At 36.0% G+C, this 72089-nt stretch overlaps 4 protein-coding genes across 6 annotated transcripts in view; all 4 read left to right on the top strand.

Moving 5' to 3' along the window:
- The first annotated feature begins 38404 nt into the window (after positions 1-38404).
- Positions 38405-40129, top strand: LOC113311601. The gene is made up of 4 exons (XM_026560422.1): positions 38405-38536; positions 38737-38992; positions 39072-39493; positions 39605-40129. Exons 1-4 carry the CDS (start codon positions 38405-38407, stop codon positions 40127-40129), a joined length of 1335 nt encoding a protein of 444 aa, XP_026416207.1.
- Positions 40130-41649: 1520 nt separating this feature from the next.
- On the top strand, positions 41650-46795 carry LOC113313386 (serine/threonine-protein kinase GRIK2-like). Its single transcript, XM_026562146.1, has 13 exons — positions 41650-41811; positions 41912-42084; positions 42330-42678; positions 43237-43311; positions 43431-43475; positions 43638-43712; positions 44223-44310; positions 44440-44564; positions 44901-44996; positions 45658-45724; positions 45840-45955; positions 46070-46148; positions 46235-46795. Exons 3-13 carry the CDS (start codon positions 42400-42402, stop codon positions 46342-46344), a joined length of 1155 nt encoding a protein of 384 aa, XP_026417931.1. The 5' UTR covers positions 41650-41811; positions 41912-42084; positions 42330-42399; the 3' UTR covers positions 46345-46795.
- Positions 46796-61071: 14276 nt separating this feature from the next.
- Positions 61072-63520, top strand: LOC113310097 (F-box/kelch-repeat protein At5g60570-like). 3 transcript variants are annotated; one of them, XM_026558663.1, is made up of 3 exons: positions 61073-61757; positions 61870-63117; positions 63228-63520. In XM_026558663.1, the coding sequence occupies exon 2, from the start codon at positions 61974-61976 to the stop codon at positions 63066-63068; it is 1095 nt and encodes a 364-aa protein (XP_026414448.1). In that variant the 5' UTR covers positions 61073-61757; positions 61870-61973; the 3' UTR covers positions 63069-63117; positions 63228-63520. The 3 variants fall into 3 exon arrangements, with proteins under 3 accessions (XP_026414446.1, XP_026414448.1, XP_026414447.1); XM_026558662.1 differs by having other exon boundaries at positions 61081-61231; positions 61577-61757; positions 61870-63516; XM_026558661.1 differs by having other exon boundaries at positions 61072-61757; positions 61870-63516.
- An 8320-nt stretch (positions 63521-71840) lies between these two features.
- The window catches only part of LOC113311600 (F-box protein CPR1-like), a 924-nt gene continuing 675 nt past the window's right edge, over positions 71841-72089 (top strand). Inside the window, exon 1 of the mRNA XM_026560421.1 lies at positions 71841-72089. This exon is cut by the window's right edge and continues 675 nt beyond it. Coding sequence (XP_026416206.1) covers positions 71841-72089 — 249 coding nt within the window.

The following is a 72089-nucleotide window of genomic DNA, read 5'->3' as shown; positions in this document are numbered from 1 at the left end:
AGCACTTCATCTCATCGTTTGTGATTCCACAATATCTTTTTTCGCTGCATCGATTAGGATTATTGTGAGGTGATTGATAATACTAGACTGTTCTTCGGGAATATAAGTCTGGTTTATCAATTGGTTCCTATTCACCTTGATTTATCAAAAGACGGAACAAAATTCGGAGGTATATTCGTGGGAGACGGACTTATCTATTACCGTAGACTTTTCTGTGTGATACAGATTTTTTTATTAAAGTCTTCGACTTTGGGTTGCAGCAACTCTTAGTTGTGGGTGAAATCAGCTAAGGGAATCAAGTACGTAACATCCTGCTGGGATCAGAGACGTAGGAGCATAACTGTACCTTGGATCAGTGTGAGATTGATTGGGGTTCAACTACAGTCCAGACCGAAGTTAATTTGGAGTAGGCTAGTGTCTGTAGCGGCTTAATACAGTGTGTGTTCAATCTGGACTAAGTCCCGGGGTTTTTCTGCATTGGTGGTTTCCTCGTTAACAAAATTCTGGTGTATGTGTTATTTCTATTCCGCATTATATTTGTTTATATAATTGAAATATCACAGGTTGTGCGTTGTTCAATCAATTAGAATATCCGACCTTTTGGTTATTGATTTAAATTGATTAACACTTGGATATTGGTCTTTGGTACCATCCAAGTTATCTCTCTAGTATTTGATAAAGACTCGCAGTTTTCTATTTGCTTGAGTATATATCAAATCGGGAGATTGAGATATAAACTCTTTGATATACTTTTATCTAGATTGAGTCTGACAGTCTAGTTGATTCTCTAGAAAGTATATTGGAGTTTGTCCATACAGATTGCTAAGCGAACTATTGGGTGTGGTTGTTGTACCCCCACTTTTTGAATTGGTATCAGAGCAGGCAAACACTCCAGACCTGATAAGTTTGTGTTTGTTTGTTCCTTAAAAATTGTCCCATGGGAAATTTATTTGGAAAACTTGCTCTTGGCATCTGTAACGCACGCCAGAAGTCCTTAAAGATTGCTCAAGATTTATTATGGTTAAAACCTCCGGGTTCACATGATAATCTTATATCATCTAAAAAGGAAATTTAGATGATGAGAACTAATCTAAAGGAAAAAATAAAAAGAAGGAAAAATTGAGGAAACGTTGGTAACGCTCAAGGATATGGACCCTCAATAGGTTAACTCTTAATCTCTTTGAGGAATACTATCGTAATGGATCAATTGATAAAGATCTATTTAGAGTGTTCGAAGGCGTTTTTAAATTCTTAGAAAAACTTAAGTCTGTTAAGTCTAAGAATCATTCCGAAAAAGGTTCTGTACATGTTAAACCATTTAATACTGTGCAACCTGGGAATCGGAAGAATCTTCCTTCTAACCAGGTTCAACAAAGGAGAGAAAGCTCTGACTGCCCTGATTATCATCATTATTTTGATTATACAACGGGGACTGTTCACACATATAAACCAGAAATGTTGCATGAGAATGCCTATGCACATTATTCCTCTTGGTAACAAGTTTGGCACTACCCCATTTGTATATATCTTGAAATGGGGCAAGAAATTTTTGCGTTGTGTACAGTTTTGCTATTCTCTTTTAGAATACCAAATAAAGCTTTCTACTGCATGCGTCGTCTCTCACAAAAGTGTGTTATCACGGGATGCATAGCCTTTGATGTGCAACTGGCTAAGAAAATCCCACTTTCCTTGTGTGGGTCACGGTTCACAAACGGGTCCAAGCCCATTATTGGTCTTATAAAGAAGAAGTTCGCGCACCCTTTTCTTCATCACCCGTCCGCGTACGTGAACCTCTAGGGTTTTGTGTGTTCTCCTCCTTTGAAGCCTTCTTGGATAAATTGAAATAAAGGGTGTTCAAGTTTCACTCCAAGTAAGTAAATTCCTCTTGTCCTTTTCAATTTCTTAGATCTCATGATGAATTCTAAGGGCTCAAAAAGAACCTCCAAAAGATCAAATATCTCTAGCATGAATGTTCCTTGTGACCAAAACTCTCTTAGGATTAGGTTTGTGGATGATTATTGTGCTAGAATTTTTGAAAGGATTTCATCTAAAGGTTTTATCCTAGAAAAGAAATTGGATCTATCTAGTGGGCATGAAGAGGATTTAGCTTGTTTTAAAAAATTCAAGCTTGGAAATATCTTTGATTGTAATGGTCAAGGTTTTGATTCTCTCACAAGAATTTTCTATGCTAACATTCATGATGTTGATCTTAATAAGATGGAATTCAAATCCATGGTAAATAGAGAAAGGTTTCTTGTTGATAGAGAATTAATTTCGAAGATTACCAACATTCCGTTGGGGAACGTACGTCTTCCTAGACCAAGTGATGAACAACCATCATGTGATGAAATCTCTCTTGGGATTTGTGGCAAGAAGGTAGATTGGAATCAAGGGAAGTTTCCTACTAATGATCTTAGTATCCCGTTATTGGTATTTGGGAAACTTGGTATCCCCAATGTTTGTCCCTCCACAATTGAGAATTCTTGGTGGAGTCATAGTTTGCGGAATTAATCTATTTCCTTGAATCGGGTGTTCAAAGTCTCGATATTTGTGGTTTTATCATTTATCAAATGAATTCGATGAATTCACCCATCAAGATGTTAGGATACCCTTGCTTGATTGTACAAATTTGTCGTGATCGTGATCTTGATTCGATTGGCAACTCTCTAGGGGTTCCCAAATCGGTTCATTTGTGTACCTTTAGACGCATAAGGGAGAATGTGTGCAAAAGACAAAGAGATGCTTCACTTAATGATTGTGACCCTACCACTTTGAGTCTTTTTCAAGAAATTCATAAGGGTGTGTGTAAGGTCTATTCAAGGGTGAAGTGTGTCCAAGAACAATTGTCTTTGTTTGCAACGAAGTTTCCCGAGTTCAAGGAAGAATTGAACACAATTCAAGCATCTTGGAGTATCTCCGATGAGGAAGAAGAGTAATTTGTGTTCCTATTTGCCTAGTAAATCTTCTATTTTTCTTGTTTTGTTTAGAAGAATAACTAGAGTTTGGAATAGCCATTATTGTGATTTCACATAGCTATGTCCAACGTTTTCATCTTCATGTTTTAAGATTTATTGGATTAAATTCTAAAATTGTTTGGAAGATGATTTTTGCAATATTAATCTTTATGGTTTTATATATTGCAATATTGTTATGGAATATGTGTGTTTGCGTCCGTGAACTATGATTGTCTCATATCTTGTCAAAAGTAAAGTCTTTCGTATGTCGATATTCATATGTTGATAAAAGAATGAATAGAATTTTGACAAATACAAAATTTAAGCCTATATTGTCAATTATTTATGGAAGATAGGTTAAATCTTTTGTTTTCAAGGATTATGTCTATTGAATGTCGTTATGCGAATAGTGATGGAAAATAGAATGAATCCTTGTGTATTCCGCGGTAATTAATCTTCCCTGATTCATACTTTATGTATTACTATGAAGCTCCGTAAATTGTCTTATGTAGAGCATTGAACGACCAAGTTGATTATTTTTATGATTAGCTATGTTGTTGTTTCGTGAGGTACTTTATGTCGAGCATATTCAACTAAATTAATCATCTTGTTTGGTTATTTAGTTGTTGCTCTGTAAGTTTTCTTATGTCGAGCATGACCAATAAAATTTATTACTCTTGTGATTAGTTTGGTTGTGTATTTCGATTAGATTAATTATGGGTTCTCTTGTGATTAATCTAATTGTATATTTTTGAGTCTCCATAAGTTCACTTATGTTGAGCATTTGTCGATTAAATTAATCATGGGTTCTCTTGTGGTTAGTTTAATTGAATATTTTGGATTCAAATTCATACTTATATATGATTTGTTATGTACAAAGAATTCCTTCTTTTCTTTCGAAATTAAGGTCGCTCTTGTTGTTCTTTCGGGAATGACATTCTATGGGGGAGAGTTATTTTGAACTTGCGCTTAATTGCCAAATATTTGTGGGGAGTGCGGTTGTGGAATATTTTAGGGGTTATCTTGTATCTTTACAAACTCTTTGATGAATGCATTTAGCTTCGGTTTTATCATTGCATCTAAATAAGATGATATACTTTTGCTTTCTTTTGTTCAAGAAATGTCTCTTTCGTCATTAGGATCCCGTTCTTGTACCTTTGCCAATTTTATTGACAAAAAGGGGGAGAATTAATATGTAGTTCACACTACAAATACATATGGTTTTCGGATCATTATGTAAGGGGGAGTGGTTTCCATGTGAGATGGAGTATTCACTAAGGGGGAGTGGTACATATCACCATAGTATTGTTGTTGAAGTTGTGATACAATTGGACTTTGACGCTATGTAATGATACTATGACATTGTATAACAATGATTAAGAACTATTTTTTTCTTGTTGTTATAGCTACGTATTTTCAACAACGATGATGCTAAACTTACAACCTTTGGGATCATTGGAGTACTTGGAAGTGACGAAGATTTCGAGTAATATTGAAGATTAGACATGTGGAATAGGAGCTACAAAATTTAATTTATTTATTTTTTGTATTCCATATGTATTAATAGTTTTGCCACTAAATTAGACAAAGGGGGAGATTGTTAGAGCATTTCTAGGTCGAACTCGCATGCGTTGCTATCTCAAGCATGTTTGTCAATGTTAGTGATCAAAACTATAAGTCTTGATTTCTAGCCTATATAGCTAAAGGTCTCGGACTAGGATAGAAAGTGTAGTTGAGCTCAAGACTCCATGGCAATCATCATACAAGACGAAGGACTACTCAAGGAACTGGTGGATCTTCATCGACTAAAAGGTATGTGGATACTTGAACTTATATGTCACTCAAAAGTCTATATACTCTATCTCCTACTCTTGAGACAAAAGTCGTGTTGATATATAGACTTTCATTATACACAATTTCTATTTCGAGCCGAGTTTAACTCGCCTATCTATTTCTCGAAATATGTGTTGGTAAGATTTCTCTTTAGCCAAATTCATCTTTACCTAGTGACGAATGTCATGTTATATTTCAATCACTTTGGAAATTGCTCTGACGAAAAATAGACTGTGAATAACGGCTATAAAACGTCCTCTGAGAATGTTTCAATGATTGAAATGAGAGTTTAGATTACATAACCATTGGTAGGATATAAGCATTGTTGTGGAAACACATATATGTATAAGTCCTTATTCCTTGAACCAAAGTTTGCGAACTTTGTTGATCAAGAGAAACGGAATGTGGCGTGAGCCAAGTCCGCGAACTGGCGGAAGTTATCGACCCGAGAATTTCTGCTGGAGTTTGTGAACTCCTTCCGTGAGCTTAAGTCCGCAAACCCAGTCCGCGAACTTGAGAAGGTTATATCTAAAATAGGTTGTTCTTGAACTCATGTTTATATAAACTAAGGAATGCTTTTGCAAACCGTGGATATAAAGTTCATGAACCGATTCGAGTGAATCAAATCGTTTTTGCTTCGATTGTGTCTTGTGTAGTTACATAAGATCTAAGAAATTGAACAACTCTCTAACTAGTTCATTTGAGTGATTTGGACTAGTTATGGTGAAGAAGAATATGGTGGATATGAAAGTGATCATATGGCTAACCATTTGGTTAACTATTCTTGAACCAACAAATGTTAATGTTTGGGAACGGCTACATAAACCCAAAATTGAACATTTCACTTGTGTGTAACAAGCTAAGTTTTCGATCCAACGGTTGAGAAATATTAGCTTAAATCTAATCAGGTTTTCATCTAACAGTGAATATTGAATGCTTTGTTACCAAGCTAACATTGATTGCAAACCCTGATTTGGAAGACTATATAAAGGAGAACTCTAGCAACTGGGAAACCTAATCCCCACACCTTACGTGTGATAGTAGTTGCATATCTAGAGTCGATTATCCTTTAACCTTTGGTTTCTTCTTCTAAAACCATGTTAACGACTTAAAGACTTCATTGGGATTGTGAAGCCAGACAGATACTACTTTTCTTGTAGTTGTGTGATCTGATCTTGCATCTTCTATCGTTACGAGTACAATTGTAATAATTGGCTTGAGATTTATATCTCCGATAAGCAAGATAGAAAAGTAATCACAAGCACTTCATCTCATCGTTTGTGATTCCACAATATCTTTTTTCGCTGCGTCGATTAGGATTATTGTGAGGTGATTGATAATACTAGACTGTTCTTCGGGAATATAAGTCTGGTTTATCAATTGGTTCCTGTTTACCTTGATTTATCAAAAGAAGGAACAAAATTCGTAGGTATATTCGTGGGAGACGGATTTATCTATTATCGTAGACTTTTCTGTGTGATACAGATTTGTTTATTAAAGTCTTCGACTTTGGGTCGTAGCAACTCTTAGTTGTGGGTGAGATCAGCTAAGGGAATCAAGTACGTAGGATCATGCTGGGATCAGAGACGTAGGAGCATAACTGTACCTTGGATCAGTGTGAGATTGATTGGGGTTCAACTACAATCCAAACCGAAGTTAATTTCGAGTAGGCTAGTGTCTGTAGCGGCTTAATACAGCGTGTGTTCAATCTGGACTAAGTCCCGGGGTTTTTCTGCATTGGCGGTTTCCTCGTTAACTAAATTCTGGTGTCTGTGTTATTTCTATTTCGCATTATATTTGTTTATATAATTGAAATATCACAGGTTGTGCGTTGTTCAATCAATTAGAATATCCGACCTTTTGGTTGTTGATTTAAATTGATTAACACTTGGATATTGGTCTTTGGTACCATCCAAGTTATCTCTCTAGTATTTGATAAAGACTCGTAGATTTCTATTTGCTTGAGTATATATCAAATCGAGATATTGAGATATAAACTCTTTGATATACTTTTTATCTAGATTGAGTCTGACTGTCTAGTTGATTCTCCAGAAAGTATATTGGAGTTTGTCCATACAGATTGCTAAGCGAAATATTAGGTGTGGTTGTTGTACCCCCACTTTTTCAAACTGAAAAAACTAATCCCCACACCTCCAGTGTGATACTAGGTGGTTTTGCTAGAGTCGATTCTCCTTTAACCTTAGGTTTCTTCTCGAGACCCTGTAGGTTAACGACTGAAAGACTTCATTGGGATTTTGAAGCCAGACGAAACTACTTCTCTTGTAGTTGAGCGATATGATCTTGCCATTTTCTATCGTACGAGTTCAATTGAATAATTGACTTGAGATTATATCTCCGATAGGGAAAGATAAAAATAAATCACAAACATCTTCGTCTCATCGTTTGTGATTCCACAATATCTAGTTTCGCTACCATATAATTTAGATTATTGTGAGGTGATTGATAATTCTAGGATGATCTTCGGGAATACAAGTCCGGGTTATCAATTAGTTCATGTTTACCTTGATTTTATCATAAGACGGAACAAAACTCATAGATTTATCTGTGGGAGACATATTTATCTATTATCGTAGACTTTTATGTGTGATACTGATTTGTTTATTAAAGTCTTCGACTTTGGGTCATACCAACTCTTGGTTGTGGGTGAGATCATCTAAGGGAACCAAGTGTGTAGTATCCTGCTGGGATCAGAGACGTAAGGAGCGCAACTGTACCTTGAATCAGTGTGAGATTGATTAGGGTTCAACAACAATCCAGAGTTAGTTTGTAGTAGTCTAGTGTCTGTGGCGGATTAATACAGTGTGGTGTTCAATCTGGACCAGGTCCCGGGGTTTTCTGCATTTGCGGTTCCTTGTTAATAAAATTTCTGGTGTCTGTGTTATTTCTATTCCGCATTATATTTTGTAATATAATTGAAATATCACAGGTTGTGCGTTACGATCAATCAATTAGAATATCAAACCTTTGGTTGTTGATTTAAATTGATTGACACTTGGATATTGGTCTCTGGTACCATCCAAGTTATCTCTCTAGTATTTGATAAAGACTCGCAGATTTCTATTTGCTTGAGTATAGATCAAATCGAGAGATTGAGATATTAACTCTTTGATTTACTTTTATCTAGATTGAGTCTGACTGTCTAGTTGATTCTCTAGAAAGTATATTGGAGTTAGTCCATACAGATTGCTAATTGAAATATTGGCTGAGGTTGTTAGACCCCCGCTTTTTCACAAATCCTTAAGTAGTTCGTGAATCGGCTGAGTCAAGGTACGCGGACCGGTTTGCAAACTTATAAGAAATTACCAAGTTCCGGAGTTGACAGAACTTTTTCAGTTCACGTACCGGTTTGCAAACTTAAGTTCAATTCAAAGTTTCGTAGTTGACAAAACTTTTTCAGTTCACGTACCGGTTTACAAACTTAAGGCCTCACCGGTTCCGGAGTTCACATAACCTTTTCAGTTTGCGTACCGGTTTGGGTACTTAAATTGTTCTAGAACATAGAACTGTATTTCTCGCATACCGGTTTGAATACTTTAACTCGGTTCCCTTACCACAGTTCCAAAATGGTTTGTATATAAAGATACATACATATCTGGATCACGAAACAACCAGATTTTTCCATGATGTGCATACGAATATACGTATCATACAAATCTGAAAGTCAATATATATCTACTCCACTACGTGTACGAATACATGTAATACGGCTTCAGACATATAACAGTTAAGACTGATAACACTGTCTTATATTCCGAATATAGTAGTTCTATGTTTTTGTAAATCAATTCGAAACATTCCTGAATAACATCAATGACACATATCATTGTTCCATGCTATTTTCGAATGATAAACTTGAATTAAGAAATGGTTCCGAAAAATAAAATGTTCTCCACTGAATTTAATCAAGTATGAACAAATGTTCATTAAACTTAGTCATTATATTCCGAGAAATTCGTAAACTAAATAATTAGTTCTCGACTCGTAATTCTTGTCTATGCAAGCTAGTCTAATTAGTTATGCTACAATTGTCTCAAGGATAGAAAGGTGAATATAACTTGAGAAATAGGTGGTTCAGTCTTCACTTATCTTTTGTTGATGAAATTCTCCAAAAGCTTCGGTTGATCTTCGCCTTCAAACGGTAGAAATCAAGCTTTATCCTAGACCGAGACTTAACTAATTGTAGACTAGAAATCAAGATATGGTTTTGACAACAAGCTTGATGTAACAACACTTATGAGTTCGGCCGAGAAATTCTCTAACAATACCTATATATCAAATCTTATATTTTACGATTCACCGTTAACCATGAATTGCCGCTTCACGATTCAACCTACGCGTCGCTTCTCAAAAATAGAAAATGATTCACGTTCCGCTTCATGCTTTCAATACCTTTGCTAAAAAGGATGATTAATACCTCGCTAGTACAATGGTAAAAACAAAAGTGATGAAAGAATCATGAAAAAGCGGGGGTCTAACAACCACACCCAATATTTTTTTCGGCAATCTGTACGGACTAACTCCAATATAATTCCAATAGAATCAACTAGACAGTCAGACTCAATGAAGGAAAGATATCCTAGAGTTATATCTCTTTCTAAAATCAATCAGCAAATCAACAGGATTGAATCCGTGAACTGATTGGTATGAGAATAACTTGGACGATATCAAAAACCAATGTCCAAGCGTCAATCAATTTCTATCCAACAAACAAGGTAGGATTTACCAATTGATTGAAATACGCACAACCTGTGATATTTCAATTATATAAACAAATATAATATGGAAAAGAAATAACACAGACACTATAAGTTTTGTTAACGAGGAAACCGCAAATGCAGAAAAACCCAGGGACCTAGTCCCAGTTTTGAACACCATAATGTAGTAAGTCGCTATAGACACTAGACTACTACAAGTTAACTTCAGACTGGAATATAGTTGAGCCCTAACCAAGTCTCACATCGATTAAGGTACATCCGCGCTCCTTACGCCTCTGAATCCCAGCAGGACTCTATGCACATGATTCCCTTAGCTGATCTCACCCACAACTAAGAGTTGATACGACCCAAAGTCGAAGACTTTATAAACAAATCTGTCTCCCACAGAAAAGTTTATTCTGATAGATAAATTTGTCTCCCACAGAAATACCTATGAAGTTTTTGTTCCGTCTTTTGATAAATCAAGGTGAACAGGAACCAATTGGTAATTCAGACTTATATTCCCGAAGAACAACCTAAATATATCAATCTCCTCAAAATAACTTAACTATATGGTAGTAGAACAAGTTATTGTGGAATCATAAAGAATGAGACGAAGAGCTTTGTGATTACTTTTTATATCTTAACTATCGGAGATAAATATCGAGCAAATCTTAGAGAAGATAGTACTCAATACGATAGAACAAGTAGGATCATAATATGCAACTACAGAGAAAATAGTTGGATCTGGCTTCACGAATCCCAAATGAAGTCTTCAAGTCGTTAACCTAATACGGTTTTGGAAAAACCTAGGTTAAAGAAGAATCGACTCTAGTCGCAACTAGGACACGGGAAAGTGCCGGGATTGTATTTTCCAGTTGCTAGAGTTCTCCCTTATAGTCTTTCAAATCAGGGTTTGCTTAGAATCAAATCTAAGATAGCTTCGTAACAAAGCATTCAATATTCACCGTTAGACGAAATCCTGATTTAAGATTCGAGTTAAGTCTGCTTAAAACCAAAGAAATATCTCTCCATCGTTAGATGGTCTTAGGTTGTTACACACAAATGAAATATACTTATATTTAGATATGGGTAACCGTACCTAAACGTGTATATTGGGTTAGCTCAATAACAGTTAACCGAAGTTATCCATATGAACACTTTTGACTTAGCTGTATTCATCCGACACTTCTAGATCAAATATGATGATCAAGCAATCATGATAGATAATCAAATGAATCTAATTGTGTTTCGAATAGAGTTGTTCAATTATTCACTATCTCATACAAATATTCATGAACAAATTGAAACGAAATCAGATTGATTCGTAATCATACAAAGTACTTATATGAGAATCAATTCATGAACATTAAGTTACGATTTGCAAAGTTAATTTGCATTCCTTAAATCATAAATGTTTTAGTTCATGAGTATGAGAATCATACATAACCGATTTTAGAACTTAACCACCATGTTCGCAAACTGGGTACGTGAAAAACATCTCCGGACCTTGTCCTAGTCAAGCCGTTCGTAAACCCAGTTCGCGAACAACCGTTCCGGACCAAACTTAGGTAAACTCGTTCGTATACTAGGTAGGCAAACAAGAGTTCTAGACCTGAATCATCACAATACAGTTCGCATACTAGATATGCATACCGTGTTGTATCCATACATGGGTAATCGTTCTAAACTCTCATTTCAATCATTGAAACATCCTTAGAAGACGACAATGGTAATCTCACACATACCATTAGCTTCAAGTAATTTTCAAGTGATCGAAATGATCAATACAAAACTTCCTAAGCTAACATAATATGACTGTTTCACACAAATCATATAAGATGTTCAAGGTAATTTTCACATGATCCTGTTTTGACTTAATATTTAATTTCCAACAAATAAATTGTCTTCAACTAAACTCGTCAAGAATGCGATGAACATATCTAAAGCAAAAAGCTTCCAACGCGTATTTCGAGAAATAGATAAGCGAGATAAACTAGGATCGAAATATCAAATGTGTCTAATGTAAAAGTCTATATAGCTATAAGACTTAGTCTCACTAGAAGATAAAATAGAATAGATTTCTGAATGATAGATACGTTTTAGTCTTCACATACCTTTTGTTTATGAAGTTCCTCCAAGCTCCTCAGTAGATCTTCTTCTTCAATTGGTGAACACCGTGAAGTCTAAAGCTTAACTAAACATTCTATCATATCCGAGACATAGCTATAAGTAGACTAGAAATCAAGTATATAGTTTTGATCAACTAAACTTGACAAACAAGCTTGAGATAACAACGGTTGTGAGTTCAACCGAGCACTGCTCTAACAGCAGAACCTTTTAATAAATTTAACTTGCATTACCATATGAATCTTGGATTTTCTCATCATCAAAGATTATTGTCCATCCAATTTATTATTAGACAGCCTAAAAGATTTTAGCTGTTAAAATCTGGACCTAATAAATAAAAGGGTAAGTGGTCATCGAAAACAAAACTTAATCCATGAAGTTTATCAATGGCAATCGAAGATTCAAAAATCACTTACAGAGTGAAAAGCTTCAGAAAAATGAAAACTCAAATCATAATAGCATCAAATTATTTCTAATATCAATGGCTAACCAGATTTGAAATTATCAGGTATGCTATTTGTGTTGCTTACTCGATTTGAATATTAGATGGTCTCTCTCTCTAGCACTCCATCACCATATAGGTTCATTAATTTAATGGAATCCGGTCAAAGATCATTGATGAAGAACAATTTAGAGAGATGTGGTTAGGATGACATAATGTGACTGTTAGAGCACTGCTCGGTCAAACTCGCAAGCTTTGCTATCTCAAGCTTGTTTTTCAATGTTAGTGATTAAAAATATAAGTCTTGATTTCTAGTCTACTTATAGTGATGTCTCGGACTAGGATAGGTTGTGTAGTTGAGCATTAGACTTCACGAAATTCATCATTTGAAGACGAAGAACTACTAAGGAGAGCTTGTGGAACTTCATCAACAAAAGGTATATGGAGACTAAAACTCATCTACCACTTGGAAATCCTATTTCTACATCTCCTATATTGAGACAAAAGTTGTATTTCTATATAGTATTCGATTGTGCACATTTGAGATTTCGAGCTGAGTTTAACTCGCTTACATATTTCTCGAAATATGTGTTGGTAAGCTTTCGCTTCAACCAAGTTCATGTTATATTCTTGACGAAAGTCAAAAGATGATCATGTGAAAATCGCCGAGTAACGTCTTACATGGTTTGTGTGATACAATCATTTGGTGTAGACTTGGAATGTTTTGTAATGATTATTTCAATAACTTGAAAATTGCTTTGATGTTAATAGTTCGTGAAAACAGCTATTGCCATCATCTAAGAATGTTTCAATGATTGAAATAGAGTTTAGAACACTTAACCATCATTAAGTTATGAACATATAGTATGTGTTCTTGCATATATGTGATTCATGACCGGAACTATAGTATGCATACCCGTATGCGTACCTTTTAATTGTGAAATTCCGAGATTCTAAGTACACATACCCGTACGTGTACTGGCGGAGGGTTTGGGTCTGGGATTTTCTGCTGTGTTTGGAAGTATGCGTACCCGTTTGCATACTGGCGAACCCAAACTCAGTCCGGCTAATTAAGTATGCGTACCCGTTTGCATACTTGAGTGGTTAAAGTTCTAAAATCGGTTTGTTCATGAAATACTACATTTATATAATAAGGAATACATTCTATACAAACCGTGGCTATAATGTTCATGAATTGATTCGAGTGAATCAAACCAATTTTGCTTCAATTGTGTTCTTGTATACTTATATGAGAATATAATAATTGAACAACTCTATAACTAGTTTCATTTGAGTAATTTGAACTAGTTGTGGTTAAGATGAATAAGGTTGATATGAGAGCATTCATATAGCTAAGTTCGATTAGCTACTGTTGAGCCAACCTAGTCTACACGTTTAGGTACGGTTTACTCAAACCTAAATAAAGGTACATTTCATTTGTGTATAAGAAGCTAAGTTCGATCTAACGGTTGAAAGATATTATCTTGAATATAATCAGGTTTTCATCTAAAGGTGAATATTGAATGCTTTGTGTGACGGACCAGAGAATTTTGCTTCCATCAGGTCGGGTTACAGGTTGTTTGGCAAGCTCAGACTCTCCGATACGCCACTAAAGTAAAAATTTTGTTCATTCATAGTCCTGCACACGGTAGAAATCTCATTAGTCTCAAGGTCATAATTCTATGAGCATACGTCACATACCATAATACTCATAAAATCCGACAAGGGTTCCAATTTCAAACTAAGAGATGGCCGATTTCCAGAATAAGAGTTGGCCAGTTGCCTGACGGCTAATTGCCAATAATAACAGACGACCAATTGCCAATAATAAAAGACGGCCACTTGCCGAAAATAAAAGATGGCCAATTGCCAAAACAGAAATCAGAGACGTCCAATTGCCGAGAAATATCAGACGGCCAATTGCCGAAAAGAAGAGTCGGCCAGTTGCCAACTCAAACAAATTCTATCGCCAATTGCCAATGTCAAGGTAGTTCTGGTTACCAACCACCATTGGCCAGTTGCCTATGGTATACACTTGCCAAGGTTGCAATCATCTCTAAATAGATGGTATGAACTTCCAGGCAGTGACCAACTTATTCCGACGATATGAAAAACCCCGCATAATTGTGCTGAACTGCAAAGCGGCTGCCTACGTACGCTCTCCGTTGCTCGAAGGGATCAAGCACGACCGTAGTTCGTCGTTTTTGGTTTAGATAGTATGAACTGCTTACCCAAGGCAGTAACTATCTCTAGCTGCAGTAGTAAATTAGATAATATGGATCGTATGAGTTGCATAGCAACAACTATCCATAGCACATCCCATCACAATAGTCACCTTAATAACTATCCACTCATGAACAAGATACCATCATCTTATGCTTTTACCTGTACCTGCCACTCAAACCAACAACAAAAGGTCTCTTCCCATTTTATTTAATGACAAAGATATAATATAGCCAGGACTATAAATTAGACTCACATAAGTGCATCATTAAGTAATTGACTGCATCATTCCCTAAGGGAAACTACCTAACACCACCACTGAACCAAAGCATCAACAAAGTTCGAACTACATAGAAGTGACACTCCCAAATGATTCCAACTCTAAGAGATTAAAATAAATTCAGTAAAAGTTCATATTAACAATATCTAGAATTTTCATCATGAAATATACTAAGCATCACTTTTTGGGTTACTAGGAACAACCCGACAGTGTTAACGCACTTGAGTATTAGGATTTCATGTACTATACATGCAAAATTTGACTAACGGGTTTAATTAACAAGTTAAGTTAAACCACAGAAAAAGCTCGGGGTCTCACACCATCAACTCCTTAAAAGAACTTTGTCCCTAAGTTCAAAATGAAACCAGAAGCGAAGGTACCTGTAGTCGCCACACGAGTAGAAGACTGGTGAGTTCCAAACGCACAGTCCCGTTTGAACCGGAACTGCTCTGATACCAACTGTGAAGAATCAGAGAATTTTCTTCCAGCGGGTCGGGTTACGGGTTGTTTGGCAAGCTCCGACTCTCTGATACGCCACTAAAGTAAAAATTTCGTTCATTTATAGTCCTGCACACGGTAGAAATCTCATTAGTCTCAAGGTCAGAATTCTATGAGCATACATCCCATACTATAATACTCAAAAAGTCCGACAATGGTTCCGATTTCAAACTAAGAGATGTCCGATTGCCTAGAATAAGAGTTGGCCAGTTGCCTAACGGCCAATTTCCAATAATAACATACGACCAATTGCCAATAGTAAAAGACGGCCAATTGCCGAAAATAAAAGATGGCCAACTGCCAAAACAGAAATCAGAGACGGACAATTGCCGAGAAACATCAGACGTCCAATTGCCGAAAAGAAGAGCCGGACAGTTGCCAACTCAAACAAATTATATGGCCAATTGCCAATGTCAAGGTAGTTCTGGTTACCAGCCACCATTAGCCAGTTTCCTATGGTATAAACTTTCCAAGGTTGCAATCATCTCTAAATAGATGGTATGAACTTCCAGGCAGTGACCAACTTATTCCGACGATATGAACAACCCCGCATAATTGTGTTGAACCACAAAGTGGCTGCCTACGTACCCTCTCCGTTGCTCTAAGGGATCAAGCACGACCGTAGTTCATCGTTTCAATGGGTAACCGTACCTAAACGTGTATATTGAGTTGGTTCAATAACAGTTAACCGAAGTTAGTCATATGAACACTTTTTTCTTAACCACATTCATCTAACACTTCTAGATCAAATATGATGATCAATCTCATGAAAGATAATCAAATGAATCTAATTGTGTTTCACATAGAGTTGTTCAATTGTTCACTATTTCATAGAAATATATATGAACTAATTGAAACAAAATCGGATTGATTCGTAATTGTACAAAGTACTTATACCGAAGTCAATTCATGAACATTAAGCCACGGTTTGCAAATATTGCATTCCTTAATTCGTAAATGTATTTTTTCATGAGTATGAGTATCATACTTAACCGATTTTAGAACTTAACCAACTAAGTTTACAAACTGGTACGCAAACTATAGTTTTCGGACTTTGGTCTTGTCCAACCGTTTGCAAACGGGTATGCAAACAGCAGTCCCGAACCTAACTCAGGTAGAACCTTTCACATATTGGTATGGAAACATGGTTCCCGGACTTTAACAGTTAAAACCGTTCTCATACTGGTATGCAAACAAGGTTTCCGGACCTGAATCATACCACAACAGTTTGCATACTGGTATGCATACTGTGTTGTTATCCAGACAAAGGTTAATTGTTCTAAACTCCCATTTCAATCACTGAAACATCCTTAGAAAACGGCAATGGCTGTCTCACACAAACCATTAGCTTATAAGTAATTTTCAAGTGATTGAATGATCAATACGAAACTTTCCGAGTCGACATCAAATGATTGTTTCATACAAATCATGTAAGATGTTTCAAGGAAATTTTCACATGATCATCTTTTGACTTATTATTTAGTTTCCAAAAAATAGATTGTTTCCAACTAAACTCGTCAAGAATAATGATGAACGTAGCTAAATCAAAAATCTTTCAACTTGTATTTTGTGAAATAGATAAGCGAGATAAACTCGAATCGAATTATCAAATGTGCATAATATAAAAGTCTATATAGTTATACGACTTAGTCTCATTAGGAGATAGAATAGAATAGACTTCTGAGTGATAGATAAGTTTTAGTCTCCACATACCTTTTGTTGATGAAGTTCCTCCAGGCTCTCCTTAGTAGATATTTGTCTTCAATCGACGAACACCGTGATGTCTAAAGCTCAACTACACATTCTATCCTAATCCGAGACATAGCTATAAGTAGACTAGAAATCAAGACTATAGTTTTGATCAACTAAACTTGACAAACAAGCTTGAGATAACAACGCTTACGAGTTCGACCGAGCAATTCTCTAACAAGTCCTCTTCATCTTAATTTACTGTAAAAACAAGTTTCTCATAATGATTTAGATGCACTTATGTTTAAACATCAAGTTCTATCTCTCTTTCTGAAAAGTTCAAATCTTTTCTCAGGCCTATGACAGTTATTGGAGTTATTATTCTTTTTGAAGCATAAAATAATCATATTAAACTAGGGATAAGTTATCTGAGGATACGTTGTACTCCTAGAGTCATTCAAAATAATTTGGTTTAAGAAAATCGGTATTGTAATGTTCGTCAAGAAAGAGCTTGTCTAGTTTCCATGAGTTATTTTGTGCACTGATAGGTGTAGAATTAGGGATGAGACTTGGGTTGGGTTAACCCACCCAACCCATGCCCAACCCGAGCGTTGGGCAGACATGGGCAATGTACATTAAAACTTTGGGCAAGTTTGGGCATAAAATGTATAAACCCGAATTAAATTTGGGCAAGCATGGATATGAAAATTTCTAACCCAAACAACCCGTCAAACCCGAAGAACTATGATGTAGTTATATAAAATTATTTTTATAGTTGGTATTATTATCTATTTAGAGTAATTGTAGATATTATCATCACATCTAATAATGAAAATATAAATTATATCTATCTCTTTAATCAATCATTCAATAAGAAAAAAGTTTATATTATTGTAAATAATCTTCAGTTATTTGGATATTTAAGATAAATTGAGCAATTAATTCATATTATTAATAAAATTTGTTACTATCGTATTAACAAACTCATATGTCTAGCGAAATTTGGGCCAACCTGAGGAACCCGGGGAACCCGAGGAACATAACTTGAGCGAACTTGGGCAGTACCTCCATGGGTTCCACGGGTTCGATGGGAAATCTGGGCAAAGGATTCCTAGCTCGGGTCTGCCTCCGCCAAGCCTTCTAACCCGCCCAACCAACCCAAGTCCTATCCCTATGTAGAATACACCCTATTTACTATTTATAGTTTATGTTTTCTTTGCTATTTTTCTTGTGAATTATATATTTTACGCGTGTTTTTGAGTTATTAGGTACTCTGGAGTCACACGGAAGAAAAGAAGAGAAAATCATCCAAATTGAGCCAAAAGGGAAAAAAGGTCATTTCATAGGCGGGCTCTATTAAGAGCCCAATCAAGGTTAAGTGGCAACTCTCTTTTAGAAGAATACTAAATACATCCAGCTGTGGTTAAGGGGATGCCAAATGGGTGTCCCTTATTAAAGTGACCGGGTGCTGAATATAAACCCAACTCTTACCTAAACCTAAAGTCGAGAGAATTCTTTCTCTCAATCATTTGTTCATTATGAGCAGCGGCTGCTGTTGTTATTGCCGAAAAACAGATCGAGAAGTAGGCACAGAAATTGAGAGAAAAAGTGAACTTGGGATGATTCTGTTGTTACCTTGAGAGAGAAGAGTTGTTGAATGTGAGAGTTAAAGAAATCAGGACGAGAGATTGATGAAATGGAATTAGGGTCTGCAATTAAATAACAGATGCAGTCTGAGAGATGGCCTGGTGATGCTATTCCGTTGAGAAATTCAGATGGAGATTAAGGGTGAAAAAGTGGGGGTCTAACAACACCACCCAATATTTCGATTAGCAATCTGTATGGACTAACTCCGAAACACTTACTAGAGAATCAACTAGACAGTCAGACTCAATCTAGATAAAAGTATCTCAAGGAGTTAATATCTCTTTCTTGTTTTGATTCACTCAAGCTAATAGAAATCAACGAGTCTATAATCAAACACAAGGAATAACTTGGACGGTACCAAAGACCAATGTCCAAGGATCAATCAATATCAATCAACAACCAAAGGTCGGATTTCCAATTGATTAATTCAAACACACAACCTATATTATTTCAATTATATAAACAAATATAATGCGGAAATAGAAATAACATAGACACCAGAAATTTTGTTAACGAGGAAACCGCAAATGCAGAAAAACCCCGGGACCTAGTCCAGATTGATACACACTGTATTAAGCCGCTACAGACACTAGCCTACTCCAAGCTAACTTCAGACTGGACTATAGTTGAACCCCAATCAGTCTCCCACTGATCCAAGGTACAGTTGTACTCCCTAAGCCTCTGATCCCAGCAGGATACTGCGCACTTGATTCCCTTAGCTGATCTCACCCACAACTAAGAGTTGCTACAACCCAAAATCGCAGGCTTTAACAATAAACAAATCCGTCTCACACAGACAAGTCTATCAAAGGATCAATCTGTCTCCCACAGAAAAAACCTAAAAGTTTTTGTTCCGTCTTTTGATAATAATCAAGGTGAACATGAACCAATTGATAATCTGATCTTATATTCCCGAAGAACAGCCTAAATTAAGCAATCATCTCACAACAATCTTAATCGTATGATAGCGAAACAAGATGTCGTGGAATCACAAACGATGAGACGAAGGTGTTTGTGATTACTTTTTATATCTTGCCTATCGGAGAACTCTCACGATCTCAAGCCAATCAATATGATTGTACTGTTACAATAGAAGATGCAAGATTTGATCACACAACTACAATAAAAGTAGTATCGGCCTGGATTCACAATCCCAATGAAGTCTTTAAGTCGTTAACCTGGTTTTAGAAGAAGAAAACCAGATGTTAAAGGAGAAACGACTCTAGCACGCAAACTAGTATCACACGTAAGGTGTGGGTATTAGTTTTGCACAATACTAGATGTCTCCTTTATATATCCTTTCAAATCAGGGTTTTGCCTTAGTTACAAAGCAATCAATATTCACCATTATATGAAATCCTGATTTAGATTCAAGCTAATATTTCTCAACCGTTAGATCGAAAACTTAGCTTGTCATACACAAATGACTGTACGCTTCTAGGTTTGTAAACCGCACCCAAACGTGTACATTGTTGTTTCAACAATAGTCTACCCAAAGAGCTTAACCATATGAGCGTTTCATACCAACCACGTTCTTCTTCACCATAACTAGTTCAATTGACTCAAATGAACTAGTTAAGAGAGTTGTTCAATTGCAAGGAAATCTTATGTAACTACACAAGACACAATTGAAGCAAAGATGATTTGATTCACTCGAATCGGTTCATGAACTTTAATATCCACGCAAATGCATTCCTTAGTCTTTTAAGATTAAGTTCAGAAATCATCTTTAGATATATAACCTTCTCAAGTTCGCAGACTAGGTTCGCGGACTTAAGATACCGGATAGAGTTTACAAACTCCAACAGAAATTCTCGGGTTCGAGAACTACGCCGGTTCGCGGACTTGGCTCACGCAAGTAGTTTGTTAACTCCAGCAGAAATTCTAGGGTATGAGAACTTCGGCAGTTCGCGGACCGAGTTCGCGGACTTGGCACTTGCCATACTTCCGGTTCTCTTGATCAACAAAGTTCGAAAACTTCGGTTCAAGGAATCCATTGGTTATGTATTCTAAACTCTCATTCTAATCATTGCAACATTCTTAGAGGACGTTATATAGTTGTTACACTATTTCTCGTCAAAGCAATTTTCAAGGTGATTGAAACATTCATGACTTTCGTCACTAGGTAAAGATAAACTTGGTCGAAACGAAAAGCTTACCAACACATATTTCGAGATATAGATAGGCGAGGTATACTCGGCTCGAAATACCAAATGTGTATGATCTAGTCTATATATATAGCATACGATTTTTTTCTCAAAGATTAGGAGATAGAATAGATAGAATTTTGAGTGACAGATAAGTTCAAGTCTCCACATACCTTTTTGTCGAGAAGTTCCACCGGTTCCTCGAGTAGATATTCTACTTGTATGATGAATCGCCATGAATTCCTTGAGCTCAACTACACTTACTATCCTAGTCCAAGACTTATCTATAAGAGACTAGAAATCAAGACATATAGTTTTGATCACTAACATTGACAAACATGCTTGAGATAGCAACGCATGCGAGTTTGACCGAGAAGTGCTCTAACAAAGGGAATGCGATCTTCTGATGGATGAGAAAAATGGGTTCTAGTGATGGTTTGGTGGTGATTGGAAGAATGGGTTCGTGGCTCAGATGAAAACGAAGGTGATGATGTTACTGTGAAATCGATAAGATGGGTTGGTGGTGGATTGGCAGGATACGGAGACATGGGTGATAGATAGAGATGTAATGTGAATCTGTGATAAGTTTAGGCTGAAGCAGATTATTGTCGTGATACTTCTGAGACGCGGTGAGTTACTGTTGGTACTATGAAGATAAAAAACTCAGGAAAGAACAAGAATTAGAAGATGGGTTTTAATCAATGGGTTTGTGGTTGATTTAGCTGTGCTGCTGTTGTACATATTGATGTTGTTGATGTGTTGAAATCGTGTTTGCAAGATGCAGTAAAGGGAAGATTGAGAAATTCTGATTCTCATGGCACAGGGAAAGAGTTTAAAATAAAACTCAGATGATTGATTGATTCAATGTGCGAATATATGTATGTTAGGTGTGCAGGAAGAAGAAAATGGCCTGAAAGATGGTCGGAAATCATTAAAAAAAAGAGGAGACTCTGTCTAATTCTCTTCTCCAATGAGTCGACTCAGTGACTCGAATACCCTAACTCGGTGAGTCAGCCGGCTAAGACAATCCAGCTCTGATCAAGACAGCTAACTCAAGCTGAATGACTTGACCCAGTGACTAACAGTTTCACCGTTAATTATAACGGTAGAATAACAGAATATTCAATTAACTGAGAAAGAAAATTCTGATGACTGGAAGCACTATTCCGGTGTCGTTTCCGTCCGATTTCCGGTGGTACCATGGACCTTTCCAGCCACTCAAAATTACATATTTGTGTGTGAGTTTTTCTCATGGGTATGAAGACATAGACTTGGAATTGGATGTGGAATTTAACTTGAAATTTAATTTGGAAGAGAAGTGGAGGAATTTTACAAAGACAAGGACTTGGAGATTGAATGGGAAAGAGAGTCTATTACTAAGAGGATTGCAAGCAAATTGAAGCTTATAAATAGAGAAGTTCTCTACTTTTTTCTACACACTTCTACACCTCTACACACACTACACTTTGGTTTTTATTTGCTTTCTCTTTTCTTTATTATTTGTGTGAACTCCTTAGCATGAGTAGCTAATTTTATTATTGATTGAGGATGAATCCCTAGTTCTTAACATGTTTTGAGTTCTGTTTTAAATCTATTTTGAAGTTTTTACATGATTATCGTTTGTGTTTACTAATATGAGTGTTTATGATTGATTGATAGGTTGTTTAGGGTGCATGCTATATCGATTTGTTAACTCAATCTAAAGCTAGTAAAATTTAAGGGATAGGTAATCATTTCTTGACTCTTTACACAAGTAGAAAAAACGAAACCTTGCGGAGGGATTCCGTGGAGCAACGCTAATAAGTGGACCAAGCGAACCGAGTCTAACTACTAATACTAAACCTAAATTCTTAAATCTTAATGCGTTCATTGAATTACATCTTGTAAGCAAGCCTCAAGGTGATTCTTTAGAATAGAATCTGATAAGTAAGCGGACCTGTTACTCAGTGAAACGAGGAATTTTGGGGTTAGCTAAGCGAACCTGCTATCCTACGGTTGGTGATAAACTGTGACTAATAAAAAGTGGAAAAGAACATAACTTGACTCATTGTTTTGAAACGAAGAAAGATTCCTTGATCTTGTCTCTCTTATTGATTTCAACTTTATCTTTTTAATTGCTTTGTTTTTTATTTTGCTTTATAAAATCTAAAACCAAAACTCCCCTTTTTGTGACATTATAAGACAACTAAAACCACTTGCTCCTCATGGGAACAAACTTAACTACCACCATATTACTTGTTAATTGAGTGGAAAAATATTCACTAATTTGTTGTGGTTACGACACGCATCATGCACGGTCCTTAATTGACAAATTTGTGTATGCACATTCTTCTTTGTATTACAAGGCAAACTTCTCTCATGCTTAATGGTTCCTTACTCTGTATCATGCTATTGTGAGTAAGCTAATTATTTTCCTAATTAAGAAGAAGATAAACTTTATAAATACCTTTCCACTGAAAATACTTAGTTTTCATTCTTACACCTTCTACCAACGGAAATAACGTTATTGTTAGAATGTCTTCGGACATTCCAAGCAGTAAGAGATTACTTGGGATCAAAGTAATTCGTAAACATGGAAAGTAGTTCACGAACCTGTTTTCTATGCAAGTAATAGTTTCTTCAACTTTAAGCGACCAAGCCTTATTCATCATTAAAAATAGAGGACTTGATATCTGCAACTCAATTCCTACACGCTGTGAATTTTGTTGCTGCAAGACTCGTCCTATGTAAACCTAGTTTTCCTCGAGACACATAATTAGGTTACAACTTTGAGTACTTCACTTGGGATTCATGAAGCCCGATCAGGATATCTTTTATTTGATATATCTTTGTTATTCGGAATCTTATCTATTGAACACCGTAATTCTTATCTATTCAAAAGGTTCGTCTCTTCTATTATACAGTCGTTCAATATTAGTCGATTGAGGAATAACATTGATAGAAACTAAAAGGAGTACTTCATCTCTATACGATCAATAATTAGTTTAGATAGATCTTGTGAGGTAGAATCAATTAAGCATCTCCATAGCTTTTATAAATATTAAGCACATGTTGTACCAAGTATAAGCATATCATCAATATACAAGCATACAATCACACAGACATCATTCACAAGTTTAGTATAAACACACTTGTCAGATTCATTGATTTTAAAACCACTAGAAATCGTTACATGATCAAATTTTTCATGCCATTGTTTAGGTGTTTGTTTCAAACCATACAAATATTTTTCAGTTTACAAACCTTGTCTTCACAACCTTTTGCGACAAAGCCTTCGGGTTGTTCCATGTAAATTTCTTCATCTAATTAACCATTTAGAAAGGTTTTCTTTACATCCATTTGATGTATATCTATGTTATGAATGATAGTTATAGCAATTAACATCATAATAGAAGTAATCCTCATAACAGGTGAGTAAGTATCAAACAACTCTACATCTTCTCCTTGTTTATAACCTTTAGTTATTAACCTGAAATTTTCAATAGTTCCGTCCACCTTACATATCCTTTTGAAGATCCATCCACAACCTATGGACTTACATGCTAGAGGTAAATCTACAATCTCTCATGTGTCATTTTTCCGGATGGAATCCATTTCACTTATGGCAGATTATGGAGCTTCGGAAGAAGCCATGGCTTTTTTATAAGTATGTGGATCAGACTCAGCAACGCATGTAATAAAATCATATCCAAATGAGGTTTTGGTTCTAGACTTTTTATTTATCCTAGGTTGGATCTCTACTTCATTTTCCTTTAAAGTTAAAGTCCGACTGGTTGAAGAGGTATCTAGGGGATCAATGTATCTCTTACGAGAGAACACATCACCCCTAGACTCTGTATTGTATTCACACCAATTTCAGAAATTTTAGAACTTACAACCATAAATCAATATGTTTTAGTATGCTCAAGATACCCTATGAAGATAAAGTCAACAATTTTGGGTCCCATCTTGGTTCCCTAGGAGGAGGAATGACAACATTAACCAAACACCCCCGCACTTTGAAGTATGCATAAGAAGGTTGTATGCCTTTCCATAATTCAAATGGAGTTTTATCTAATCCTTTAAAGGATACTCTAGTCAGGATATAACGAGATGAACCGATCAACATGGCATTCATTATCTCCTTAAGATTACGATTCTCACGTCAGTTACACCACTAGACTGTGGTGAATGATGAGGTGTTACCTCATGTTTTAATGTCATGTTTTATACAAAATTATCATGTAGGAATCTTATACTCACCACCACTTCTAGAACTAATAGTTCTAATGGTAACATTCATTTGGTTTTCAACTTCTAGTTTATACATCTTAAAGACTTCTAAGACATCATCCTTACCACAGAGAAGGTTGAAGGAAAATCAGGACCAACACCCCCCTTCAACCTCCGACAAATTCTCATTGAAATTCACCACCACCACTACCAACTTCGTTCTCTGTCATATTCACCACCACCACAAAATCACCATTAACAGTTTAAAACTATCTTCAATCCACTTCTCAATCGATTGTACCACCACCAACACCATAACCATCACCACCACCATCACCAGGTACATAAGCATTCTCTTTTTCCGGTTTCGAATCAAATTTGATTTGCAACCCGATTTCGATTTCAAATCCAATTTCACCAGGCACCCTATTAGGTGAAGGAAAACATACAATTGCTGGTAATTTTCCAACTCCCTCTTTTTTCTATTTTTATTTTTGTTTGGTTGTTTGGTATTAATTTAGATTGAAAGCGTAATTTAGCTTATGGGTTTAGTATGTAAAGTCCTAATCAAATTAGGTTTGTATAGTTCATTTATTCTTCATGGGTAAGCAAGAGTCAATGGGATCGGAATACACACATGCTTAAGGAGTTCAGTTGACTTTACATTCATCAAACTGAAATCTCGAATTATTGTATATGTTGTTTTATTAACATGAGAAGATGGGAACCAATGCAATATCATATTACATAAAGATTCTTGAAACACAATAAGGTGGAATGTAATTCATTGCCATTAAGGTTTTAGTGGGTATCTCGTCTGGATGTGACAATCGATTAGAATTACCTCTACCTTAGCATACGCCTTCATTTTCGGGTATTTGCAGCCTTTTGTTTACCAATTTTTTTCAACCCACTTAAGTTACTTTTAAATATATTTATTATGATTCTAAAGGAGCCCGTTGTCTACTCAAGCTGAGGAGTTTTGTCTGCAGTTGCTGATTAAAATATTATGTCGTTTCTTTATGAGATGCAAGTTGTGCAAGGTTATTATGTTCTTTTGTATTTATACCATTAAGTACTATATACACAATGTATCCATCCAATAAGAATGAGCCTGCGAAGACAAAAAATTAATTTGCCTATCAGACCCATATTCACTGCAAAATGTGACAAGTTCTGGTGTTTTCCTTGGGTAGCACGATTGCCCAGCTCCGCACACTAGATAAACGCTAGCCTGTTTAGCTTTAAGCTTCAAAACTTATAATATTTTGTGCTTTTGATATTTTTGTTGATTTTTGGGTTTGATTTAAATTAATATCTGATTTCTTGTTGTGCTTTAATGGAGGGTCAGGTCTGTCGTAGTCCTAGAATTATAGAACATGCTCGACAAGAATCAATGGTAACAGAGGGTCAGGTTCACAATACGCATGTGTCTTTCCATATATACAACATATGTACCTATTTTTGACTTAATTGGAGAGTATAAAGAAAAATAACGTAATGGTAAGTGAAAACAAATTTAACTGCATATCTTAATGGCACAAGTTTTTCTTCTTACATTGCACACTTTTAACTGCCCAAGGATGATACTTGGTTAGTAAGAAAATGATGATTTCTTAATTTCCGTTGCTGACATTATTGTTAAAATCTAGGTGATGTTTAAGTTACTTCCACAAATGTTCTGTTGTTTCTTGCATGTACTATCTGTGTATGCTTGATTTTTCTCTCTATTTTCTCTTCCTGCTTTTTCACCAATCTTTCATCTAATCATAATCAAAAGAGAGATTATTTCACTGATATATTCTATTTATTGGCGTTATTATTTGTTTATTCTGATAATAACACTATTTTGTTTAAAATAGTTGTTATTGTGGGCGTTAATGATAGAAGTCACAATATGCTGCTTACTTCAACCATGTTCTTTTATTTTTGACCTGCATTACATTTACTCTTCCATAATACTTGTTGCTTAAATTGATGAAAATTTCATTACAATTGTACATTTTTCTTCGTATCTCAATCTTAACTTGGTTTGATACAAAATTATGTCGTAATCCATTTTATCGTTTAGGGTTTGATAATTTGTCTTTAAGGTTCTTAATTGATGTGTTTGTTATTTGTTTAATGTTTTTTTCTTTTCCTTTATTATATTAGTCCTGGTTTCATCTAACAATATAATATGTACTGCATATGAATTTTTCCCTCGCTGAAATTTAAATCACATATGTTTTAACTGATTGTAAGAGATATAATTATGAAACAGTAACCAATATTGCTTTTACTTCGATGATTGGTAGTCAACATCCACGGACGAAAACTAGGCAATTTTGTAGGTCGTTGTTGTTTCTTTTTTCTTCTTTTGCTTCACTTCTATCTCTTTCTCCCATGAAATCAAATAGTTGATTGATTGCAACTTTTGATGTTGCAGATTAAGGTACATTTAAAGTGCAGAAACAAAGTGACATTGATGAAGGTTAGTTGGTGATCTTTTGGTGCATGGGTACATACAATGTGCTACTTTTGAAGTCGGACTTTTCCTCAATAAGTGTTTTAGTTTGTTACTCCCTATGAAGACAATACCGATTTTTAGTTTTTTTTTAGTTTTTTTAGACGCCCCTTATTAGCATATCTTGCATGGTTTAACTCCAAATATCCTCTAATTTGTGGGAGTTTCCCCATATGTGGGTTCTTTTCTTTGAATATCATTTTCAATCTCTTTTTGAAAAGTGAAAGGCATTTTCAGGCTCATGACAATTTCATAGATGAAATATAACATATGCATGATCTTGTGAATAAGAACCTTGAATTGTAAAACACGCTCATCAAACTGGTACCTTTGTTGGGGTTATGGGATAGGCAAAACGATATGTCAAAAACGATGTTATTGTCTGACTCTTTATTTACAAAATTACTCATCCTCTAAACAAATAAAATTTTAGTATAAGTCTAGATATTATCAACCTATTTTTTTATTGACAAAAATTATTTTAACTTTCAAACAAACAAACAAAAAATTACGTTTTTTACCTTTAACATTTGGAGAAATCCTGAAGAACAAAAAGTTGATATAAATTACCTAGGTTCATACTATGAAAGTCGAATAAATCATGAACCCAATAGAAAGATGGGATATTTTGATTTTGGGTCCCAACTTTGTGACCAGAGTTGCATTTGGGTCCTAAAAAGTTTAATATTAGAGTTTGAGTCTCATGACCGTGGTTGACCGTTCTAACTGTTAAGAAAATATTTTTTTTAAAACTTAATTTCTATTTACTTCACACCGTTAGTTTAGTGTTAGCGTGTGTGTACTAAGTCGCACGTGTTACTTTACAATCCCCTTAAACTTATCTAAAAATCAGACCGACCAAAACCAACACTCCCATCTTTTCTTTCTTTCCTTCCTTTTGTTCTCTCTTTCACGAGCACCTTCTCCATTCTTTGTAAAAAAAAGAAAAAAAATTCAAGTTTACTTTCTTCTTGCGGAGTTGGCATGCTATGGTAGTCAATGAGGATTTAACTTCTCAATTTTGCTTTGTTCTTTGTAAAGCAACAATATAGATTTCTAGTTTTGTTTCTGTTAACCTAATTGTTTGATGATTAATGGATCCAATTCTCAATTGTTGCTTCAAAATTTTGTCAATTTATGATTAATTGGTTTGTGTTAGTTCATCTGATTCGTGTTTTTTTTTTGCAACTTAAATTATTGAATTAAGGTTTTTGAATGTTAATTTGGGGTTTTTCTGCAATTAGGGTTCTTGAGAAAATTGGGTTTTTTTTGTTGTTATCATATTTCAACTTCTTTTGCAAAGTCATGATGGGTTTTTAGACAATGGGTTCTCTGATCTCCCATGAAGGTCTTCTTGTTAATTTGCTTCAAAATAGCTAGTGCATCACTCTCAACAATGATTCAGTCAAGTCTCTTCTCCAAAGCCACCATCAAAGCATCTCTAATTGCTCGAGTTTCAGCTTCTTCTTCAGAAAAAACATACCAATTAAGTTGATTGAGCATAAACAAATACACGGTTTGAATATCTAAGATGAAACCAATTCCTCCATTCGAAGAATTTGGGTTCCAAGCACCATCGGTATTTATCTTGGTCCAATCCTTAGGTGGGACCACACAAGGTGAAACTGGTTGTGGTGGAGAAATTCCAGATATGCCTTGTGATAGGGTTCTAATATAACTTATAACATCATTGAATTTGCTCTGGCTAGAATAGTAGTTGGTTCTTCTGATTTCGCATTATAGACTAAATCATTTCGATTTTTCCAGATGGACCACATCAAGCACATAATCAATGGGAAGTTATCAGCTCTATCAGACGCATATTTATAAGGATGAAGCTGAAGCCAAAATCTAACAGATTAGTGAAAAGTAAAGTTTTGAAACTTGGTAGTTTATACGTTCCCAAGTCTCCAAACTCTAGTAAGACAATTGCAGGCTACTACGGTATGCATAATTGTATCGGATATATATTTGCACCTTGGGTAACTAAAATTTGATATGTGGATGCGTTTGTGAAGAATTTCGTTGACTGGAAGTGCTCCTTTCAAAGCTTTCCAAACAAAAAGCTGAATTCTTGCAGGTAGTTTACACTTTCACATAACCATATATAATTCGGAGTTAGAGTTGTCACCACTAACATTTAGGGAAGAATAGGCACATTTAGTATTGACTTCATATACAAAGGTTTTAGGAGATTATCTTGGTTTACGACTACAAATCCTCATCACATCAATTTAAGACCGACCATCATCAAATCGAGTTGAAGCTAGAAGGAAAAAAATAATAAATAAATAAATATAACACAAGATAAATAACTCAGGCTTTACCAACGATAAAACCTATTCTAGATTACTCGGTGTTGCAACGACGACAATTAAATATGAGCAAAACTTACCTAATATGCCGACCCAATATGACCCATTCATATTGTACCAGATTTGTCACCCGACCAATATAGTCAATCTCGGATCTCGTCTCTTCCCGGTTGAGACCGAGACACTAAGATAACTTTATTTCAGGGAGATTCTCGGAGTCTTCATTTTTAAATTTAATACCCACAGTATTATGCCAAGCATTTTGCACACCTTACATATGTTAAACATTTGTAGATATAAAGAAATAATACCAACTTTTAATAAAAGTTAAAAAAAAAAACATTTTTTTAGGATATGATATGATAGGATTTGATTTTTATTATTAAATTTCATATGTAAAACTTGTCTCGGCGAGATCTCGGCTACAACGCAGCCGTCTTGGCGAGTCTCCCGATCAAATTTCATCTCGTTGAGATTAAAAGTGTAACACCCCGTGTTTTTTAGCATGGCGCATGCTAAAATATGCGCCATTGCTCGAGATGAATCTTTATCCAAAGCTTCCGTTGAAGGTGAGATGCATTTGTCCCAGGGCCAATGTCCGGTGCCAAGTAAAGCACATCGCGTATGCATATTGGCTAAGGCCAATATAACATTAGTTGGAGGCTACATTGGCTAAGAGCCAATCTTGCATCAAATGATGCATTAGGCCGGTTGGGTAGATTGCCTTGAATATGTACATCCAACATGGCTAGACATCGGGTGGAAAATGTACAACCAACATGGCTGGACATCGAGTTGACATTTGAGTGGCCTATGGGCCAAAGTCGGAAATACATCCATCACGGCCCTTCATTGGGTTTGGCTCAGGAAGTGTTCAGCCATCCTGGTCGGGCATGGGAACTGGTCTGTGAGCCAGAACTAAAAATACAGCCATTACGGTCGTACGTCGCAGTTGGCCAGAATGGTAAGGTGCAACCATCATGGCCTGGGGAATTGATGAATGATTTTTCCTCCCCAAATTTGAGTTGTAAAAATGTCAAATTAACATATATAGGGAGGGGTAGTTGGTTGAAGGTGCATATGCGGACCATGTACCAAGTAAGCTTCACAACTTATCCGGAACGCTATGAATGATGCATAAAGCTCATTCTAAGTAGCGTATCCTTACAAATGGAGCATATGATGCTGAGGCATCATTATGCCATTCCACGGACTCGATGATGCATCACTTGGATGTATTTGACGGAACGGCCTATACGGACTAGGCCATTACCACCACTACTTGGCCACGGTCTAGCAACCGAGTTGGTTTAAGTTGTTTGTCCCATTAGTGATGAACTACGGTATGTGCTTGATCCCTTTAGAGTAGGGAAGGGTGTGTAGGAAGCCGCAATGATTTGCAGCATTGCCGGTCCAGCACGTTGGCCCCTCATATCATCTAAGCTCGATAACTCGATGAAGAGATGATTGCGGCCAGACTTGATGAGGAGTATTACATACCAGCAAGTGGATGCTCATACTTCCTATCAAGTTACGAAGAGTCGGTAAAGCGGAGTAAGAGAATGGAAATAGGCTTAGAGCGGCCTATGCCTAAGTCCACGACTTATGCCTTAATTCTGGATATGACTCGGACGCTGACGGTTGCTCATCTAGATAGGAAATTCAGTGATGAGTTCCCTACGTTGAGGCTTATCTTGTGATGCGTGCAATACGCATTGGCCATACCCTCTATGGCTTGAACTCTTGGCAACGGCCTTATGTCCTTATTCCCTTCTGCGGACAAGGGTGACTTTGGAACGGTGTGGAAGATAAGTTAGCCGTATCATGCTCCACGAGCATGCTTGCAATGTTGGATGGACGTGCATTTGCCTAGCCATCAGGCCTGGATCGTAGCTTCATCAATGGCGCACCGGGGAGATTATGGCCTGCGGGGCGACGCGCCAAATGCGTAATTTTCTGGTCCGTCACAGTTGGTATCAGAGCAAGTTCCGAGAAAACTCTAGGGACTTGTGCGGAGTGGACTCATTGGCGAGTATTTTCCTTAATGGAAATTTGAAGTTGGAGAGTAGGCCAACTTTTGCGTGGAAAGAATTTGTGATTGGAACTGCCAGTTACTTTGCAATTCGAGTTGATCTTGGATGAGTGTTGTGAGTTTGCCTGGCCTAAGTGGCACCCCACTTACGAGTGGATATCTGGAAGACCGTCTGGTACGGTAGGTAGACAATGGGACTGATCATCCCCACACGTTGGCAACTGGCCAATGGTGTGCGTTGTCAGGCCTGGCTAGCATCCCACTTACGAGTGGCAACCTGGATGACCGTCAGGGACGGTGGGAAATTGGAAACTGTTCCACATAGTACTGCGCTAAAATCTTGTCATTTCGATGACATCTTCAACCTTGTGAACTTTAGGGATTCTTGGGTGGTGGTATGGGACGCCATTCAGGATACCTGGTCGAGATATCCTCTTGGCACTGGCCAATTGCGATTCTTGGTATTATTGTGGGCACTTTTGGATACCTGGGAAGGTGGTATGGGACATGTGCTCAGAAGGTCTAAATTGTTGTTCATGACAACTTGAAGAAATCCGTGATTTCTGAGCATCTGGTATGGGACTTTTGCTCAGGAAATCCAAACCGAAGAGATTGTCCACAATAGTTTTGGTTTTGAATTTCGGGGACAAAATTCTTTGAAGGGGTGAAGAGTGTAACACCCCGTTTTTTTTAGCATGGCGCATGCTAAAAGATGCGCCATTGCTCGAGATGAAGCTTCATCCAAAGCTTCCGTTGTACGTGAGATGCATTTGGCCCAGGGTCAATGTCCGGTGTCAAGTAAGGCACATCGCGTATGCATATTGGCTAAGGCCAATATAGCATTAGTTGGAGGCTATATTGGCTAAGAGCCAATCTTGCATCAAATGATGCATTAGGCCAGTTGGGTAGATGGCCTTGAATATGTACAACCAACATGGCTAGACATCGGGTGGAAAATGTACAGCCAACATGGATGGACATCGAGTTTACATTTGAGTGGCCTATGGGCCAAAGTCAGAAATACATCCATCACGGCCCTTCATCGGGTTTGGCTCAGGAAGTGTTCAGCCATCCTGGACGGACATGAGAACTGGCTTGTGAGCCAGAACTAAAAATACATCCATTACGACTATACATCGCAGTTGGCCAGAATGGTAAGGTGCAGCCATCATGGCATGGGGAATTGATGAATGATTTTTTCTCCCCCAATTTGAGTTGTAAAAATGTCAAATTAACATGTATAGGGAGGGGTAGTTGGTTGAAGGTGCATATGCGGACCATGTACCAAGTAAGCTTCACAGCTTAGCCGGAACGCTATGAGTGATGCCTAAGGCTCATTCTAAGTTGCATATCCTTACGAATGGAGCATATGATGCTGAGGCATCACTATGCCATTCCACGGACTCGATGATGCATCACTTGGATGTATTTGACGGAACGGCCTATACGGACTAGGTCATTACCACCACTGCTTGGCCATGGCCTAGCAAACGAGTTGGTTTAAGTTGCTTGTCCCTTCAGAGATGAACTACGGTCTGTGCTTGATCCCTTTAGAGTAGGGAAGGGTACGTAGGCAGCCGTAATGAGTTGCAGAATTGCTGGTCCAGCAGCGTTGGCCCCTCTTATCATCTAAGCTCGATAATTCGATGAAGAGATGATTGCGGCTAGACTTGATGAGGAATGTTGCATGCCAGCAAGTGGATGCTCATACTTCCTATCAAGCTACGAAGAGTCGGTAAAGCGGAGTAAGAGAATGGCAATAGGCTTAGAGCGGCTTATGCCTAAGTCCACGACTTATGCCTTAAGTATGGATATGACTCGGACACTGACGGTTGCTCATCTAGATAGGAAATTAAGTGATGAGTTCCTTACGTTGAGGCACATCCTGTGATGTGTGCAATACGCATTGTCCATAACCTCTATGGATTGAACTCTTGGCAACGACCTTATGGCCTTATACCCTTCTGCGGACAAGGGTGACTTTGGAACGGTGTGGAACCTAAGTTAGCTGCATCATGCTCCACGAGCATGCTTGCAACGGAGAATGGACGTGCATTTGCCTAGCCATAAGGCCCGGATCGTAGCTTCATCAATGGCGCACCGGTAAAATTACGGCCTGCGGGGCGATGCGCCAAAGGCGTAATTTTCCGGTCCGTCACAAAAAGACTCGTCTCAGATGAGATTGATTACATGCCTTCCTCCCTAAGCATAGTTTGATTGGATGTCGGTTCACCCTTAAAAATCCAACAGACACCCACTCCCATTGATAAGGGGATTCAAGTCAATTAATTTCAGTATAAAATGTAAAATACATGTACATAGGTTTACTTAGGTATACATTTAGTTTATCAAGATATTTTGTTCAGTAAAACATGTACCCACTAATTGCTAAAGATAAATTGAAGATAAATCTTAGTTAAACCTTTACCTATTTTAAATAATAATAATGAAGATAAATTGATTGGATTTACCCACGTTCAATATGCCTATATGTCGTCCATTGGATGCTGGATTTGACGTGGATGCCAAATTAGCTATATATTATACTGGGTGTGGATTAAACCAGATCCTATGGATCCAATCCGCTGCTCACCCAATAATAAAAAATGGTGCGTCTACGTCGTTGACGTCGGGTCACATACTTATCAGCTTTATATGCTGACACGTCTTATAAAGTAGAATTATTTTTCCAAATTTTTTTTATTACTTAACAGTTCATCTTTATTTTTTGTTAATTTCATATCTTTTTTTAAAAAATAGTATTTGGCGGGATTTGGATGGGGCATGTTTCTAAGTTAAATAAGTGACAAAAAAAAATAAAGATGCGCTACATACAAAATATATACGTGACCCGACCACATCTTAGATGGAGGGAATTAGAAGACAAATGGTTTTTGTTTTGCGGTACTTGAAAAAGTGATTTGCGCTTAAGCCAAACTAACCAGAGCTTTTTTGTTTGTTTGTTACGGGATGTTTTAGTGACAGTCCTAACTACCATTTCATCTGTCTCATTTTCTCATTGTTATTTCTCTCTCGTTCTCTCCTTCTTCTTTCACTCTCCAGAATATCTCGCGGATAAACATTAAAACGCTAGGCTATCTCGATTTAAGTTGAGAGTTACTTCTTTTTCTTCTTCTCTGATCACTTTCCACCTGATTTCTGTTCTAATCAAAGCACAAGAGCTTGTTTTTACTCTCTCTCTCCCGTGTCTCCCAGTCTTTGGGTTTTCATAAATCTAAAATTTCTCAAAAAATCTGAAACTCGTTAGAGAAAATAATAAGAACCTTATACTTCAATATAAATCGAAGGAGTCAATCTTTATAAAAGTTTATATATTCCAATAACAGATTATATCCTGAAAAATCCTTGAAAATCGAGTTTCATAAAAATCCCAAAAATAATCTTTAAACCAATCAAACTCTAAATCTTCATAACAATTGAAATCCTCCAAAACATTTAGCTATTCGGTTCACTCAAAATCATCATTTTTCTCTCGTGGAAAACTATCACGCACCGAGTCTAAAAAAAAGGAGTGGTTACGACGTTCTCTTGAAGCGTATGGGTTTGGGGCTTTGCGAATCGGCGATTTTGAAATGTCAACTCAGTAAACAAAAATTTGATTTTTAATCCTTGTCTCTAAATCCTAAGCCATGGTCAATGATTTCAATTCTTTCTTTGAGTTCATATGCATATCTCTCATTCGCATTTGGTTTTTAGACATTAAAATTCCTTGCATCTTTTGTGGATTAATTTTGATCTCATTTTCTTGTTTTTCACATCAACAAAGTTTTCTTTTAAATATGTATCTCAACTAACTTTCAATATTCCCTAATGTGTTTACAGATTGTTATCTCCTTAATGGCGTTTGCCTCCAAATTTGTTGTGTTTACAGCGTTTGCTCTGTTAGTTAAGTGGATTTTTGAAGTCTTGTTGTCACCATTGTTGCTCCATCCTGAGAATTTTAGACTCAGTCAGAACCGATCTAATATCATTCATCTGAAAAGTCAAAGGAAAAAACGGCGAAAAAGGAAAAATATTGAAATTAAAAAAAGTCATTGCAAATTTGGTAACAAGCTCCTGATTCTTCTCTTTGGATTTTATGCGATATGGCTTGTTACTGCAAATAGATATAATATCAATAACCATAGAATATATTTGTTCCAAAAATATCGTGAAGAAATATCTTTGATTGTGGAAAGAAACCCAAATTTCATTGGGCTAACTCATTATATAAATCAAGATATTGAAGACACAGAGGAACAAGGAAACTGTTTTACGAACAAAAGTATAATGGCTGAAGAGAATAATGAGCAGGTGATTGACCTAGCTGAAAGGTTTAAACAAGCAGCCCTTGATCTAGATAAGGAAGAAGATGAAGTGGAAGCTGTTACTAATGAAGATACAACGAATTGGGATAACTGCCTAATTGGTATGATTATCATGGAAGAAGGAAACATGGGATTTAAAATGGTGGAACATCATATCAAGTTTTCCTGGTCACACATCCCAGAAGGAGAAGTGAAGGTAGTGGAAATTGATAAAAACATCATGATTTTCAAATTCAATGATGAAGAAACAAAGAACAATATCTTCATAACCAGGTCATGGAGTTTAAACAAAAACTTAGTTGTCCTGCACCACTATAACTCTGAGGTTATCTATAAGGAATTGGATTGGAGTCATCAATGTTTCTGGATCCAAATAAAGAAGCTATTGCCTGAGCATTTGAATGTTATTTCTGTCACAAAAATTGGAAAACTGGTGGGTGAAGTTGTTGCAATTGAACACAAAGATGCAATTCCAGTGGACAAAGAAGGAGTCAAAGTCTGTGTTAATGTTGATATAAACTTTCCACTAAGAAGAGGTGTGATGGAAAAAACTAATGCAGGATGTACCAGATGGATTAAGTTCTTTTTTGAAAAACAGCCTCTGAACATCTGTCCAAATGCTACATTATCAATCACACCAAAGGTGCTGTTTGCAAGGCAGCTGAAGATTTTCTAACAAAAGCTCATAGTAAGCCATACTTCCTTGGAGTTAGTAATATTGCAAATAAGAAGACTATGGAGAATGGAAGGCATGACAATATCATTCCTAGATGCCCAAAGAATAAAGAGACTAAGAAGATATGATTCATCCCTCTAAAGGATGGCATTATGCTGGTACCAAGGACTGGGCCCTCATCTCATATGGATGATGAAAATGATGCAACAAGATTAGGCAAAAGGTTGAGAATTACTGCTCCTCAATATGAAGCTGGATCAAGCAAACTTTCTCATGATGGGGGACAATTGGAAACACAAGCTGCATAAGGACTCGCAACAAAGGAGAAGCAATCTGACAACACTAAGGGAATACAGATGGTAATACACAAAAAAAAATTTATAACTTTAAATATCCTGCATTATTTTCATAATATTTACCTTAGTTATCTCTTTCAAAATCAATCTGCTATTTTTCTAACTAATTTCTCTTATTCTTCTGCAAATATGAAAATCATTTCTTGGAATGTTTGTGGATTTGGAAACAAGGATACTAGAAATCATCTTAACATGCTCATTAAAACTCAAAACCCTGACATAATTTTCTTGAGTGAAACCAAAAATCAGTCAAAGAGAATGAGTTACTTACCGAAGAGATTCAAGTATCCAAATATAACCCTTTTAGATCATATAGGCCTTTCAGGAGGGTTATGTGTCCTGTGGAAAGATGAAATTGATCTGCAGATTGTTGATGCTCAACTGAATATGATAAACTGCACTGTCAAACTTGATAGTCAAAATAATAGTAGTATGTTGACATGTATTTATGGTGCTCTAAATCCTAGTGACAAGGAGAATCAATGGAACTACCTTAGAAACCTAAGGACAGCATATACTAATCCTTGGATTGTAACAGGAGACCTCAATTTCATATTACACCAGAATGAAAAAGATGGTGGAAATCCACATAGTCGAAGTGATATTGATGTTAATAATCTGCTTTTGGATAGTAATAACCTATTTAGTATGCCTTATATAGGGAATCCCTTTACCTGGACCAATAGAAGGAATGATAATGATCTAATTCTTGAAAGACTAGATAGAGCTGTTATTTCTTATGACTGGTTCAATATCTATCCAAATGCTGCTTTATATCACTTAACTGTCTTAGGGAGTGATCATTGTCCTATAATGCTAATCACTAGCAAACTGGAGTGCAACACAAAGAAACCCTTTAGGGTGAATAAGTCCTGGTTCAGAGACCCTACTTTCTCTGAATTAATCAAAGCTGAATGGAAAGGTAATACTAATGGCTCTGCTAGTTTTATCCTTGCTAATTGTCTTTACAACACCAAATATTGTCTCAGAAACTGGAATTATCAACACTTTGGTAATATAAATTCTCAGATTTCTAACTTGGAATTTCAGTTGTCTAATCTTACTAGAACTATTAGTAATCACAATGACAGCAGGGTTGTGGAGCTAACAAGGAAACTAAAGTGTTGGTATGATGTTGAAGAAGATTTTTGGAGGCAAAGAGGTAAGGATGATGCTATGCTCTTAGATGATAGGAACACAACCTATTTTCATCAAAAAGCAAACTTTAGAAAACAAAGAACTCAAATTGAGTCTCTACAAAACAATATAGGTATTTGGCTGGATGATAGACATGATATTGAAACTGAGCTTCTTAGACATTTCAGTGACATGAGTAGAACTACACACCCCCTAGCTCTAATGCTTATCTTGACAACCTTGATAATATCATAACTGATTAGGATAATCTTATGTTAACTGAAATGCCCTCTAGTGAAGAAATTAAGAAAATTGTTTTTGATATGAAGCCTTGGACCACTCCAGGTCTTGATGGATTTCCGCCTGGTTTCTATCAGTTAATGTGGGAGACAGTTGGACCTGAAGTTGTTAAAATGGTAAAAAAAAATTCCATTCTAAATACATTCTAAAACAATTAAATCATAACTTCACTACTCTCATTCCTAAGAGTAATTGTCCTAAAAATGCTGCTGATTTTAGGCCCATTAGCCTCTGCAATGTGTCTTACAAAATAATATCTAAGTTGCTAGCCTCTAGACTTAAGAAAGTTCTGAACAAAATTATATCTCCTTCTCAGACTGCTTTCATATCTGGTAGGCTAATACATGATAATATAGTTATTTCCCATGAATTGATTCATTCTATGAAGAAAACTAAGGCTAAAGATGGTTGTGTAGCTATCAAACATGATATGTCAAAGGCATTTGACATAATTGAGTGGTCCTTTCTCCTTGATAGCGTCAAAAAGCTAGGTTTCTCTTCAGATTGGTGCAGTATGATCAACCAGTACATTTCAACTGTCTCCACCTCCATCCTGCTCAATGGTGCTCCAGGTAAAATTTACTATCCCCAAAGAGGATTGAGACAAGGAGATCCCTTGTCTCCATACCTCTTCATTCTGTGCAATGGAAGCTTTGTCTAGAAGTTTAATTCATGCTGAGCATGATAAGCTCATCCATGGGTTTAAGGCCAATAAACATTGCCCTTCAATCTCTCATTTGTTCTTTGCTGATGATTGCCTTATTTTCATAAAGGCAAGAACTAGAGATGCTAGAAACTTAGCTAGTATCATTGAACAATTTAACAAATTTTCTGGGCAAGCTGTTAACTTTGAGAAATCAGCTCTAGATTTTAGCAAAAAAGTTCCTAATAATGTCAAGAATGAGATAGCCAATATTCTTAGAATTAAGAGAATGTCTTTAAATGAAAAATATCTAGGTGTTCCTATTCTTTTACAAAAAATAAAATTTGATTCTTTCAAGCATTTGATTGACAATTATAAGGGTAGACTTGCTCACTGGAAACCAACCTATCTAGCTCCACCAGGAAGAACTGTAATGAACCAATCTGTTTTAGGAAGCTTAGCTAGTCATCACTTAGTTGTTTTTCCTATGCCAAAGGAGCTTACTGATAATCTTGACAGTATTCAAATGAGATTTTGGTAGGGTAAAAAAGATGGTGAGAAGGGTTGTTTTCCTAAGGGATGGACTGACATAGATCTTCCAAAAGAGCTAGGAGGTCTGAATATCAGGCAAACTGATATTTTAAATCTTGCTCTTCTAGCTAAATTAGCTTGGAGGATGGTGGAGAATCCATATGATAAATGGGCTTGTATTCTTAGGGGTAAATACTTTATGAATGCTAATCCTTTGTGTGATAGTGTGTCTAAACAGGGCTCTTGGATTTGGAAGGGGATCTGCACAGGCCTGGACATAGTCAAAAAAATTTATGTTTGGGAAATTGGTAATGGTAAGTCTGTACATATTTGGAAAGACAATTGGATTCCAAATATGCACATATCCCCTTCAACTCAATTTTACTCCTCTAATATGGTGCATGTAAGTCAGTTAATTGATCATGATATGAAGTGCTGGAAGTTGGAAACCGTTAATGCTTTATTTGATAGGAATATTGTGTTTGAAATTCTAAAGATCAGAATTCCTTTCAATGGAGAAGATAAGCTTAGATAGGAACCAATTAGTAATGGAATCTTTACTGTGAAATCTGCCTACAAAGTCATTTTAAATGACAGATTCTTAAATAAACCTAGCAAAAATAATATGAATATTAACTGGTGCTCCTTCTGGAAACATAAACTGCCTCCTAGAACACAACATTTTATGTGGAAATTTATGCATAAGTGTCTGCCAATTAAGTACAAACTTGCTAGAATCACCAAGTACCATTGTAATCTTTGTCCTATGTGTAATCAAAATGTTGAAACTACTCAACATCTGTTTGTCTCCTGTACTGTTGCTAGAGATATCTGGAACAAGATTGATACTAATCTTTTAAATCTGCTCTTAAATATTGATTTACATCAATGGGTGTGCCAGTTTTTTCCAACAGGTAACACCTCTACAGTGCTGGATTTTAAAAAGTATGAAATTGTTGCTTTTTGTATGTGGTCTATTTGGAAGACAAGATGTGCTAAAAACTTTGATGCAGTAAACCCTAATATTGATCATGTAGCTAATGCCATTAATATGCAGATGAATGACTGAAGGAATTTAATTCCACTACATTCCAATAATAATCAACTGCCTAGACAGAGGCAATATCATTGGTCTCCACCAACTAATGATATGATCAAAATAAACTCTGATGCTTCATTTGTTGATAGTAATAGCTACTCTGGATGGGCACTAATGGCGAGAAATTTTGCAGGTAACTGTGATGGACTGCGAGGAGGTGCAGATAGTGCAATTGATTCTGAGCAGGCTGAGGCGCATGCTTTGTTGAATGCAGTTTTATGGGCTAAGCAGAAAGGCTGGACAAAGGTGCACTTGGAAGGAGACTGCCTGAACGTGATCAATGCAGTAAATGGTTCTCATTCAGCAGTGAAATGGACAACACAAAACTTAATAAATTATGTAGTAGACATTCTTAATTTTTTTTCAGTTTGGTTATGCACATATGTGCACAGGGATGCAAATCATTTAGTTGACAGTCTAGCTAAATTTGCAAGATCCCAATCTGTTTGCTTTCAGTATTTCTTAGATGCTCCTGAATGGATTCAAACTTTGATCCAACAGGATAAAACTCTTACATAAGCTCTTTTTGATATATGTCATCTTTCCTAGAAAAAAACAAAAAAAACTATCACTTTCCTCTTCCCCTCTCGATCTCCTTCTTCCTCCGCAACAGTTTTTCTACAACAAAAGGCACACAATAGGATAGGAGAATATAGCTAGATGAGCTCTCAATTTTGGCGCCTAATGATTTTGCCCTAGTTGAAATATTTTAGACAAACCATTTGTCAATAAGAAGCGTCACTACTTGCCGTCAACACAAAGAATACAAGAACAAAGGCCACCTTGGGCCCACAACTTCGGCCTACCTATCACCCAAAAACAGCCCATTAACATGACACCAAAAACGGCTCTGTCATAGATTACTACTCCAAAAAGTAGTGAAGTACAGAAGTAAAACTCTTTCCTCTGTTCCTTAATATGCGCATTTTAAGTGCATTTTAGTATCTTAACGTAAACGTACGCAGGAAAAAGAAATTTGTATTAACCTAAAAATAGTAAAATTCAATTCCTTATTCTTTCTGTTTCAGGTTTTCTTCTTAATCATTCCCGATCTCCGAATTTTCGATTTTCCTCTTAAATTCGGAGCTAGGGTTTCACACCGAATTCTTCGTCTCCAGGTAAATACTACTAGTTTCTTTGCGTTAATTCTTCGCTGTTTTTTATTGTTAATAAATTTAGGGATTTTTTTTTCTGAACTGTAATTTTTGTTTTCTCTAGATTTAATAAGGCTTCAAAAGATAGTATAAGACGGAGTTCGCGAAATGTTAGTGTTGAATCGGAAGGGAATAGATTTAGTCGCTTGTTTCAATTCATTGTGTGAATGGCATCCCATAGAATAACAATTCCTGTTTAGGGCTTAACGCCGGCCCTTTACATCCCCTCCTATCAAGGTATGATGATTGTTGCTGTTTTACTTGATATAGAAATTGCTTTGTTGTTTGTATTATCTCTGCAAAATTACGCTTTGGAATGGTAAAATATACCAAGTAGGCGAATTCAAATGTGACCTACTTCAATTATTTGGTCTGCAGAGCAGAAACATGAATTTATCTTATGATTAATTTATTTGAAAAAAGAAAAATGATTGTCAATTTGTGCTTTCTAATTTAGGAAATTGAGAAATTGCATTTTACAGGTACAGGGGTTCATTTGTGTAGTGTGCTACTTAAGGTTGTAGTTTATATTGGGAGTGTTAAGATTTCAACATGTTTTCGAAGAGTGATTCCTTTTCAAGATTCATGGGAATCGGCTGCTGTAGTTGTTTTGGATTCAATGTGCAGTCACAAGAGCATTTGTTGAGCGATTATGAGTCAGATGATGGAGGTGATTATGACTGTGAACGTACTGATATGACTAACGGAAGTTATGCTGAGTTGCAAAGCCCCTCTAAACGATCTGAACAAATTATATTATTTAGAATTCAAACTGGAAAGATATGCAGGGAAATTCCCGTGAAGGAAACACATCTGGTTGTTCGCTCAGAGGTAAACAATGAACACACTACCTTAGTAGAATAAGTTGCATCTTTTCTCCGCCCTTGCCAAAGGGCTTTGTCATAACTTAGATAGTATCGTGTAAGTAAGCAAGGGAACTTTACTTTGTGATTCATGATTCGCAAAATTCATGCACATACAAAAAAGTTTATTTCGATGTGAAGATAGAGGTAATAGAGCCTAGATATGTATAAAAGATTGTTCAAGAAATAGGATTAAGCTTAAAGTTAGTTACTTTCTTAAACCTATGCTAAATAAGTAAATATACATGTGTCTTAATCTTAGGCTTAGGAAGTTTCTCGCAGGCTATTCCAGATTCCAGAATGTACTCTTTATTCACACTGTGTCCCTGTATATGGTTTATTTTGGTTTGTGTATCGAAGGAAGTCTTTTGTACAATTATGGATCCATTGTGGCTCAAAGCAGTCTCTCACGTAACCCTGCTGATTATTGATTGTGGTACTTTAGCAAATATATTAAAATACTAATTGGTACTCTTGTGTGTGCGAAATTTGGGATATAAGACTAATTTCCATCTGTATTGTCCAGGATGATAGTGGAAATAAAATGGTTAACGAGTATGTTCGAGAGTTTAAGATCGGATCTGGTAGCTACGCCAAAGTGGTAAGAATTGATATGTTGACTAGTGTTTTCATATTCATCAGTCAGACGAGGTTAGCGTAACTTCACCTCACTGTTTTTTCTTCTCTCAACATAACCATTTTGCCTTTGCTATTCTACAGGTTTTGTACCGAAGTACTATAGATGGAAAACGTTACGCTATCAAGGTAGTGATTTTTTCCCACATACATGTATTGCCATTATTGTGCCTGTAGTTATATTTACTGACAGTTTACTTTGTTTGGGCTGTCTTACTAAGTGAATAGGCGAAGTAATTAACTTCCATCAAATTTTCACTAACTTATAACTTGTGCCATATTTCATCACAGGCTTTTCATAAGTCCCATCTTTTAAAACAACGAGTTGCGCCTTCAGAAACCGCCATGAGTGACGTTCTTCGGGAGGTATGTGCTTTTCTTTTTCTTTTGCTTGATGTTTTCTGTTAGGATGCATTTTAGTTAGGCCTTTAAGATTAGCCCTATCTGGTTCTACAAGCCATCTCCTTCCCTCCATGTATTGGGGAGAGCAGGACATTGAACATTTTGGGCCTAAATATGTGACCTGTTTGAAGATTCAATGCGGACCTTGGAAGAGGGGTTCAACCCTCACCTGTGGCATGGCATGGTCCATCTTCTGTATCACCTTTTGTCCAGTATTATAGTCTCAAGTTTTACCTACTGGTTAGTTGTGGAGTTCATTTAAGAAGTCAGATAGGCGTTTGAGTTGGTTGATAAGTTCATTTAGTTCCCACGCTCAATGATGTGTTAGTTCCCTGCGGATCTGTTTCATTAACTTCTAGAGATTTTATGAGTGAACAACTTTGTGAATCTTTTTGAATGTACTGTATGCATCTAGCTTTGTCGCATGCAGTGTCAATTACCAATCACGAGTCATGTGCCTTGTCTTTCCTGCAGGTTTTAATCATGAAAATGTTGGACCATCCCAATATAGTCAATCTCATTGAGGTGATGGATGACCCTAACACTGATCAGTTCTACATGGGTATTCATTGACACTTCCTTTTTCCTGGCTTTTTTTGTTTTAAGACTCTGACTCTGTGGTTGGTAAACAGTAATAATAACTGTTTGAATTTTGGACTAACTTGTAACATCTTTTCCTTTTCTTCCATAGTTCTTGAATATGTGGAAGGCAAGTGGGCTCCTGAAGGTTCCGGTGCATCTGGTGGCTTGGAGGACACTACTATTAGAAAATATCTTAGAGACATTGTTGCTGGGCTGATGTATCTCCATACTCATGTATGATATTAATCTCAATAGTTCTTTATTTGTTGAACAGATTCCTGTGATTCAAAGATTATTTTATTTTCCGTTAGTTTCACCTCTTTGTAGAAAATTGTATGAAAAGTGCCGCAGCTGCGGTTCGTACAAATTTTCTCGACAAGCCATGAGTGACCCTATGATTTGTCACTTGCAGCACATTTCTGTCATGAAGTCATGTCAGGAATGCTAATTAAGGACTTACACGAGCTATGCAAGACCCTAATTTGTCTCGAAAATTTGTACCAGTATAACTTAGCTACTTTTTATGACTGGTCTAATGCTTTCTAACTTCTTATTTTTTAAATTTGACAGAACGTTGTGCATGGTGACATTAAACCTGATAACCTTTTGGTTACAGGAAGCGGCGTTGTTAAGATAGCAGACTTTAGTGTCAGCCAGGTCTTTGAGGTAAGGCCTGTTTCTGCTCTAAACTTTGTAATGTATAGACGATATTAACATATGGAGAATTTTGGTGTGGTTATTAAGATCAAAAGAGAACTTCATTGACCCAGGGTGTTTGGCGTTAAGCTGTTTGACATTTTGACAACACATCTCTCGTGACATTATGATCTTTTCTTCCGCTAATAAATTGTCATGGGTATGGGTTGCGCTTGGAAGTTAACATGCTATTGATCATTGGCCAAAGTAAATAAAGTTGAACAAACGATGCGTAGTCGAGGCACTAAAATTTTGTTTTGCTTTTCTAGATTTCTACTTTTTAGTGGTTGCTAGTGTTGTCTTCTGATTGAAGTGTTTCCCCAAAGATATCCTTCCTGGAGACTAGCTCTGATCTTGACCATAGCAACATTTGTTAGCCGAGCCTCGAAAACATAGTTTGTTATATTCCAGCTGGAGAGCTTAAGTTTCATTAATTGATGGCATCAGTATTGAGAATGGACTAATATTAGTATCTCACGACAGTGAATCTTTTTCTATGATCGAAAACATGCTAATTTGCTAGATTAATCGACAGGACAATTTTGCCTAACTAACCTGACCACTCATATTGGCATGTTGACCTAGAAATACTTTGTATCCTGACCTCCCTTTATCCTGATTTTATTTACAGGATGAAAATGATGAACTTCGGCGATCTCCTGGGACTCCTGTTTTTACAGCACCGGAATGTTGTTCAGGTGGGTGGCCCAACTGCTACAGCCTATAGTAATTCACAAGATAGGTTGGATTGAAGGAGGGGTGACTAGTTCTAATTGATTTTTAATATTGAAAATTTTACCTTTGCGTGAACAGGTATAACCTACCATGGTAGAGCAGCAGACACTTGGGCTCTTGGTGTTACCTTGTACTATATGGTGTTCGGAAAATACCCGTTTATCGGGGACACGCTGCAAGAAACTTATGACAAGGTTCGCCTACTTCCACATTTGTTGTTTTTCATGGCTTACTGTAACATTTTTATTTAAATTTCTTGGACAAATAAATGAACCCCTTGTAATTAGTATTCTTTTTTTTTCCTCCAGATTGTTAACAACCCTATAACAATTCCGGACGAGATTGACTCACAGCTTAAAAATTTGCTGGAAGGAATTCTTTGCAAAGGTCAGTTTTGGTGATATCCCTCATCCCAAAAATTACTTTGGACTTTGTTCTAATTTGTTCTTCTTTGCAATTTTGTTGTACTCCAGACCCGCAATATAGATTTACTTTGAATGCTATTGCGGAACATCCCTGGGTTCTCGGGGAAGAAGGGCCTATTCCTCAGCATGTATGTCGTTGCAAACGTAATATTTTCTAGTAGACACAGAATTTGACTCACAGAAAAGAGAGCAAGGGAGGTTGCTTACTTGAACCCCAATACTGACCAAACATTGACACCATGAGGATTTTGTATAGTAGAGGATAAAGGATTTTGATGGGTTATCAATGATGCTAAGGGGAACAGCAAGCAATAGAAATTGCAGAAACAACTCGATTTGGGAGTTTACTGATTGGGTAAAAAGAAATATCATCTAACTTCTTGCTTAGTGGTTCAACTAGCTTTTTTTTTTTGAGTATTCTGTGGGGCGCTTTCGTTACTTTTTTGTGTGTGAAAAATTCCTGTCTGGCAATTTTTTTCTTTGAGAACTCTTAATGGCAGTTGATAGTGTTTTGCCCTAACTTTATTTATTTGTTTTATATATTTGTTGTGCTTAGTGGTTGTACCATAAAATCTGTCTTTCTTAAATTTAAATTAAAATTTGATCATAGTTTATTGGTTTAAATTTGGTCATATTCTGGAAGGGTTGGTGCTCCACTACAGCCTGTTAGAAGCTGATGTGTTTGTTAATCCAAATTTGTCAATTTTCGTAAGCAACTTTTCTTTGTGGTTTGTATCTTCACTTTCACTAGATTAGATGTATTTCTTTATTCACTTTCTGGTTGAAAGCCGGTGGTGCTGCTGGTTGGCTCTGTGGCTACTTTGATATATTTATGGCTTTTCGCCCTACTTTTTGTCTTTACACTGGATACCATGCTTCAGAGGCTTTAACTATGGCTATGATTGTAATATAGTGACACTAGAGAAGAGCATCATTGTATGCTATTTAGCTGAAATGGGTGCTCGATCCAAAATGACTGAAAATGACTGGCATTTTCGTTCAATACGGTGATTTTTACATATGGTTGGTTGTGATGATGCTAAATCAGAAATGCTTTGCAACGCGTCAACTAGAATATAACATTCTTCTCATTTTTTTTTTTGAAGTTTCTGGAAATCATTATCACCATACCGTCCTATAAATTTACGGATCATAACATTTATCCCAACAAATTATATATCATAAATGGAGAGTTTACTTTTCCCGCATATACAAGCTATTAGAGCAACCACAGTGGGCGAGTATAACCAAATATTTGGTCAAAAAACGAGACACAGCGGACAGACCATCGATTAAAATCCGGACCAAATCCCAGACTATACTTGGTCCAAGACCAAAACCAAATATAGTCGAGCGAACGTATAGTTAACGCCCCACCACCAGGCGGGTGTATAGTTAATGCCCCACACCAGGCGTACTTTATACCTCCGTCCCATTTTTTTTTCTTTTAGGTGGGGCGGGGTTTATACCTCCGCCCCACTCCTTTTTTTTACACTTTATATATGGGGCGGGCTTTATACCTCCGCCCCATTTTTTTGTTTTTTTTTGTTTTTCTTTCTGTTTTTAGTTTTCTAGAATCTGATCGGGCGAACGTATAGTTTATGCCCCACACCAGACGAACGTATAGTGCACGCTCGACCAAATTTAGTCTTCTACCCGTAACGTCACACACCAGACTAAACTCAAATTTGGTAATTTTTTTTTGTCTTTGATCTTTGATTATACTCACCATTGCGGTTGCTCTTGATACTCGTATTTTAAATCTAGAAAACCATACCATACCTTCCAAATGCATGATTGATGATGCAGCTTTACCATCTTCTCACTCACTCACACATCACATCATATTCCGTTAAAGATGTTGTCATCTTGAAACAAAAGTTGATGTATTTAACAAACGGTTAAGATTGTTTTGATAAATAATATGTGACCCCATTTTCAACGGATTAGTAGGTCCTACCGCGACTTTAATTTTTATTCTTCTTCTTTCATTTTTATGGGACAAATATTTAAAGAAAAACCAAAGATACAGACGTGGCTGCAAGAGATCGTGAGTTGTGACTTTGTGAAGATGAGAAAACAGAAATTTGGTCAGAAACGCGTACTTTTTTTGTTTGTTGATTATCATGTTGTGCATAATATAAGAAGATTAGTAATCAACGGGTTGAATTGTGGTAGATGTTAAAGTCAATGAGGTGCAGCACGACATATATCCTTTTGACTTTTATTTTCATCCATAGTCAACTATAATGAGGACTTTTTCCTAGGTTACGGGATCCCTTGAGATGTAAGATACATTTACTATGCAGGTACTTGTCATGCTTTGCTTTGCCGATCGGATCGAAATCTGGTAACTATTAATCTAATCCATGCAAACAATCATGAATTATGTGTTTGGCGTTACTTATAATAAATTATGAGAATCATCGATTAAACAAAATGAATCACACGTAAAAGAAAACATGAGAATTAAAGTGGCTCAGCATTAACACCTACATCCACTGGACAAACCCCTACATAGTGAGATATATTGATCATCAGATGAATTCTCTGAGATAGTGATTACAATTACATTTGCATTCTATTTATAGAATTCAGAAGATGAAAAAGATATTACTCATAAATATCAGGATTACTTTGTTTTTGGTACTCAAGTTTTGTCCAACTTTTGAGTTTGGTCTAACATTTATCCAGCTTGGTGTTTGGTACTTGGAAAAGACGTTGACCCGCATTGACTCAGTTATAGCTTTACTTTTTTTAATGAATTAACAAATAAATTTTTAGAAAATGGTAAAAATATAATTATTAGATGAGTTTACTATCATACCCATCACTTTCTTAATATTTACATTAGATCCAACGGTTTTAATAAACCCATTTAGTCTACGGTCGTGATCAATCTATTAACCCTAACTTTTTATTTTCATTTCTTCTCTTCGTTTATTCCGCCTCTACTGTTAACTTAGATCAAAACGGAGTAAATCGAGAACAGAGAGAGAGATTGAGAGAGGGAAGATTTATGATGAGAGATCGAGTGGAATTATGAAAGGAGATAAAGAACAGAGATTAGCAGGGAGATTGAAGCTGATGTTGATTGAATGAAGATGAAATTGAAGAACAGAAGATAAAAATCGAAGTAACAAAAAGATACAGGTGGTAATAATGATGGTTTCTGCAATCGAAGAACACAGAGAGGAGATGGTTGTAATGGAATCAATTATAGGTTGTCGGATTTAGTTCTACGGCAAGAAATTAAACTCAACAGATGATTCTTGAAGTTACAGAGCAGAAAAGTGGGTGTTTCTGAATCGATAGGAAGAATGAAGGTTAGGGTTTGTGACGAATTAGAACATGAAATTGAGATCGAGAAGAACAAGACGCTGGTGTTGTTGATTAAAAAATTGGGTTGCAGTAAGATTTGATTTTGGTTTGTGTGTGATTGATTTATGATGGGTATTGGTGCTGGTAGTAGTATTGCAGAGGTGGTCTAAGTGAATTTTCCCGATGGTGCAGGTGAACTTAAGCTGCAAATGGTAGTGAGCTGCTGTTGTAATTTGGATCTCGATTCAATTGTATTTTTTTGCTTTAGGAGTTGAAATTTTAAGTTTTGATTTTTGTTTTGGGGATCTTGAATGTGTTAATTGATTTCCTGAAACGACTGTGAGATGGGTGATGGTAGGAATTGCCGGGAATGATTTGGTAGTGATTGGTAGGGTTGTAACTGAATTTTAGTATGCCTTAAAAGGTTTCGTTATAACTTGATGGTGATAATGGCGGTAGAGTGGTGGTAGTGGTGGTGGCGGAGGCGGACGACACATCATGTAAACTCGGTGGGAACATATGGTAAACTTTACTCCCCTTCAGTTTAAAATGAAGGGCATAATAATAAATTCAGTCAAATATTAGATTTTATATTAATTTTAATAAATCTTAAACAGAAGTCAAGAGTCAACGTGGGTCAACGTTATTTTCAAGTACCAAACACCAAGCTGGACAAATGTTAGACCAAACTCAAAAGCTGGACAAAACCTGAGTACCAAAAGCAAAATAACCCAAAATATCAAAATATGCTTAATTAAGAAACTAAAAGATTACATATATCTTCTAGATATTTGATTTATCCTTCACGTGCGTACACGGTCATTGCACCGTCATTTTGATCTCTTCGTGCCAAATATTCCAATAGGATAAGTTTAAAATTGGCGATTTAGTTGGGGATCCTTTCGAATCGAGCTATAATGTAAATTTAAAGTCACATGGCGAGTACGCAATTATCTTAGAGATTTTATAATGATATGACAACTTTAGAATTATGTAGTGATTTACATTGAGGTGTGGAACATACAGTTTAGAATATGGGGCGAGAAGAGAAAGAATAATTGAGAGAGAGAAGATAAGTTATATTTCATTAGCTACCTGAAACAGATGACAAAGAAACAATATACAAGAGATATAACGTACACTCTCACATGATTTACACACATGTATAGACCTATAATTATTACAACATACGGTCACTAGATAAAGGCACTAACAAGTCTACCCCAAAACATAAAAACACTGCTACTTTCATCACAAAAACCCATTACTTCTCAAGATCCTCGACCTCAAGGATCATCTTAGGAAATTAATTCTCCATGAATTGTTTGTCTTCCCAGGTAGCATCTTTGGTAAACATATTCTCTCATGCAACCAAAACTTGAGCTACTCTTTGGTTGTTTTTCTTCACCAGCCTTGTATCTAGGATCTTTTGTGGGGTGACCTTCAACTCCTTTTCATTGTCCAATGCTAGAAGAATAGTTTGAGGTACCATTGTCTTCCCAAGCATAGGTTTAGCTGAGAAACATGAAAGGTAAAATGAACGTCTAAACCTGGAAATAGTTACAACTTGTAGGTTACTTTTCCCGCCTTAGATATTATCTGGTATGACCTATAAAATTAACTGCCAACTTCAAACTCCTTCTCAATTGAATGGATGATCTCAAGTATACCCAATCTCCCACTTCGAAAGATCTCTCCTTGTCGCTTTTTGTCTACTTGTTGCTTTACCCTGTGTTGAGCTTCTCCTGACACACCCTTCAGTATCTGAGACATAACCTGTCTCTGTTGCAATACTCTTCAGCAGTAACATTTGTACCTTCATAAGGAGATTCTACTCCAAACTATGGAGGAGGATAACAATAAAGTGCTTCAAAAGAGGTGAGCTTCAGACTGGAGTGGTAACAAGTATTGAACTATCATTCAACTAAATCCAACCAAGAGACCCATTTAGCTGGTTTGATACTTGTCATACACCTAAAATAGATTTCAAAACATGCATTAACCCTCTTAGTCTGACCATCAGTTTGGGGATGCTATGTTGTACTCATGTGTAGCGCAGTTCCAAACTTACTGAAAAGAGTTTGCCAGAAATTGCTAAGGAATACACTCTTCCTATATGATACAATATGCTTGGGTAACCAATGCAACTTGAAAATGGTGCAAATGAATACCTTGGAAACTAACATTGCAGAGTAAGGATACATGAAGTCTGAGAAATGGTTGTACTTAGCGAACCTGTCCACCACAAGTATTATCACTTCTCTGCCTTCTGACTTGGGTAACCAAGTGATGAAGTTCATGCTTATACGTTTCCATGCTTGTTCAAGGATAGGCAATGGTTGAAAGAAACCTAGTGAAAGGGATGATTCTCTCTTGTGTTGTTGGAAAATGTCATATTCTTGTACAAACTTAGCAATTTAAGGATGCATCCCTCCCAATGAAAATGCGAGTTAGCCTTATGGTATCTTGATTGTATGCCAGAGAGTCCTCCCAGTGTTGAAGAATGTGCGAAAGTGATAATCTTCTATCTCATATCTCTATGTTATGCAATGTATTACCTTTGAATCTTATGTATATTCCTTGCTCGAAGTGTACTCTGAAGTAACTTCAGCTTGTCTAGCAATTTGGGAATCAACTCTTGAGATAGTTTATCCCCTTTATAGATATCTTGTATTACTTCTATCCATGTAGGTTGAACCACTAACATCCCATGACAAGATGATGTTGTTACTTCCACCTGGATTCTCGAGAGAGTATCTGCAACATAATGTGAATCCTTTGTTCCATGAAGTACTTAATGCTTTGATGATCTGTGAAGATAATGAATGTATTACCTATTAGGTATGACCTCCATTCAGTGACAATCATCATCACACTCTTCAACTCCTTCTCATAAGTAGATAGTTGCTGAAATAAGTACTAGGTTTCTACCTTGCATGAGCACAACACCAACTCCAGTGTTACAAGCATCAGTAGCTAATTCAAAATGTTTGTTGAAGTCAGGAAGAGTAAGTATTAGTGTAGTAGTCATGGCCTTCTTGAGGATATCAAAGAATTCTTGTGCTAAAGGACTTCATTGTTTGTTATTCATTTTCAACAGATCAGTAAGAGGTAATTCTGGAAAAATATCCCATATCTAGAATATAGGATGAGAAAAGAAATAATAATTAAGAGAGAAGATAAGTTCTATTACATTAGTTAACCGAGACAGATGATAGGGAAACAATATAAAGGAGACATAACGTACACTCCCACACGAGATACGCACATGCCTGGACCTACAATTATTACAGCACACGATCATTAGATACATGCGCTAACAAACTTCCCCAAAACATAAAAAAGCTACTAGTTTTATCACAAATCACACTGAAGATTTTGAGTCATAATAGAATTTTTTTTGTACAAATTTGGGTCATGCATTACGGTTAGTCATTCTGAATCGCTAACTCATAATATAAACTTTGGAGTTGTAGAACAATTAGTATAAGTTGGCAAATTTAAGGACAAAACGATATATTTCTTGCGCGACACTGCGGATTTTTTTACTATGATTAGATGACAATAATTGAGCCAAAGTGGCATAATTTTGTGTAGTTATGCATTTTTTTCTGAGCCAGAGGACGTTTTTTTCGACCCGAAGGGAATTTTTAGATTATGATCTTGAATCAAAAATACTGGTCCCAAGGCAGCATGTGATTTTTTTTTTTAAACCAAAACCTAACATTGGAAACTTTTAAAATTTTAAATATTAATGCTTGAGGAACCGAGATTTTAGGACAAATCCAATATGGATACATACGTTAAAATGGCCCTTGTTGGCCTTTGGGCAGGGACGGGAACAGTGCAATATGTGAGAGTTGGATTTGTCCAAAACTTAGCACCATGTAAATTTTTAAACCAAGAAAGTCAGGCTTGGGGGTGCTTCAGCCACCCCCAAATTGTTAAAGCCAGCAATAATTCATTTTTTTATGTGTGTAATTCAATTCTTTTTTATAACGCCCCTAAAAATTTAGTATTTAGACCATAGTGTTATTTTAGCGCACCTTGACTTTCAACCCCGCAATCGTCGCTAGTAGTTTCCCATCAACTATAATAAGGAGGAAGTTATGGGTTCAATTTTCGCCATAAAAATATGTATTAGTATAGTTGTATAGTTGGGTTTGGCGAGTTAGGCATGGTAATTAATAAGCTAGTATGACTGGCTGGGGTCGGGTAGAGATCTGGACACGACTTTAACACATATATAAAAAAATAAAAACACCATGAAAACCAAGAAATATTTTAGCTGGAGAGATAGAGTTTTGGGTTATTTTTCTGTCTCTGAAAAGTATTCTTTCATCTAGTGGCACAACATCTAAAAATAACCGAGACCTAAGATAAAGATAGGCGTGCCTAAGGGAGATCTTGAGTCTTGACTTGTGAAGATCATAAATAAATAAAATGAAATTGGTCGCCTATTTTTTTGGTTAATAATTAACGGTTTGAATTATGGTACATGTTAAGGTTAATGAGGTGCCGACTTTTTCCTGGGTTATGAGATTATTAGAGATGTGAGATAAATTTCCTACACGGGCGCTTATCATGCTTTGCGGATCGAAATTGGTAACTACTAACTACGGATCCAATGTATTCAGATGTTAATGTAATCAGATGTTACTGTGGTACATTGGTAAAATCGTTCGGTGATGATAACAACGATCTGAATTAAAAACTCGCTAGCATCAGGGTGGGGAATTTTTTTTTCCTTTTCGTAGCTACTTGGGCTCGTAGGTAGTAAATATTTACGAGGTTCAAACTTTAATATAATCTCGGGGTTTAAACTTTTTTTTTAAATAAAAAAAAAGTGCAAGAAATCATCACTTATGCTAGATCAGTTTCTGGTCGGCCGATTCAGATGTGGGTCGGTTTAAATCGATCTATAATGCAGATTTAGATGGCAAAAGCAGAGTTTTTATTTCTCTAATTCGAAAAGATAATTCATGAGTGACGACTTCTGGCCTATGCATATTGTAGTTTCTACTATTATAAAAAAAATTCCTAGTTAAGAAAAGCAGAGAAGAAATATACAAACAAGACGGTGTTGCAATTTATTGTGGCGCCAACAGCCACCTGGTTTGCACTTTTCTTGAGAAAATTAAATTTAACTTCATTTGAGTGTGAAAGATATTGTAAAATGGTTTGTATTTGCCATTTGTTGATTGTGCTTTGGTTTATGATAAAACATATACAATCTTTGTGATCCCCTTTTGACTCCCGCTCCATTAATACCTAGAGATTTTTTCACAATATTGCTTCCTTCGAATCTTAAGGCCCCATTTAATTATCTTCTCTTGTTTCCATTACATGTATTTTGGCTTCCATGTAATTTTCAGACCAGTCACGCATAATTGGTCCAATAGTAAAAAAATGTTGGTTTTTTATTTATCACTCCTTCGAAGTTTATTTACATAATGAGAACCGGTGGTCGGTCCTATATTACATGGTTTGCAGGAACATTGTGTTAGAGCACTGCTCGGTCGAACTCGCAAGTGTTGCTATCTCAAGCTTGTTTGTGAAGTTTAGTTGATCAAAACTATAGTCTTGATTTCTAGTCTACTTATAGCTATGTCTCGGATTAGGATAGAATGTGTAGCTGAACTTTAGACTTTACGGCGTTCATCGATTGAAGACGAAGATCTACTGAGGAGAGCTTGGAGGAACTTCATCAACAGAAGGTATGTGGAGACTAAAACTTATCTATCACTCAGAAGTCTGTTATATTCTATGTTCTAATGAGATTAAGTCATACAGCTATATAGACTTTTACATTATACACATTTGATATTTCGAGCTGAGTTTATCTCGCTTATCTATTTCTCGAAATATGTGTTAGAAGTTTTTTGCTTTAACTATATTCATCATTATTCTTGATGAGTTTAGTTGGAAACAATTTATTTGTTGGAAACTAAATATTGAGTCAAAAGATGATCATGTGAAAATTTCCTTGAAACATCTTATATTATTTGTGTGAGACAATCATTTGATGTCGACTTGGAAAGTTTCGTATTGATCATTCGATCACTTGAAAATTACTTGAAGCTAATAGTTTGTGTGAGACAGCTATTGTCGTCTTCTAAGGATGTTTCAACGACTGAAATGGGAGTTTAGAACAATTAACCATGTCTGGATACAACACGATATGCATACCTAGTATGCGAACTGTATTATTATGATTCGGGTCCGGGAACCTTGTTTGCGTACCTAGTATGCGAACGGTTTTACCTGTAAAGGTCCGGGAACCTTGATTGTGCACCTAGTATGCGAACGGTTCTACCTGAGTTAGGTCCGGGACAGCTGTTTGCATACCTGGTTTGCGGACGGCTGGACAAGGCCAAGGTTCGGAGCTGTTGTTTGCATACCCGGTTTGTGAACACAATGGTTAAGTTCTAAAATCAGTTAAGTATGAATCTCATACTCATGAACTCAACATTTATGAATTAAGGAATGCAATCTTTTTAAACCGTGGCTTAATGTTCATGAATTGATTCTTGTATAAGTACTTTATACAATTACGAATCAATCCGATTTTGTTTCAATTGGTTCATTTATATATTTCTATGAGATAGTGAACAATTGAACAACTCTATTTGAAACACAATTAGATTCATTTGATCATCTTTCATGATTGATTGGTCATCATATTTGATCTAGAAGTGTTAGATGAATATGGTTAAGACAAAAGTGTTCATATGGCTAACTTCGGTTAACTGTTATTGAGCCAACTCGATATACACGTTTAGGTACGGTTACCTATATCTAAATGAAGGTATATTTCATTTGTGTGTAACAAGCTAAGACCATCTAACAGTGAAGATTGATTGCTTTATTTTAAAGCAAACTTAGCTTGAATCTTAAATCAAGAGTTCATTTAACGGTGAATATTGAATGCTTTGTTACTAAGCTATCTTAGCTTTGATTATAAGCAAACCCTGATTTGAAAGACTATATAAAGGAGAAATCTAGCAACTGGAAAACCTAATCCCGACACTTTCATGTGTCCTAGTTGCAAACTAGATTCGATTCTCCTTTAACCTAGGTTTTTCCAAAACCCTATTAGGTTAACGACTTGAAGACTTCATTTGGGATTCGTGAAGATAGATCCAACTATTTTCTCTGATCTTACTTGTTCTATCGTGTTGAGTACTATCTTCTCTAATATTTGCTCGAGAGTTTTCTCTGATAGGTAAGATATAAAAAGTAGTCACAAAGTTCTTCGTCCCAGACTTTGTGATTCCACAGTAACTTCTTCTACTACCATATAGTTAAGTTATTGTGAGGTGACTGATATTTCTAAGATGCTCTTCGGGAGTATAAGACCGGATTATCAGTTGGTTCATGTTCACCTTGATTTATCATAAGACAGAACAAAACTTCATTGGTACTTCTGTTGGAGACAAATTTATCTATCAGAATAGACTTATTTTGTGTGAGACAGGTTTGTTTATAAGTTTTCGACTTTGGTTCGTAGCAACTCTTAATTATGGGTGAGATCAGCTAAGGGAATCAAGTGCGCAGAATCTGGCGTGGTTCTAGAGGCATAAGGAACGCGACTGTACCTTAATCGTTGTGAGACTTGGTTAGGGCTCAACTACATTCCAGTCGGAAGTTAACTTGTAGTAGGCTAGTGTCTGTAGCATCTTAAGACAGTGTGGTGCTCAATCTGAACTAGGTCTCGCAGGTTTTCTGTATTGCGGTTTCCTCGTTAACAAATCTTTTGGTGTCTGTGTTATTTCTTTTATGCATTATATGTGTTTATATAATTGAAATACGGGTTGTGCGTTGTTCAATCAGTTGGTAAATCCGACCTTGTTTGTTGGATATAACTTGATTGAAACTTGGGCATTGGTCTTTGGTACCGTCCAAGTTATTTCTCTTCAATCAGGCTCACGGATTTCTATCTGTGTGATTTGCTGATTGGATTGCGAAATAAAGATAAAGCTCTTTGATATATCTCTTGATTGAGCTGGCTTTTAAGTTGGTACTCTCGGAATTATGTTGGAATTTTTCCATACAGATTTCGAACGAATTATTTGGTGTGGTTGTTATACCCCCGCTTTTTCACGTTGGTTATATAACGGTTAATTTGTAGTGGAAATTCAGCCACATGACAAATTTAGGACTAGAATGCAACTTTTGAGATACTATTTTTCGTGTACAAAGTATATATTGAGATACTAAGAAAATTAACATCATGAGTTTAGGTTAAGTCATTTTGGATCGTATGGAAAATTTGGGTAAGAATGACATATTTTCAGGTCACGATGATTTTTTTTTTCTATTATGATGATCCAATGACAATTTCTGGGTCAAAATTATATATTTGGGTGGTTATGCAATTTTTAGGTCATAATACAATATTTTGTCCTACGAGTAAACTGGTAAACTACGAAACTGATTTTAAGTATTGGTTATGAGGTAGGTTTTGAGTTATCCAATATATAGGTTAATTTGGGCAGAAATTTCTTTTAAGTAACAAAACGAATTAGTACGTGCTTTAAAATTTTGGTCACAATGGAAAATTTGTGGATTAGGATGTAAATTTTCAAGTTATAACTCTGGAGGCAGAATCCAGATGATGTGGCATGTTTTGCGTCATGAACCAAGGAAAACTCTAAGCTACACTTTTATTTTGTTTTGGGTTCCTTAACAAATATTAACTCACCAAACATATATATGTGTCACGATGCAGTTTTGTGGATTAGATATATTTTAGGTAACTCTGAAAAATGTTGTCTCCAAAATTTTGCACTTTATCTCATCGTTTGTTATGCACTTAGTCACTTAAGAAAATTCATAACAAATTTTTATATGGTAATTTAGTAAACACACCTTAAGGTTAACATTCTGTCCTCCCACTTTAAGCGTTTCTAAATTTCGATATCATAGTTCCTTTCAAATTCAAGATCTTTAGTTTGTTTTTGAAATTTCATTTTTATTTTTTAGACGAAAGAATCTCTGGGGACTTATAAATCAAAGTAAAAGAAAAAAGAAAAGAAGGAAGAGCGGTGATCTCCAAGAAAATAAGATAAAAAATATCAAAAAATAAAATTAAATCTCCATTCGAAAACAACAAATTGTACTTTCAGAAAGGCATAAAATTCCTGACTACAAAAACTTATAAACATTTCTAAACAAGAATATATACCGGACAAAGATTATACAGACCATAATACGAATGAAATATGTTGTCTAACTAATCAAACAGCCGTATAAACCTAATTTAACGCGTGTGCATACTAACCAAGCCTTATGGAATTCGCCTCCGGTACTGAAACTGATGATACTTCTTCACTCTCCAGAGTAATCAGCATGGATTGAGAGTAATCAAATATGCTTTACTCGAAAACCGGAAAAACTATCTACCTATTGAACCTGATTCCTTTCGTATTAACTTTGATGCAAGGATAGGATAACATAACTTCAGTTGCAATCATCACCAAATAATTATTTTGGCTCATATACTGGTGAATGGATGCGTCTATGAACAAATAAGAAGACATCTCATTGCAATTTTCAAGCCTCCATGAGAAAACTACAAATCTCTAAATCGACTACTATAGAAAAGTAGGACACCGGTGATTCATGGTTTCATTTTTTATCTGCCTACACTTTAATGGTATGTCATACTTATTAATGCTCCCCGGTTCTTTTTTGGAGATTCTCATTTACTTTAAAATTACTGGTTCTTAGTTATGCGGTTTCCAAAGTAAGATATCAGATTTTGTTGACCAAAAAGTTCTACGCTCAATACGTCGGCAGATAGTGCAACATCCATTAGATCACCACTTTTTCATTTAGATAATCTATCAAATGGTTGGTAAATCTTAAGAAAAACATCTTCTGCTTGGATGAATCAGTCTTATCATTATCACACTTAGTCAATTTTTGTAATTCATTTTACCCTTCTCGTCAGAATTTTTGATCACGTACCATTACAAAAAATAAATGCATAAGTTTCAATAAACTAGTTAAGTGGCATTATCCATACTCATAGCATTAATTACGGGTGATTGTCGAACCATGTAAAGTTATCCCTATTACGACGAGCATACTTTGCAATAGCATGTGCGTAATTATTTGCTAGCTTATTGTGTTTAATCCAAAATTCTAAGGAAACTAGAGAAAATGCAATGTCTCCAACAATGCCTTTGTGATGCCAAGATACATGGTTCCATTGATTTTGTTAGTTAACCATTTAGAATCAGTCTCGGAGATTACCCTTCCATGTCCCATAGAGATAGCCCAGTTGAATGCTTCCTCGGCTACTAAGCATTCAATTTTCTCTGCATCTGCTGCATAATTGACGCTGATACATATGGTCACAACGTATTTTCCTTGCAATGCTTTCATATTTAGCAGTTTTTTTTCTTATTCACCAGAATACATCTCTCACTCCGTAGAAACCAAGCAATGTTAGCAATAAATACATATTAGATTATGTTGGATTTATTGTGTTTTTAGTGCTTGATGTAATTGGAATCTATGTAATTTTGACATGCTATTTATGAAGAAGAAAATGAAAACCTACATAAAATAAAAAAAATAATCATATCATCGGTTATAAACAAGATGAATAATCCACCTAATACCAGGGATGAAATCGATTTTTGGTTTTTATTCCATACTAAAAACAATTAAAGTACAATGGTATCTAAACTTTTCCATATCAATTTACAACTTATATAGAGTTCAACCACAATGGTAATCAATTCATTAGATAACTAAGGTTTTTCTATCCAATGATAAAAATGTATAACATCTCATAGAGAAAATTTAGCTGACGGAGACCAAGGTTCTGAGCAAATAGAGTTATGCTGAAGTTCAATATTCGATTAATACAATTTTCACCAATATTAGTAATTTGATATTGGAAACTCAACCAAATGTGAAATACCCCCATAACTTGCGTTTCACCTGATCAATTCTTCAAATTTTTATCTGGCAGCATCAAAAACCAACCATCTATAAATACAAAACATATTTAATTAATTTTATTAATTCAGACAAGTTTTTCATTTAACAAATGCATATGCAAGTATCAACACAACCAACCATTTAAAAATATGAACAATACTCAATCAATCTAGTTAATTCCAACAATTTTTTTATATAATACTCCCTCCGTTTCTGGAAAAGAGATACTTTCACTTTTCATTTTAACCTAAAAATAAACCAAATTGAAAAAGTGAAAGCATCTTTTTTCCAAAAACAGAGGGAGTATAAGCGTTTTTGCAAGTATCATCACATCCACCAGTATTTTTAGTGGTTAATTGTGATGTTGCTGGATGAAGAGTGTTCGGACAAAACTTTTCCCCTGCCTAGAAAGATAAATATGCAATTCGGTGAACATGACTCTCGGTACTTTTGTAAGAGTATTATACTGTAGTAAGTACAGTATTACAGTATACTTTGTGTAGTAATAAAAAGAATGTAGTTATTTTCTGTTTTTTACTGCTTATATCATTTTTCTCATTTCACTCACATAAAAATATAAAAAAATAAATAAATAATAAAATAGAGAAAGTGGCGTATGGTGATTCTTCTCCTTCTTCTTTCTTCTTTCAATCAATCACTTCTCAATTCCAAACCCTAACAATACATATCACCACCACCACCAACAACAACAACTAAACCGTCCTTCCTTCTTCGTTACCATCTCCTCACACAATTTCCAATCTCTGCGTAAGATCTCGGTTTTCTCAGATTCATTCTGGTTTTTTTTTTTCCTTTGATTTGGCGTTCTTTTGTGATTGAGATTTAGTTTTACGTTTTTATTTTGTATTTAATGTTAATTTTGACTAGAACAAATCAAAGAAAGTATCTCCGATTTTTGATTAATTTTTGTATTAATGTCTGATTTTTTTACATTAATTTCTTTGACTTCATCAGATTTCACTCTATAAATAATGTAATTTTGGTTGTGAAAGCAATTCAGAATCCTGGTTTCAGATCTTATTTGATTTTTCTTAAGTTTTTTTTTTTTGTTTTTTTGATCTGATAGATGTCGATCAAATAATCTGTTTGTAGGGTTTGAATTTATAGTTAACTGGAGTTTTCTCGTGAAAATTGGTTGGAAATTGTACATATGTATCCCGTGAATCTAAGTATATAATGTATTAAATTGTTCAAAGTGGGAATTTTTTTTGAAGATATCATGCCAAACAAAGATCAAAATTTCAGCTTTTCAGAGCGAGAATCCAAGAACACGGTGAGCAATTTTATCATTGGTTTTAGTTTGAATTTGTGATGCTGTTATTGGTGTTTGATTTTTAGTATTGAAAATATGTTAATACGATGATTATTGTTGTTATTGTTTATAGGTAGAAGAAATTGTTCAATTGCTCTTCGTTGATAATGTTGTAATTGTTTAAAAGAAGAAGAGAGGTGTTACTTAATTTGTAATTACATTATACTTATTTAAAAGATGAGGTTTAAGGGAGGAGATTATGATGGTTCTCTTCTCCCTGGTCTTCATGATGACATTTCTCTGAATTGCCTTGCTTACGTTCGCCGATCAGATTATGCTTCTCTTATTTCTGTTAGCAAGAGGTTCAATTCGTTGGTAAACACTGGTTACCTCTATGGACTGAGGAAAAAGATGGGAATTGCCGAACACTGGATGTATCTTGTCTGTGATTTGAAGGAATGGGAAGCTTTTGATCCCACAACAAAGAAGTGGATGACATTGCCTGAGATCCCTTGTGATGTATGTTTCAAGAATACTGATAAAGAATCCTTAGCCGTGGGTACTGAGCTACTGGTGTTTGGACGTGAGGTATTTGATTTTGCCATATGGAAATATAGTTTGATAACTCGAGAATGGGCCAAGTGCCAAAGTATGAATCATCCTCGTTGCTTATTTGGTTCTGGTAGCTTCGGTTCAATCACCATTGTTGCTGGAGGCAGTGACAGGAGTGGGATTTTTTTGGATTCTGCTGAGCTCTATGATTCGCAATCAGGTAAATGGGAGATTTTGCCTAAGATGAACTGTCCTCGTAAATTATGCTCCGGGGTTTTCATGGATGGAAAGTTCTATGTGATCGGTGGTATGAGTTGCGAGAGACAAAATGTGAATGGTGTGATGACTACTACAATTATCCCATTGGTCAGTGGGGAAGAGTATAACTTACAGACTAAACAGTGGAGAAAAATCGAGGGAATGTACCCAAGTGTTAGTAGGGCAGCTCAGGCACCTCCTCTTGTGGCTGTTGTGGATAATCAACTCTATGCGGCTGAGTCCCTTACTAATATGGTGAAGAAGTACGACAAGGAGAAGAACTGTTGGAATGTGTTAGGAAGGTTACCAGTGAGGGCTGACTCTTCGAACGGCTGGGGATTGGCTTTCAGAGCGTGTGGAAATCAATTGGTGGTTGTAGGCGGGCATAATGGCCGCAAGGTAATTGTGCTCCATTCATGGTCTCCAAATTCAGGTTTGGTGGATGGAGAAATAGAGTGGAAGGTTCTTGATGTGAGGCAAAATTTAGGCTTTGTCTATAATTGTGCTGTCATGGGTTGTTGAGTGCTTCATTCTTCGCGTGAAAGATGGATTTTGAAGAAATAACAATCTGGTATTTAACCAAACCTCTAGGGGTTTCTTTTTTGTCTAATCTGATGAATCAGGTTGAGTAATACTTCCGTCGGTCTTTTCTTAATATGAGAACTTATTTTCTCTGAACAGTCTCTGAATTGAGATATGGTGGCTTACTTGCCTGATTCGGCAGACTCTCGGGGATTTCTAATAGACAATTCTGATTAAAGGATATTCGGTAAAGTTCTTAACTTTAATCTTCCCAATTACAAATCTGATCTTCTACAAATAAACTCTGTACAAGAGGAATGAAAACTTCTTTTGTTTTAGTGATTTGATTTTTCTTAGTTACTGTTGTCGCATGGGTTGTCGCTTGTATTTGTAATTTGAAGTACATCCAATGCTATTATGAGTTCATGGGATTTCATATCCATCTGCATCTTTCATTTCATTCTCTATATCTAACTGCTGACGTAATTTTTTAAGCTTTTGTATGTTACTGCAAATTGAGCAATACATCTTTCTTATGTACAAAAACTTGTGTACCTTGAAAACCTCTAAAATGCGTAAGTTTTTAACTAAGATTCCAGATAGTAACCAATCCATCTAGGTTAGTACACTAAATACCAGCTAAACCATCCTGCATATTTTTCAATGTCTCGTGAGATCAACTGATCCATTTAGAGGTTATAGTAGCCTATTATCTTTACAAGTTATCTACAACTTATGTTATCAGATGCTTACGACTAAATCTCGGTGATGATGACTTTTACTTTCCTAACTTTGTGTAGCTTGTATTGTTTATATGTTCTGTGTTGTTGATCTTCCACTTACTCCTCAAGCTCAAGATTCAGTTCTTCAAACTCAAATTTCAGAACTAAACAATAGAAGGTTAGGGGGGCCTATGCATCAACAGAGATGCGTTAAAGAATTCAGTTGGTGACAATTCTTTTTTTTTGCACTAGACTTCCTGCAAGTTAGGGATCCTTGTAGAGCTTTAGGGCAATGCATCTTTTAAAGAATCCCATTCGCAAGTAGTTGAAATGTAAAGTTTACCCAATTTGGATTTGTGTCGCAGTGCATTGTACTACATTTCGAGTTTAGTTGTTAGATATGAGTCTGTCAATTGGTAAGTGTCAAGAATGCTTGCATTATCACTCTAACTATGACTGATAGAAAATAATCTAATGCAGGTTACCTTTTTCTTTCTTCTTTATTTCCTGTATGTAATCACATCACTATTACATCTTCTTAAAACCTGATCTGCTCAGGATTGGGTTTTCAGAAACTAAGGCATGGGAATGGATGGAGGATTCATGTGAATGGGTCCCACATTTTAACCAACTTGCTCGTTCTTATGATCAGAAACAGTTATCTGTTATTCATTTCCCTTCTGTTTTATGACACGCACTCTTCTTTAACCACCTCAACAAGAATATTGGTCAATGGTTGACTAGACTAACCGTTGACTTGTGTTATATTGTTTAACTGCAAATAGAAGTTAAGTCACGTGACTTGTTGTGGTCTGACTAGTCTGAATGAGAGTCATGTGATGAGAATAATCCAACGGGTAGGGATTTTGTTAGATCTAACGGTCAGAAAGTGAGTATCCGTTGGGCTTGGATTCATTCATCACTTCTCTCCTTTTTGAATTCAAGATCTCAGTTTTTTTTGTTCTCCACCACTTTCATCATCACGGTCTTGAATCTTGATACGGAAAAGCCAAAGTAGCCATTTTCACTCAGAGAAATCATGGCTACTAGCTTGTTTAGTTTGCTGCCATGGAAATGGAATCCAAATTCCAAAATCATATCAATGATACAAGTATAACCTGTTATTTTCGGTCCTGACAGAGTAAGTACATAGATAGTGGTCCTCATGATGAGCTAGCTAGCTATATAGGCTAGGCAGCTACCACTCGAAGAACACAAACATGATTATATATGCAAAGATGGGGAGTTATGAATGATGGAGAAGCCAGCAACAAGGACCACTTGTACGTTTCAGGGTTTTTATTGGATTATTAGGCGTCTTATTTCCAACTTCCAAGTAGTAAAAATTGATGCATGAGTTGGAACCTGGTGCAAGAAAAGGCTGGATGCATAGTTTTTTGTTATATCTCCCAGTTTTCACATGCGAACTGTGCATATGAGTATATAAAATGTTCACTCTGAAGAAAACGTAAGAGAAAACGTCATTATTCATTCAGCAAAATATACCTCCGTAAATTTTTTTATGCTGTTACATAAGCATCTTCGATTCTCCTCTTAAAAATTTCTTGATGTTGCATGGGCATCTTCAAGTCCAATACATTCTGACTTTTTAATTACAGATTGAAAATGTCAATCTTGCCATGGCCATGCAGACCGTTAGTTGTTATAGACAAACCAATCATTTTGATATATGTCAAACTGGTGGTACGCAACTAGCTACGCCAATGGAATATACAGTATTTTTAGCTAAATGCACTTGTGCCAACGGGACACGCACTTTTTGCGTTTGCATATGCACTTGTGCCAACGGGACACGCACTTTTTGCGTTTGCATTTGCATTGTGCTTTTACGTTCACGTCTCCTCCATTAGACGGAGGTTGAGCATCGATCTGTGAGTCTGCGACCCAATGTCAGGGGGTCAAAAGTAATGATGCCGAATGACCAGCACTCTCCAAGGGTGTACGGTGATCATATAATATTGAACCCGGTCTCCTTTTCTTACATTTCATGAGTTTACCAGTGTATGCATGCCATAGGCCATTCAAAATTCAAACAGCACACAGCTCGATATATTCCGGTCCGGATAGGCTGTAAACAAAACTTTACATGGACGCACTAGAAGATTTCCCTTATTTCCATTTACTTAAAAAATCGCAAAACACTATTTCCCTATGGTCGAGTTGCGCCAATTCAACCCATGAAACTAGAATAGGATCAATGCCGAAATTCACCTTCTAAGTTTTAGTTTGACTAGTCAAACCATTTTTTTTTTGTCTAGCAAAATGATTTTCTCTGACAGGTACTCCCGGTTTGATCCTTGGTAATTTGAAACCATCCGGAATGCTGATTTACCCTTAGATGTCCCATCCATCAAACCACAGAAGGCATGTTTTCTTTGAATGAAATAACTCTATGATGGCATTTTGGGGTACGGTCAGGATAATACTCTGCAGATTTGCTTACTCTTGGTTTGTTTCTTTCACTTTGGATCAACAGGTATATCAAGATGCTCAATATTACAACCACAGGGTTCATTGGTTACCTTTGGGAGGCCAAAAAGACATGATTCGAGATCAAAGAACCCAGGGGGCAATTGACCCATTCATGATCACATGCATGTGGTTGCTCTTGGCATATGCCATAGTGTTTGCATCTTATACGTTCTTTTTGTTAATTAGGTGGTAGGAGGAGGAAGAGGGTGTGGAAACGTGATTCCTGGGTAAGTACGGAGTGAGAAAAAGATGATAAAAGAAAAGAGACATGAATCAGAATCATGATGTGGAAAGTAGAGAAGAATTGGTAACAGTAGCTGGTAGCTAGCTAGGGAAGCAGAGAGGAGAAACAAGAAATAGATTACAGCAGTAAACAACAAGATATATAAAAAAAATATAGCACAGAATCTGAAGCAGTGAAAGACTCCAATCCAAACAAACATATTTTGCTTTAATTTTTTTTTTTTTTTTTGCAACTTAATGCTGTTGCTGCTGTTAACTTGCTACATATCTCTGACACATGGATTCCCACACTTGTTCCTTCCAAGTCTCTAAGCGTTAAAATTCTTACCATTTTTCTATCTTTCCTTCCCTTTTCCTCTCTGTCTCTCTCGTTCTCACTTTTAGGGTTTCATTACTATAGTAACATACTATGTAAGTAATATAAGCACGCTGGTCTGATCATTCTTTGTTTATTCTTCCAAGTTTATCTTAAAATGGTGTTGAACACAACGAACAGGGAGGACTAATCAGTGTTCAGGACATTAACTAATCATGCTGCCCATAACTGTTATGTTGAGTCCATGACTATGACCAGAAGAAGAAGAATAGTAAAAAGGTTTTGCCCATACTTATTGGTTTTGCGCTCATGGTTAAGGTTAAGTTTAAAACATACTTTAGAGTTTTAGAAAATTCTAGCTTCAAGTTACAATGCAATTAGCTAAAAATGTCTTGTTTAACTCTACCTTATAAGTTAAACTTACTACTAATTAATTCTCTTGACTCTAAAACATTCCTGTTATTAACAACTAAAAACTTTACCCTCGAACTTGGAAATTTTGGAAATCCAATGTTGTTAACCTATAATTCTTAATTTGTAGTATAAATTTTATCTTATTCGTATCTACATTTTTTATTTTTTTTATATATATTTCACTCGGTGTTTTTTCCTTATGGCCGATGACAGTTTTCAAATTCAAATTAGTTTTTTTTTTTGAAGCATAAATTAGTATTTGAATAAGCTTAGAGCAACTACACTCACGACCAAATTTGGGGACTATACCCAAATTTGGTCCCAAACTGAGCCGCAGTGGAAGAGACTAAATCTATATATAGTCTGGAAAATTAGGGTTTGAGACTAAATGTAGTCGTCAATCCTGACCAAACCCAAATTTAAAGGGGCGCAGGTATATTGAGCGTGTAAGGTTAGGCGTAGGTATAGTAAGCGTTTAGGTTTATACGTGAGTATGGTGAGCGTATGATTGTAGAGCGTTAATAAAAATAGCGTTTCAATGGAGCGTTGGTATAAAGTACGTCCAACAAGACGTTGATATAATGTCCGTTTGGATCGGGCATTATTATAGTGAACGCCCAACACCAAAACCAAGCACCAGACGTTGTTATGGTGAACGCCCAACACCAAACCCAAATACCAAGCGTTGTTATAGTAAACGCCCAACACCAAACGGTGATGTAATATGCGTCTCACACCAGGCGAACATTTTGTGCACGTCCAAGTCATGCGTTAACTATATGTGCGCCCAAGCATTGGGCGGAACTTGAATCAATGTTGGAGCTCAAACGTGGTTTATACTAGCGTTTGACTAAAATTTGGTCTTATCCCATTGTGGTTGAAGAAGCAGAATACCAATTTTTTTTAGCTTTTAGTCATGTTTTTGGTATTTAGTCCAGTTCATGGTTGTGGATGCTCTTAGCTATAAATCCCAAGTTGGAAAATGAAATAATACTGATTAAGTTTCAAAAGATAAAATAAAAATGATATATTGGCTTATTTAACGTCGAACCCCAATTGTTTTTCGTTCGAAAATGAATCAAACTATTTGTTTGAGCGATAAATAAAGCAATGAGTAGCAGCATTGCTCTTCTTTGATATTGAGCTCATTTTTTGTCATGTCCATGTATACTATCGCAAAAACAAAACAAAAAAACAACAGTACCACCAGGAGGAACCCGTTGATGATACTAGAGAACAATGAGTCTCATGTGAAGAACCCAATACTAAATTGTTTAATACATGACAAATGCTGTAATGAACTGTAACTAGAATCGAAGTACTGTTTTATATACAAAGATGAGTTGAATTTGAAGTTAGATGACAAAATAATGGCAGTAAGATAACATATTCATTAACAAAGATAACCTTATACTAATTAAGTGGTGTTCTTCATTTGCAATAAAAAAAAGAAATATTAAAAGTATATAGAAAAGTTTATGATGCGTGTGAGAGAGAAACAGTAGCAGTAGTACAATATAGGTAAGAAGAGCTGAGCTTAGTTTTTTTATCGGGTAGAGAAAAAAATAAAGGAATCAAGAGATCGTCCAAACAGAAGCAAACAAATCAAAGTGATCAGAATAGTAAAGCAACCTTTGCTTTTAAACCTTGACTCATGAGAGACCCAGATATCATAATAAGCCAGAGAGACAGATCTCAAAATTATAACCCTACGAAATGAAATGAATGTTTAGGACATTTGCTTGGTTAACCCATCTTTCATTGTCCCCACTTCTCTTGCCTATATTTAGTGCCACCCTTGAGCTGGTAAAACTTCAACTTCCACCTTCTTTTTCTAACAGCCTTCCCTTTCTCCCTTCCTTACCCACAATTTTCTCATCTTCTTCTTCTAACAAGCCTAAGAAATCTTATTTTTTCTTCAATCTTTTACTCGTTTCTCTGGCTACTAACTCGTTCAAAGTGTGACTACTGCAAAATTTCTGGTTATAAGCTTAGTTTATAGACGGTTTTTTCTCTTCGCCACTAAAACTAGGAATAAAGAAGTCTAGTTTGTTATTATAATTATTGTTGTGATGGGAGAGTGGGATTTCTTGCACTATTAGTACATCAGTACCACACACCTTGTTATTATTGTGTTGGTTTGTTTCTTGTTTCTTGCTTTTACATGCCAACTCAAAAGCAGCTTCTTCCTAGCTGTGTTTTGTTTTGGTTGTTTAACTTCTGCTGATGATCACAAGTAACCTAAAAGTTCTTTTAGGTTGTTCTTTTGGTTTCGTGGGTCATATATACATGCTTCTACCTACCTCTAGTTTTGATTATATATACCAAGAATGTCTTACAACTATTTAGATCTACCTGATGAAGATTTAGCTTTTGCACCAAGGGGATGGAAAATAGAGCCTCTCTACTCTCTATCTTTTCTCTCTTCAATCACTATTTTCTTTCTCTTCTGATGCTGAATGATCTGAGACGGGGTTTTGTGTTGTGATATCTGAATATCATGTAGATTACATAATTGGGTTATATATGTGTATATATATTATATATAGATGCAAAGTAGGTTAACGTGTATGTATAAGAAGCTTGTTCATATATGCACCATGCCTGGCTCCCTGTATGCCATTTCCAGAGAATCCATCAAAATTTTTGATGATCTTTGTAGATGGCGTATGAGGAGCCAAGCATATTGCATGCATTATATGTCTTCTTCTTGTATGTATTACAATGTGGCTACTCTTATCGTATATTCTTCTCACTCGTATCAATTATGTACAGAAAAACAGAAATTAGCAGGTGTTTTCAGCACGATAAAATTTGATCTTATTCCGAGTTTGTTACCATTTATATATTATGGTCATATTTCATCTGAACTTATCATATTCTGTTGCGATTTTTAGCTTCATGTTCTTGCTGTTAGCATGCGTATGCTACATTGAATCCTATATTATAGTTCAAGATCGTTTTTCCATACTGGGACAATTCTTGTATATTCTAATCAGTGAGAATCTTGATGGTGAAACTAACATATGCATAAATTTACACATGTTAATTAAACAATTAATTTGGTTTTCCCCTGTATACTGCAGGAGAGGCATTTATTACTGTGCACGAGTGTGACATTGTACAAGTATATCATAGAGGACAGTACTAGCTAGCCTATTAGCTGATTGCAATGTTTCAACATGCCACAACATTAAAGCTGGTCATCATCAAGGTGCTGATAGATAGCAAAGCTATCAGAACCATCAAGTATGTATAGATTCAGGTGACCGGATATCAAGAAAAATAACTTAATATAGCAGCTGATTATAATTTGTAATAGTTCGCATTAGAAGTTGGGATCTATATTTATACATTTTCAATTAATGTACTTGCAGCTTTGAACATCCAATTTACCACATTTGCTCATGTTATAGTCTTCCTTAATTAATTCATATCTTTTTACACAAAATTCGTTAAAAAGACCAAAATCAATAATTTCTGGGTGAAAATGACATGTAGATTTTGATAAATAGACAAAAATATAAAAATAGCAAGGATGTAAACGGTTTCATCCTACCTATTTTCAAATATTTTTTTTATTTTTAATTTACATCAGGATGCATTCAGTTTCATCTTGCTATTTTTTAAGTTTAAGTCACGATGAATCCAATTTCATCCTTGCTATTTTTTTGGTGTCCATTTCACCCATACTAATTTTTGGTCCGTTTGAACCATGTTTCAAAAATATTTGGACAAAAGATCAATTTTTCGATTTTTTTACAAGGTCCATTCCGATTGTGTGAATCTTTATGGATATTACTAGTATTTATTTATAATGTGGGGGTTACCGATACACTTTGAGTATTTGTCCAGTTTAATATGACTGGATTGCCTGCACTTTGCAAATATTTTACTGGTTAGGGTTTTGTACACACCGGTGTAGTTTCCGGACGATCAAATTATATCGGCTAGGTGGATTTTTCACATGTACTAGGAAAATGTATAATTTCAATTGTATCATTTTAAATTATTCGTAGCTTCTCCAAGAAAGTGCATTATGATATGCTGTGTAAAACTTCCCAATACTAGCTAGAATACCGTAGATGGATAAAAACTAAATATGGGCCTAAGATATTTGGGCGGAGGAGTATTTGTGATGTAACGGCAACACCAAGCTAAATCCGATAAGTATTTGTTACGAATGCACCGTGAACATGCATTTTTGAGCCATCAAATTTGTTATGCACCATCTAATGGCTGAAGTGCATGCTCATCGCGTTATTGCGAAATTGCGTGATACCAAGACACATTGGTAACACTAACCCTAAGTTGGCTTTTGACGATGTTACAATCGGATAAGCTTAGATTTCCAAGTTGAATACAAACCTACTTAAAAACCTAAAAAAATCAGGGATAACAAATCGGATAAGCTTAGTCTTATGTTTCCGTGGTAAACTTAAAAACCTAGTTTATTTCGGCTTCCTTCTAATATATATTTGGATTGTTTTGGTGATCCCCTATCTGAGACGTCATTTGTATTCTTTTTGGTGATCTCCTATCTGAGACGTCATTTGTCAGTGCTATCTTAACAGAAGAGCGATCATGTCAAGCCTTCCGGAAGATATCTACCGTGAAATCTTATTAAGGGCACCAGGGAGATCACTTCTATCATGTAAGTTTGTATGCAAGACTTGGTTTGCTATAATTTCTAAAGCTGATTTTGTTAAGTTACACCTTAAGTTTGCTAAACAAAGAAACATGTACGGTCTGGTGCTCAATACAAATGACAAACGTACGCACTGTGAAGCAATCTGCTCCGTACCTTATGATTCGTTATCATCGTCGTCACCC

This window comes from Papaver somniferum, chromosome 9, assembly GCF_003573695.1.
Source record: "Papaver somniferum cultivar HN1 chromosome 9, ASM357369v1, whole genome shotgun sequence".
Taxonomy (NCBI): domain Eukaryota; kingdom Viridiplantae; phylum Streptophyta; class Magnoliopsida; order Ranunculales; family Papaveraceae; genus Papaver; species Papaver somniferum.
This window is presented reverse-complemented; position numbering and strand designations above follow the sequence as displayed.

Coding starts and splice junctions, on each gene's coding strand:
- LOC113310097 (XM_026558663.1), top strand. CDS start 61,974: ATGAGGTTTAAGGGAGGAGATTATGATGGTTCTCTTCTCCCTGGTCTT.
- LOC113311601 (XM_026560422.1), top strand. CDS start 38,405: ATGCCCTCTAGTGAAGAAATTAAGAAAATTGTTTTTGATATGAAGCCT. Junction 38,537..38,736: donor GACCTGAAGTTGTTAAAATG/GTAAAAAAAAAT, acceptor TCTCCTTCTCAG/ACTGCTTTCATATCTGGTAG. Junction 39,494..39,604: donor TAGCTCCACCAGGAAGAACT/GTAATGAACCAA, acceptor AGATTTTGGTAG/GGTAAAAAAGATGGTGAGAA.
- LOC113313386 (XM_026562146.1), top strand. CDS start 42,400: ATGTTTTCGAAGAGTGATTCCTTTTCAAGATTCATGGGAATCGGCTGC. Junction 43,713..44,222: donor TGAGTGACGTTCTTCGGGAG/GTATGTGCTTTT, acceptor TCTTTCCTGCAG/GTTTTAATCATGAAAATGTT. Junction 44,311..44,439: donor CACTGATCAGTTCTACATGG/GTATTCATTGAC, acceptor TTTCTTCCATAG/TTCTTGAATATGTGGAAGGC.